The sequence below is a fragment of the Clytia hemisphaerica genome, unplaced genomic scaffold (genome assembly GCF_902728285.1).
Source record: "Clytia hemisphaerica strain Z4C2 unplaced genomic scaffold, Clytia hemisphaerica genome assembly, whole genome shotgun sequence".
Lineage (NCBI taxonomy): Eukaryota > Metazoa > Cnidaria > Hydrozoa > Leptothecata > Clytiidae > Clytia > Clytia hemisphaerica.
The window spans coordinates 148,332-220,420 of record NW_027103335.1 but is presented as its reverse complement, the minus strand read 5'-3'; the positions used below and the strand labels follow the sequence as shown (position 1 = coordinate 220,420).

The window sequence follows — 72,089 nt, the reverse complement described above, 5'->3', positions numbered from 1 at the left end:
CCAAGCTAGACCGAGGTTTTCTTTAAACTCTTGTATTGTAGATGATTTAACTACTTTTTCAGGTAGGCTATTCCACTGTTGAATGCCCCGATAGTAAAGGGAGTTGCTCTGGGGTCCACGGACACCATCGTTCCCGAAAATTCTTACCAGTTCAGAATTATGTGTTCTCATTGGTCTTATTCGTTGGTTAAATTTCTTAGGAACACACGATTTTCATAGTGATTTAAATGTTTAAAGATCTCAACCATATCACTTACCGCACGCCTATATTTTAGACTTGGGATTCCAATTCTTTGTAGTCTGCTTTCATAACATAGTCGTCCACATGTTTCAACCGTTTTTGTAGCGCGCCGCTGAACACCTTCTATAAGTTTTTTGTGTTTTTTTAGTTTTGGTGACCAAATGACTTGTGCATATTCTAGGTGGGGCCTGACAAATGTTATGTAAAGTTTACGGAATAATTCAGGAGTGAGATACGTGAAGGTTCTTCTAATTAGACCAGCCATTGAGTTTGCCTTTTTTACTTGGTTTGATATATGTTGGTCGAATGATAGATTTTGGTCAAAGATAACTCCGAGATCCTTTTCGAATTGTACATGTTTCAGTAAATTTCCTCCGAGTGTGTATTGATGTACATGTTTAATTATATTCGGCTTACCTAACGTTAGTACATGACATTTGTCGGGATGAAATTTTAAAAGCCACGTATCTGACCACTGCTGTAGTCGATCGATGTCCTCCTGGATTATAAGTGCATCTTCAATTGATTCTACTTTATTGACAAGTTTAGTGTCGTCAGCAAATAGAAAGAGTTGTGATTTAATTGAATCTGGTAAATCGTTGATGTATAGAACAAAAAGGGTAGGCCCTAGGACACTACCTTGGGGTACTCCACTAAGAACTAATTGTTTTTCGGATTCAGCTCCATTTACTTTAACTATCTGAAATCGATCCTTCAGGAAGTATCTGATCCATTCAAGCAACTTATTTCTTATTCCGTAGGCTTCTAATTTGATTAAGAGCCTTTGGTGGGGAACTGAGTCGAATGCCTTTGCAAAGTCAAAGTATACTGCGTCAACAGCTTTGCCGTTAGCAATGTCTTCGGTACACACATCTAGATAGTTTAGCAGTTGTGTTACTGTTGATCGGCGATTGATAAAACCATGTTGCTTGTTAGAAAGCAGTTTCTCTTGCTCTAGATGTGACATAATATGTGTTTTAAGAATCTTTTCCATCATTCGACACACAATGGATGTCAGGCTAATCGGACGGTAGTTTTCAGCTATATTTTTGTTTCCTTTTTTGTAAACAGGTGATACATTAGCATGCTTCCAGTCGTTTGGGAGACAACTTTCGTTGAGAGATTTTGTCATTATAAGGAAGAGCGGTTCTGCAATATATTCAGCGAGCTCCTTGAGCATCCTTGGTGAAGTTCATCTGGCCCCATGGATTTGTTTGGATTTAACGCCTTGAGCTCCTTTTTAATAGTTTCAGTTAGTATATTTATCTCTACTTCTTTATCCGTCCTGGAATGGAATTCAGGGAGTTGTTCAAGTGGCTCACGTGTAAAGACACTACAGAATTGGCTCTGGAGTATGTTGGCTTTACTTTTATCATCATATTTGATCGAATTTTCATTATTAGGGTTTTCGAGGAGAGGATGTATTCCCGTTCTTGCTTTCAGATTGCTGCGTACATATTTCCAGAATCTTTTTGGATTTGTTTTTGATTGTTCGCTGATCTTTTTTTCGAACTCTCTCTTGGAGCGAGTCAGGGCACTATTAGCGGCGTTGCGCCATCTTACGTACTCCCTTCTACGTCTCTCAGTGTCGTCATTTTGAAGTGAGATGATCCATTTTCTATGCGCCTTACGTTTCTCTTTAATTATCTGACAAATTTTTGGATCTAAGGGATGCTTCCCTTTCCTTCTTTGATTTGACAGGTTGTTCTTATTGTGGGTAAGTGGCACATAGAGGTTTCGGAGCTCGATCATTTGTTTTAGGAATAGGTCCCAACTCTCATTCACATCTAATTCAATCGAATTTTGGATGAATTCGATAGACCAATTGATATGGCTTAGATGAGATCTCATAAACTGGTAGTTGGCTTTGCTGTATTGATATCTATCAAGCTCATTTTTAATTGTGAAATAACCATAGAATTTAAAGGAGAGGACACTGTGATCACTGAGATGGAGTGGGGCAAGGTATTTTATCTCGGAAATTTGATTTTCTTCCCCTGTAAGGATGAGATCGAGTATTGAAGGTTTGTCGGTGCCTCGTCGCCGTGTCGGCTCAAGGACATGTTGGTATAAAAAACAGTCTCTTAAAGCATCAAGGAATTTCTCCTCGTCGCTATCTTCTTCGCAAGGTGAGGACCAATGGACCCAATCGATTTTCTTATAGTTAAAGTCACCTATAAGACATTATGAGTGTATTTCGGATTTAGGCAGATATTTTTATGAGCTTATTCATGTTCTTGTTATTTTCATCGAAGATATTTGTTTCAGTTTTTGTCGGGCTTCTATAAAGGCATCCGAGTAACATGGTGTCTTTGTTGTCCATTGCAATTTCTAATAGACAAGTCTCTTCAAATTCAACTTTCGTTTGTATTTGTAGGATGAGGTGATCAATAGACTTGTGAACTAGAATGATGATTCCTCTCTTTTTTTGTATTCCTATGTTAGTTTTATATGGTGTAGAATAATTCTCAATTGAGTAGTCTTGATCTTTTCTCTCAGAGATCCGTTTGGTGTTGACTTCGGTGATCGCAATTATATGAGGTTGTTCAGCAGCAACGTGCTTTAAAAGTTCGTTTTTCTTCTTAGATGTCATTTGGTCTGCAATTTGTGTAGATGATAGTAAGTTCACTAATTGTTTGGTTGTGTTTTTTGAATCGTTTTTGTTAGGTGGGTTTTCATTCAAGCTGTCGTTATCGTTATCGATCGGTTTTATTAAAAGTCTGAAAAGTCAAGTTGGTATTGATGGGGGTGGGTCCCCCTTTTTTTAGAAAAAAGAGTTATCCTCAGTTGGTATTGATACCAAAATAGGGGGTGGGTACTCCTTTTTTTAAATAATATGATTCAGAAAGTTGGTATCCATATCAAAATGACAGCAAAACTTTCCTAATTTTGCCCTTATAGCTAGAAATACCCCGGGGTACACATCAGTCTAAACAGGTTTCAATTGGATTTTGTTTTAGCTTTTGAGTATAATGACTGTAAATGAGTAATAAGTTTAAATGACTTTGAAGTTTGTTTATTTTGGACTTTTTTGATATTTTCAAGTTTTTTTTGATCAAGCCTGAAGCAAAAGCATTTTTTCTGTGATAGCATTTGGTAATGAGTGAGTCTATTCTGTTCTAGAATTATGTACTTATAATAGCTTTTCCTAGATTTTGCACATCAATTATATTCAGATAATATCGATTCAGATTGATTTTGCTAGCTTCATTGGGTTTGTTTTTTATATATTGTCAGTTTTCAGTCATTTTCTATTTTAGCATATGACATTTTTTGTGTTTGTGTTGAAGAAAGAGTATTTCAAAAATGAGTCTTTTTGAAGTTTCTCTTAGTACCCTGTTTGTGTGGGAGGGGCTGGGTTCCCTTTAAACAGTTTTAAACTCAAATTTGTCAGATTGGTATTGGTACTAAATTAGGGGGTGGGTCCCATGATATTTTGTCAAATTCAAAAAGTCATGTTGGTATCGATACCAAATTAAGGGGGTGGGTACCCCTTTTTTCTGAAAATTATGATTTTCAAGTTGGTATCGATACCAAAAAAAGGGGGTGGGTCCCCCCTTTTTCTGAAAATTATGATTTTCAAGTTGGTATCGATACCAATTTTGGGGTGGGTGGTGTTAACTTAGCTCAAAAGGTCAAAAGTCAGGTTTTTGGGCTATGGGTTGGTATTATAAATGTTGACCCCCCCCCTGCGGTTTCTAGGTCATCATTTAGGTCTTTCGCCTGTTGTGATAGCTCTTTATACTTTTCACGTTGGGACCTACATAGATCTTCTGTGATACTTATGCCTTATAAGTATCGTTACCTTTAAGTGATGGGAGATTTCCCATGATCTTAAGTTTTTATCATCTTCACTATCGAGGCAATTTAACAGTGGACGATTTGGTTTCTTACCTATTCTAAATATTTTTTTGATCTTAGAAGAAAACATGTAAATCCTTAACTAATTGATCAGCCCATTCACAGTCCCTAGTATGATTATTTTTGTCACTATTATCGCATACCTGTTCTTCTTCTTTTATTCCGTGAACGATGATGTTCGGGCTCTTCTCCTCTTCTCTCCATCTCAAGAAGAGCGATCTCTTCGTCTCTGGCTTGTTTAATAGCAAGTTTGATTCCGCTCGTGTCACTCGTCGGTTGTTGAGGGAGAGCAGATTTTGTGGCTTCTGAATACGATTTCATAGCTTGTTGGCATTCGTTCTTTATTGTTGACAGGATACTGTCCTTGAATTCGTCAAGCTTTCGTTCGAATTTCTTTTCAGCAAACTCGAGTGTATGCAGGCCGGGGTCAGCTTTCAAATCATTTTTCAAGAGTTGGAGATCTGCGTCCTTATCTTCAAGCTGTTTCTTAAGGTGATCCTCAAAGTCACGACTACTTTTTATAATTCCTTCGCATGCGTCGATTTCTCTGCGAAGGCGTTTAATTTGAGCTATAGCGGCTATATAGCTAAACCGGCAAGTACAAAACGCCTACTACCTACTACTTACTACTTACTACCTACTCAGTTAGTATACTTTACAGACCAGAACTCTCCTTCGCTTGTTCGAAATCTCTATATTCTAAAAAAAATGGTTTTGTAATATCTGAATGCTAACACACTAAGTCTTTGCTTTATATTTACTTGAAAAAAGTGTTATCTAAAAGAATATTTAGCATATTTACGTGGTGAGTAAATATTCTCTTCGCCTCATATAAGTATACTGAAGTATAAAACAAAAGGCCATTATCTTGCTTTTTCTTTTTACTAAACCTACTTGACTCTTATTATAAGAACTTTCCTTTTTCCTAGCATACTCCCTCTTATGACTCTTATTATAAGACGATAAGAATACACGTAAATGTCTAAAAAAGGCTCTGTAATATAAATGGGGGGTCAATCTATCTCTATCCTATTGTATGATCTACATCATATCAAATGTTGCCAAAATATTATTTCTTGGAATTGGTTTGCGAAGCTTTTAATATTCATTAACTGGGTCAATATTTTTATCAAAAATTTCATTTCGTCAATACTTTGACATGGTCAAATTGACACCTCTAAAACAGCTCTTTGTAGTATTTTCCTACTGAAAATTTCTACCTTGCGATATTGAAAACATCTTATTGAGCACAATAAGAATTTTTGCTACATAAAATGAAGTCTACAAAGGTCATATTTAACGACCCTGTCAATAGTTTGGTTCAAAAGGGTCATTTTGTCAATAACAATAAATGTCAAAGACATGTCAAAGGATTTTCAGCTAGTACCCAGTAAAACATAGGGCTCTACTTACTTAAAGTATTTTAACTTTTTAGATTGATCGATTCTTATAAATAAAACTGACATGAATAAATAAGTGTGCAAAGGAAATATTTATCTCTTCTACGAAGACGTGCGTCTGTAAACTTTATAGAAAAAGCGCGGGAAAAAGTCATAAACAAAATAAAAGAGAGAAAATATTTTGAAGTCTTCAAAGTACGATAAAAGAAGAAGTTTTAACTTTTTTACCACCAAAGTTTCAGATTTTGCTAATTTTAACATGCTGAATATTTTAAAGGTAATTTCGAGCCGTTTTGAGCTATTTTATAGTAGGTAGTAAGTAGTAGGTAGTAAGTATTAAGTAGTAGGTAGTAGGCGTTTTGTACTTGCCGATAGCTAAACATCCAGTCTCTGTCTGGTCTGGAAAGGAGGGAAATGTTACGCCGGAGCTGCGCCAACTTAACTGGGAAAAGTTGAAGGCAGCAGATCTCAAACCTCAAATCTAAGGTGAAGATATATTCTAGGGAATTTCCCTTCAGTCCACTTCTCTACTCTCAGTTTGATCCACAATCAACCAGGCCCAGGGTGCAGTACACAGTGCTGCTGATGAGTCCAGGGCAGGACCCTGCAGACACACCGGACTTAACGAACACCGGACAGGCGAAAGTCCGGTGTAAAATGAGATTTTTTTTACCACCGGTCAATTTACTATACCGGACTTACAGTGTAGACCTAACTCTTCACACAAAAATTACGGGAATCGCATGTTTGGTGGACTTTGATGTACCCTATGCTGCACTCAAGCACTTAAGCCAAAGTCGCTAAAATGTAAAAGACGGGACAAAAATCAGCTTTTTGACGTTTGCAAAAAATGCTACATAGAAGATCTTTCAAATTCAGTATGTGAATAGAGCAGTAAAAAATACAACTTTTCTATTTTTCCTTTTTTTTGCAAAAGTTCTAGGAATGAAAATAAAGGGATAATGATAATTGAATACTATCCATTGATGACCTGCGGCACTATCGTAAAGCTAGAATCGCTTCGCGTACTCTTCGCTTGAGAAAATAATTGACAGATTGAAGTTTTTCACCCGCGCAGGAGTTCGCGGAGCGTTCTCGGCTCAATCCTCGGACCGCGCTAAAAATGGTAGACTGAGCTGTGATAGATCATTTCGATGGAAGTTGTTGGAATGTTTGCAAGGCTCTTGAAAGAAAATCGTTTGGTTTATTGTCAATGATGACAGTGCAGTTATTAATTTTGTTAGATCTGACAAATTAATGTTTGTAAGTGCACTTTATAGTTTTGATTCCCATTGAAGAATCATATATTCTGGTTTTCATGTTATTAGATGCTGGTTTAGAGCTTTAGGTCTACACTGACTTAAGGAAGTCGGAATGTCCGGTGTCGGAGAAGGATATTTTTTCCCACCGGACAATCAAAACACCGGACATGACCAGTCCGGTGCACGTGCATTTGGTTTGGGAACGCGAAACACGAACGCGAACTACCCACTTCTAAACTTTTCAATATATCTCCAGAACTAACAGATTTTTTGAAATTCTGTAAAAAGGTCTAAGTTCCTGAATAGTTTTTCTATGTTCTGAGAAAAAATCATAACCATCAGTCAAATACTCGTTCATCTATTTAAGATTGAAGACAAAAATTTGCGAAGAAAAATAAACCTTGAGCACAAAAAATGCTTTTTTAAACACTTTTTTCCACCGAAAAACAAATAACTTTTACAGGACTTACCTTCCCCAAACATTGAAGAAGCCTCTACTAATTAAAGTAAATGACATAAGATAAGATAAAACCCTAAAATCAACCAGAATTTACAACCTTTCGTCCAAAGCAAAAGACGTGCTTTTCTCACTCCATCTTGTTTTAGAATGAGAATTCTAGATAATTTCAACTTTCAAAACAGGCAAACTGAAAGCAGTAATTATGACGTCACACATGATCACATCTTTCAAAAGCCGCTGTAAATCAGGGGGTTCAGTGATTTGATCATTTGGCTGGATTCCCAGGAGAATAATTTACCGTCAGCTGAATAAGGATTATTTTTTTATCTTCGCTGGTGATTTTTCAGCTTGAGTTTATGTTTATGTAGTACATTTGGCGACGAATGGCCCGGCCAGTACCCTGTGTCTGCACCCCCCCTGTTGCAAAACGAGAGAAGTTTGACAACGTACTAGACGAGTTGGAGGACTTTGGAGTAATTGAAACAGTAGAAGGACCAACAGACTGGATGTCAAACGTCGTCCTCACACCGAAAGCAGACCCGACACAGATAGTGTCGTTAGTGCCCTACTGTTTGATGACATTAGATCTTCGATCAACAAAGGAGAACTAGTAGGAACTGTCTACATCGATCTGACAAAAGCATTTGACACCGTTGGTCATGCTATTCTACTGCAAAAGCTTCAAGAATACGGGATCTCCGACATAGAACTGAAATGGTTTAAAAGTTACCTATTTAATAGAAATCAACAAGTCTGTATCAGCAACTCGCTATCAAACAAACAACCGTTGTTCACTGGCGTACCCCAAGGATCTATACTAGGTCCTCTGCTATTTTTAATCTTATCCAACGATTTCCCAGAATGTTTAGAGAAATCAAAAGTCATCATGTACGCAGACGACACCGTAATATACTGCAACGGAAAGTTGAAAACGCAAATCGAAAGTGATCTGAATCACGACTTGAATAAAGTTTCTGAATACTTCGACAACAACGAATTGATCGCTAACTTTAAAAAGGGACAGACGGAAACTATGCTCTTTGGGACAGCTAAACGTCTCTCAATGATTGACAAAATCCTTAATGTTTTCTACAGAGGCCAACAAATTAATTACGTACAGGAATACAAATATTTCGGAAACAAAGTTGATCCAAATCTGAAACTTAAAAAAAACCTTCGATAACGATACCTCTACAAAACAGCATCCAGTCGACTGAGACTTCTCCAAAAACTCCGTTCTTACCTCACTAAAGATGCAGCCTATTCTATTTTCACCATGATGACTGTTCCAATTCTGACGTACAGAGGCCCGATCAAGCTGACATACACCGAAACTCAGAAGAAGCAGTTTAAATCTCTTGAATCTAGAGCTCATCGACTGACGGGGAAACGTATTCCATCCATACTCAACTTGATCCATGCAGAAGCACTAAACTTGATTAAAAGCTCGATTGATAATGAATCTTGTTCAAACCTAAACGGTTATTTTAAGCTGAGAAAACATACTAAAACAAGGAACAATGGGTATCTGATTGAGACCTCAAAAATGAAACTCGAACTTGGAAAACAAAGCTTCAAATATAGTGGAGCTAAACTTTTTAATGATTTACCAATTTAAGTTAGGAAAACAATTTCTTCTAAGGATTTTTCTTACGCCATGATCAGACGCACCTGAAAGTTTAAGCAATATCTTTGTATTGCTTTTTCTTTTAAGAGCTCTTCAAATTATCTATCCTACTCTAGTTTTTAGCTTCTCTACTACCTTAAGGAAAGAAATTTTCGAGGAATGAGAATGAGCCGATTTCGTGAATGAGCCGATTTCAAAAGTTTCACGGAATTTATGTTCGGGATTGAGAAATTTCAAAAGAATTTTTTTTACAGAGAAAATGTTTTTCATCGATTGCAAGACATATTTCATTCACATTAACAAACTTTAACAACAAAATAATAACACCAAATATGAATGTTTCTATGATAATCTTATTCTAAGATAAAACTTCAAATGGATCTCAGCCTGTCAAACTAAAGAAGAAGAAGGTTGCTCACTTAAAGAGTCAGAAGTTATCAACTTAGATTAACTTTTAAGTTTTAAGCATCACGGAGTTGTTTATGATTGTTCATATTTGATAAAAAATACACGTTACATGCTTAAAGATCAATTTTTTTTTAAAGATCATCTTTTTTGGTAATACCAATAAACAGGGCTGCAAATAAGCCTCGGTCATCGGTCAATGTCCGACTGAAAAAGCTATTTGACCGACTGAAAAATCTTTTGTATCGGTCATGATGTCCGAATGAAAAAAGGAACAAACCATTAACTTGAGAGTTGAAAATAAATCTCTTACACCCCTGTCTCTTACTTAGCCTATTCTTTTAATACTCGGTTCCTTTGTAGCTTTCAGGGTGTTTCTAAGTTAACTTTTATCGACTTGCTTTCTTCGTTACTTTCTTTGTTTCTAAGATCACTTTTATCAACCTGCTTTCTTTGTAACTCTTTTAAGGATGTTTCTAAATTACTTTTGTCAACTAGCTTTCTTCGTAACCTTCTTTGTTTCTAAGATCACTTTTATCAATTTGCTTTCTTTGTAACTTTCAAGAGTTTTCTTAAGACCATTTTCATCAACTTGCTTACTTCTTAACTTTCAAGAGTAGTGTTTCTAAGTTAACTTTTATCAACTTGCTTTCTTCGTAACTTCCAAGGGTGTTTCTAAGATCACTTTTATCGAATCAATTTCTCTGTTATATACAGTAACAAACTGTTCAAAGGTAACTTTTATTTTTCCTACTCGCTTTCTCCGTAACTTTAAAAAAATATACACTGAATGACCGACAGGATTTTGAGTTTGACCATCAGGATTTCATTTCTGTCGGACATGATGTCCGATTGACTAAAAATATTTATTTGCAGCCCTGTAATACCAATAAAATCAATAACAACAAAATAAAAGAAGAAAAAAAATCGAATTTCGCGGAATTTAATTTCGCGATTTAGCCATTTTTGTGTGTTTCGCGGAATTTAGCAGGTATGCATCTTCTTACTACACATCTCAGTCTTAGTCTCACACCTCTAGTCTCTCAGCCTTTCTTGCCACTTTGACTACGATGCTCATCCTTTGATGCATATTCTTAGACTAAACTCAATCTTTCGAAAACATTAGATTTTAGATTTTATCAATTTATAATAGTATTTATTTTTAGTATTTATGTCATTTTATCTAATTTTTATCTTGAGTGTGAGTCTTGAGGTGTGATGTGAAGCGAGTGTACAATTTGAGTGACATTGATAGCAGTTGTAAATTTTTATTTATTTAACTGATGTATGCTCCTCTTTAAATATTAATAAATGAAATGAAATGAAATGAAATGATTCGCATGAACATCGACATGACCACAGCAAACACAGCAATCAAACGCACAAGACACGTCATTCCAACCGTAGAAGAGCTTCGATACGAACTCAATGGAGCAAAACACTTCACCAAATTAGACATGAAACATGGATACATGCAGATGGAGCTCAACCCAAATTCAAGACCAATAACCACCTTCTACACCCACAGAGGACTACGTTGATCAAGCAGACTGATGTTTGGAATCAATTCAGCAGCTGAAGTATTCCATGAGGAAATCCACCAAACTTTAACTGACATTCCAGGTGTTAGAAATATTTATGATGACATTTTGGTACATGGAAAAACAGTTGAAGAACACAACTTGGCACTTATCGCGGTTTTGCAACGCCTGCAAGACTGTAAGTGCATATTCTTCCAACCGAAAATATAATTCTTTGGTGTCGTCTTTTCAGCTGACGATGTAGAGCCAACAGAGGATAGAGTAGCAGCGCTTCTCAGCACACCACGACCCACAACCATTGCAGAAGTCAATTATATTGTTCCCCGGAATGGCAAATTTTAGTTCATATTTCATCCCAGACTTTTCAAACAAAACGGCACCACTACAAGCAATGACAAAAAAAGGTGCAAAATTCTACAGGACGACTGAATGTCAGGGTGCTTTCGATGACATCAAACAAGCGCTTTGTCAAACACCTGTCATGGCTTACGTAGACCCAGACCAAAAAACTAAACTTATCGTTGATGGCTCCAAGAAAACCGGACTAGCCAGCATCCTAACAAAGATGGATCCAAAAACCAAACAGTATCAAGTCGTTCGATATGACAGTCGCTCGGCAACACCACAAGAACAACGGTACTCTCAGATCGAAATAGAGAGTGCAGCAATCCAGTTCGGAGTAACAAAAAACTACATCTATCTTTATGGACTACCCGAATTCACCATTTTAACCAATCACAAACCTCTGGTTCCACTCTACTCCACCTATCAAACAGAACCGGCACACAGAATTCTCACGCATTGATTAAAGATACAAGGTTACAACTACAAAATACAATAAACCAGGTGGAGCAGCCAATACAGCCAACTACCTCTCAAGACATGTCAAAACTAACCAAATTGAGATCAATAGCCTAGCCTAGCTGTCACCAACACCCGACAACAAGAACTATACAAAATGACGGAGATACCAAATGGACCATGGGAGAATCTTTGAGCTGATCTTTTTGGCCAGTTACTAAGCAAGGAATATGTACTGGTCATTCAATGTCTCTACTCTCAATTTCCAGTGGTAGAGATAGTATCGTCCACATCTGCAACAGCTGTCATCCCAGCAATTGACAAGATCCTAACCAACTTTGGCATCCCTTACAAACTCTGAAGCGACAACGGACCACCCTTTAACAGCAGAGCCTTTACTTTGTCGACAACAACGAAAAAACAAAATCACGCCACCCTACGATCCGAAACCATACGTCATCATCACCATCAACGGGAGTCAAGTCACCACAGAGAATGACACAGGCATCATCAAACGACATATTACACATTTCAAGAAGCTGAGAGGATCAACAGAGAGACATAGACAATCAACATCGCCGACTCCCACATCATCAAGCGACGAGAGAGAGTCAGACTCGGACGAAACCATTCAATACAACGAACCTGAAGAGGACGAAATCCAACAGCCGATCAACAATGGACGTCCACGAAGAGAAAGAAGAGTGCGGCAACGATCCAGAGGCAAGTAAATCTGTAATAAAGCACGGACTGAAAGACCCGAAACCGGACGGATTACTATTCTAAAAAGGGGGAGAGATGAAATGTATATAGTGTATATAGTTCATACTAGGCGAGGCAAATATCCTCATTATACTACAACTACATACTGTCGGGACGTCTCCAGTCACTGTCTCATTCCCTTTGTACTCCTGCTGCTCAGTATATATTTGTTTTAATCTTTGATCCTAAGGCTTAGGTTTTTTTCCTCTTCAATTTATTGAAGAGAGCGGGAATTTGGTGCAAGCATAGGGTAGATCGTCAACTACCATTTTTAGCATGATGTCAAAAAAATTCAAAGTGTAGTATTTTTTTTGTGAAAATTTAATCTATTGTAAGACATTTTGCGCAATTTTTAACCTCCTAGGTCAAAAATCCAGCATTCCCCAGGGGGGTCTTTGATTCGCACTAAAGCGAAAATGAGTAAAAGGACCATCTCAAGTCAAAACCCCCAAAAATCGCCTAACTTTTCAAAAGAACTTTTTGTCTTTAACAAAGGATAAATAAATGAGGTTAACTTATTTTTATTTGCTACTTTACATGCTAACGCAAAATTTATTCAGGATCACAATGATATATACATTATAGAGGTTAAGTGTTGAATTTTAAAGAGATATTATTGGTCAAAGTAGGGTTAAGAATATGAGGTTAAATGGCTCAGAGGTTAACCTACTGGTCCTTAAAGATGGCCCGAAAATTGGTATGAAATGTGAGGTTAAAGCATAAATAATGATTGGGTTTTACTATTTAATGATTGGCAACAAGATAAGGCTGGAAAAATGAGGTCAATATTTCAAGTAGGGTGTAAAATTTGAGGTTATTTCACATTGTCAATTTTATAAAAACCCTATCGATCTAAGCTTCTAGTATCATTTTATTTTTGTCCTATAACCTAACACACATGCTAGCAGAAGATATGGTTAAGAATGTGAGGTTACTTATTACCATTTTTTTAACCTCATGAATTCCACCTTTCTTGTGGGAAATCTCTAACCTTTTTTAGCCAAGCTTGATATTTGAAGCCTTTTTGATAACTGCCTAACAATTTTTTCCCCGATAATACAATGAGGGTCTCTATATTTTGAGGTTAACAAGAGTCTATAAATTGTCAAATTAACCTCCAATAAGAAACCTTTTTCAAGTTTTTTTTTCATTTTGGGTATAAGCCATCAATTATGACCATCCCTCAAAATTTCAACCTTTTTAGATAAAAAATGAAGATTTTATGGCCAATAATGTAAATTTTCCACTTTTTCCTCAAAAAAAATTTTACTATTTCTTAGGCGACATTGACTTGAGATGTCCAAAAAATGGCTTTTTTGCCCATTTTAAGACTATGAAAGCCCAGTAAAGGGTCAAATGGTTTCTAATGGTGTCTTGTACTAACATTCAACATAAAAAGACAACATAACCCAGCGAAATCGCTCAATGTTTCAATTTCAAGGTAAAAGGCTGATTTTCTCCGATTTCTGGGTAGCAAAATGCATGAAAAGCAGCATCTTTGAGAACCCACAACTTTTAAATTTTTAAGATACACACTTGAAATTTCAGTAACGAAACTCTTCAGAGAAAGCTCCAGGAAAAATCAAACTTGAGTTTTCAAAAATTTCCTATAATCCATAATGGCGCCCTAGAAATTGAGTTTTCATGCTAAATGCCCATATTTCAAGCTAAAACTTGGTTTTCTCAGGCCAAAATCTCAAAAATGGTTTCAAATGGTGTCCTGAAATATTTTGGTGTTGAAAGTATTCTGGAAATACTCTCGGAGAACCAAAATGGTTTGGGTAAGAAATTTGCCAAAGTCTGCCATTATGGTATTGCATTTCCCACTAAAACGCAATATTTAGAGTTAAAGTCTGATTTTATCAGGCTAAAATCTCAAAAATGGTTTCAAATGGTGTCCTGACATCTTTGGGTGTTGAAAGTATTCTGGAAAAACTCTGGGAGAATCAAAATGGTTTGGGTCAGAAATTTGCCCAAGTCTGCCATTATGGTTATTGCATTTCCGGTTAGTGTAAAACGCAGGTCACAGGTCACAGGTCACAGGTCAGTGTTGACAGGTCAGCTTCAAGTACTGTAAAAAACACAAAAAAATCTGTGTTGAAAAACAGTTGTTTAATGTCAAAAATATAATTCCAAATATATTTATTGAACTAGAACTATTTTAAAGCCAAAAATCTATCCACGTGCTTTCGCGTTTTATGCCGTGTATAACACGGACCTGTAATACTTGTATTATATATTACACCCTACATCACACATGTAATAAAAATTATCTTTTCAATGTTATATTGCATATTACGTAATGTTAAATACAAAGAATACGTATTAAAAAAACATTGATCTCACCTTTTGCTTAAAACGGCCCCCTAACAGGAAAACTATCTATTACACAATCACTATGTCATATCTCATTTTATCTCATGCATCACCTTGGGTATGATAACAAGAATTGATGAAATAGCATCAATGGGATTATATTTTATAAAATGTTTCAATATTTTATCCCCTGCTTTGTATTTTTGATAAAATGACGTCACTATTTTCATATCTCTCAAAACAGCTCTCTTGGAGTATTTAATGTTTTCAAAACCTGTTAATATATATCCACTTGCAGCGTCAGCATCCTATTATGCATGAAAAATATTTGATGTTAATTGGTGGACAAAACCTCATACTTTGAGATAACGCCATTATTACATAATTTAAGTGTCATTTGTTGTCAATATTTGGGGTTGATGATTTGTCGTTTAAGTCTTGTAAATGACATATTTTGATATTATATTTCCATTACATATAATATTTTCAGGACCTTATGTCATGAGTTGTATTTTACGAGTGTGTTACAGTTTTCTGGTCTGTAATTTGTATGACCTGTGACCGACCTGTGACCTGTGACCCGTGACCTGTGACCTGTGTTTTACACTAACCGTTGCATTTCCCATTAAAACGCGATATTTAGAGTTAAAGTCTGATTTTCTCAGGCTAAAATCTCAAAAGTGGTTTCAAATAGGGTCCTGAAATTTTTTGGTGTTGAAAGTATTCTGGATATACTTTGGGAGAACCAAAATTGTTTGGGTTAGAAATTTGCCTAAGTCCGCCAATATGGTACTGCATTTCCTACTAAAACGTGATATTTAGAGATAAAGTCTATAATTTTCTCAGGCTAAAATCTCATAAATGGTTTCAAATAGGGTCCTGAAATCTTTTGGTCCTGAAGTCTTTTGAAAGTATTCTGGGAACACTCAAGGAAAATCACAGTGGTTCACAATGGACATATATATGCCAAAGTCTGCCATTATGAATTTTATTTCTTTAGGAAGAACACTCAAGCTTACTCAAAATATTGTGTTTTAGAATAAAATACAATTCCATAATGGCAGACTTTGGCAAATTTCTGACCCAAACCATTTTGGTTTTCCCAGAGTATTTCCAGAATACTTTCTGTTAATCTCTACCTTATAGATGAATAATACAAAGTGATAAACAATAATATATGATAGCCAGTGGGGCTTTATGTGTATTCTGTAAATGGTATTTGGATCAATTGATATTGATCATCGTTCATATTGATTCTTGTGTTGGTTCAAGTTGGATTGTGTTCATCAAGTCTTCTGTTGGTGAAGACTTATTATATTGGTTTATATTGCATCCGGTCAAGCAAGGATCAGCAATCACTAGGTTGGTAAATACCTATTTAACACTTTCAACACCAAAAGATTTCAGGACCCTATTTGAAACCACTTTTGAGATTTTAGCCTGAAAAGAGTTTAGCTCTAAATATTGCGTTTTAGTGGGAAATGCAATTCCATAATGGCGGACTTTGGCAATTTTTAACCCAAACCATTTTGGTTCTCCCAAAGTATATCCTCCAGAATACTTTCAACACCAAAAATTTTCAGGACCCTATTTGAAACCATTTTTGAGATTTTAGCCTGAGAAAATCAGACTTTAACTCTGAATATCATGTTTTAGTTGGAAATGCAATGCCATAATGGCAGACTAGGGCAAATTTCTGACCCAAACCATTTAGATTCTCCCAGAGTATTTTCAGAATACTTTCAACACCAAAAAATTTCAGGACACCATTTGAAATCAGTTTTGAGATTTTAGCCTGAGAAAATTAGACTTTAAACTCTAAATATTGCGTTTTAGTTGGAAATGCAATACTATAATGGCAGACTTGGGCAAATTTCTGACCCAAACCATTTTGGTTCTCCAAGAGTATTTCCAGAATACTTTCAACACCAAAAAATTTCAGGACATCATTTGAAATATTTTTGAGATTTTAGCCCAAGAAAACCAAGTTTTAGCTTGAAATATTGGCATTTAGCATGAAAACTCAATTTCTAGGGCGCCATTATGGATTTATAGGAAATTTTTGAAAACTCAAGATTAATTTTTCCTGGAGCTTTCTCTGAAGTGTTTCATTGCTGAAAATTTCAAGTGTGTACCTTAACTAGTGTAAAAGTTGTGGGTCCTCTAAAATACTGCTTTCATGCATTTTGCTACCCAGAATCGGAGAAAATCAGCATTTTTAGCCTGAAATTGAAACATTGAGCGATTTCGCTGGGGTTATTTTGTCTTTTTATGTTGAATATTAGTACAAGACACCATTTAGAAACCATTTTGACCCTTTCCTGGCCTTTTATAGTCTTAAAATGGGCAAAAAATGCCATTTTTACTCATTTTTCGCTATAGTGCGAATCAAAGACCCCCCTGGGGAATGCTGGATTTTTGACCTAGGAGGTTAAAAATTGCGCAAAATGTCTTACAATAGATTAAATTTTCACAAAAAATATTACACTTTGAATTTTTGGACTTTGCCATTTGACGATCTACCCTAGCAAGAGTTAGATTGTCTTGAAACAAAGTGCCGTAAAAATCATTGAATAAAAGAAGAAAATAAAAGAAATATAAAAGAAATATTTTCATTTTGAAGAATTGGTGCAAAAAAGTGAAACATGGAAAAGTTTCATTTTTTATTGGTTCAATCAAAATAAAGGGATTCGGAAAACTTTCCATAGCGTCAGCCTGGGTTTAGGTCCCAGGCAAAAGTTAGCCCCCCCCCATCTGAGTTTTAAGTCCCCCCAAAGATTTATGAATTTTTTGTTAGCCCCCAGGACTTTTCACCCGAGACACTTTCTAAAAATTGATCCAGTAAAACTGAGTAAAAAAGGGTTTTCCAATGTAAATTGCGTTCAGTTTTAAGTTTTTAAGATCAAATATTTTGCACACTTTCTATAAAAATATTGCGCCACAGGTTGCTATCGAAAGTGAAACCACTGAAAATGAGAGTAAAATCGGCCCGCACTGCAAATCCCCTGTAATCTTCTTGATATAGGAGTATAAACATTGACTGTTTTGGGTGGCAAAGCGACGTTATGCATTTTGTCCTTCATATATATTTTTTTTTTATAGCAATATATTTCGCAGGTCTATATTGCATTGGGACTCATAGGACTTTGCCGACGCACCGGACTGTCCGGTGGCAAAAAGTATTCTTTCACTACACCGGACGCAATAAGTCCGGTGTCAGTCCGACGTTGCATACAGGGAATTTTGGACGCCAGACATTTATGAAACAAAATATTAAGAAACACCGGACGCACCCACGTGCGTTTGCGTAGGGTAAAATGGCGAAATGCAAAAGTCGAATTTGGCAAAAAATTTTTGAAAAATGACCCTACAAGATTTGACTATATCTTTTTATTCCATGAAGAGATTACTTTCAAATAAAAAATGTACTAACAATGAATGGGTAAGCTTTCTAGAAATCCAAACATAAATTGCATAGCTTTTACCAAAAAATAGCACTTTAGGATCAGAAACAGTCAAAAACCAGCTTTTTCCAATTTTCTTTGAGTTACAGGAATTAATTCCTTGTTTGTTTTGATCTGAAATTCTCAGTAGGGGTGGCCAACATGGTTCCTTTGCTCATATCAAGGGGGGCCGAGACGGGGGTAAGAGAATTAAAGTTTCTAAGTAAAATCTTAATTATCACTCAAAAAAGTGCCCTTTTTTGTCCATATCTTTTAAATAGATTGTCCCAGCCTTATCCCTCTTTCAGTAAAGCTTCCTATACCCTTTGTCCTTCAGAAAAACCAAAAATATTGGCCTTAATTGCTTGCTTACAGTTCCTGTAGCCAGTAGTGTGACCTCCTGTATTTCTATTTTAATTTGCGCGGGTTTTTTAATAGAGATGTACATGACTCAAATCCCGCAGTCTTATTGGACTAGAGAAAGCGAAAGTGAAATCGCGCGATCTGATTGGATGACATGTCAACTTTGCTTTATACCGTTCCCCCACGATTTATCTCAAACACATAAACTCGCTACTGAGAGGTCATGGGTGCCAAAAAAGAAGGTCCGTGTTGAGGCTCTTCCCCCTCTTGAGATGGTAAAGCTTGGTTCCAAAAGAGTCAAAGAATTCTGTAGGGAATTTCCCTTCTGTCCATTATTTTCTCAATTTGAACCACAAGTGATTTGTGGTTTAGAGATGCTGGCTAAATCGATCTGGCCAGCCAGGGTGCAGTACGCAGTGCCGACGAGTCCCAATAAGAGCGAAATGCATATGCTGCTCTGCCACCCAAATGATTTCTTCACATATATACCGTTTTTATGCCATAAGATTCCCATTTTTCTGCACAAAGTGTAGAAAAAGGACAGGACTTTGGGTAGATGAAAAATAAGTTTCTGAAAGTTAGTTTGTGATTGTTTGAAATTAAATGAAATGTTTTATTTCATGCAAAGATGTATATAAAATCAAAAATTTTACTTATTTTCAAACTAATTTTCTAGAAATCTAAACATTTAAAAAACATTCCTATTTCATTGGAAAGAAGAAAGATAAACTTAGATTTTGATGGGTCATTTATTAAATTCGATTCATTAGATCAAAAGTTATTCTCAATTGAATAAAAAAGTTACTTTCAGAAAGTACTCGAAAACGTTGAAAATCGACCTATCAGATTTTTATATTAAAATTGGCAATTGCAATAGCCTTTACATGTTTAAAAGCGTTTTTCAGTAATTAAACACATAAATTTGAAACTTAAAGGGTTTAAAATCTTCATCAAAATCACTTTAATTTACTTTTACCGAAAGTTTGTTATATTTTTTGTTTTAGATTGGATAAAGTCTATGTAAGGCTGGATGTATCTCGAAACCCATATTTGATCTATTTATATGAATTTATGATTTTTTTGCCTTTTTCAACGAATTTTCTGCCTTTTATTGAAATTCAACCTTATCATTTTCAATGACTGAAACGAAGATAATGATGTATCATGCAATTATGCTTCTTTTTAATTTGATAGGTCGATTTTTAGCGCTTTTGAGCACTTTCAGAAAGTAACTTTTTTATTTAATTGAACATTGATCTAGTAAATCGAATTTAAAAAATGACCCATCAAAATTTAAGTTTATCTTTCTACTTTCCAATGAAATAGGAATGTTCTTTTTAGATTTTTAGATTTCGAGAAAATTAGTTTTAAAGAGAGAAACTTTTTTATGAAAAAGAAGGCTCAGCATGATTCACTTTACACCAAGGACAAACTCGTAGCTCAGAAATCATTCATTAGACCACCACCTGGTACCTTCAAAAGGACCACAAATTAGTACCACGTGCTACAAGGTCATTTTCACACGTCATTTTTGATAACCCACCCAGCACCGGTCCCTACAACTATGTACCAACCCCCTGGGTTTATAAACAAAAGAGTCAAAGCCAGATCCTCTGGCTATATATGATAATGATTCTATGACAAACAAGAGGTACACTTTGACTGTTGATTTTATAGTGTAAATAGAAATAAAAATGAAAATAACAATCTGCATCACTACTCTACTTTTGGGATCAATTTTGTTATGTCATGCTGAAAGTGAAAATAAATACAATTGTCCAACCCGAGTTCATTCAATATCAGGAGATTTCGATGTTCAAGGAAGATTTCATGAAATGGTAAAAGCCGATAACTTGTAAGTCGCGAATTCCTCAATTACTTAGTCACCTTACGGAAGTACCTATAAATATCAAGAAAAAGGAACTAATCTATTTTTAAATTGCTACATAGTGTTTCATACTTGCTTGAATAAATAAATCTTTAGACATTGCCACCCTAAATTTTTGACTACTTTAATGGGATAAACTTTCGCGGGGGTTAAATTTCGCGGTTGGGCTTATCCGGGAAATTAAAAAATTTCGTGGGGACTTAATTTCGCGGGTGGCATTATTGGGTGGCAATATTTTCACGATTTTTTTGTGACTTTTACTGTCAAATCATGCATTTTGGTTGTTGAAATACGCATTATTAGCGATCCTTTGATGCCACTAAACATTCAAAAAAGTATTTATTTGACATATTTTGAGTTTTTGTTTAAATTTTTCGCGAATGGTGCCCTTCCAAATTTTCATTGGGACTTAATTTCGCCAATTTTCGCGGATGAGACCCAAATCTGCGAAATCCGCGAAAGTTTATCCCATTAAAGTACTTATTTCATGTCATCAGGATAATTCATTTCATTTGAGTGTCATTAAATTATCATTATTAATTATGTCAGTAAATTATCATTTTTAATTTTCTTTAGTGTGACCCTTCGTCACAAACATGTTCGTGTCAATAATAAAGAAGAGGAATATGATTACACCATTGCTTTCTGTGGAGCAAAATATCCTGTCATACAAAGGGATATCGATGAAGGCAATGGCAAGCAAATAGAAGAACACTTTTTGGGAACATACAAAAACTCGTCTCTTGTTGGTGGAGGTATGTATTATATTTGCATATATTATTTAAACATTGCATTAAACTATTTTGACTTTTGAAAATAAGCTATTTTCTCTACCCCTTATTTTCCCTTGCAGTTTTGCCTATTGTGTCACTATATCTATGTCATTATTCCCGGGCCTAATCCGCGTCCTCCCTCTCAAAAATATCTTGTAATATACTGTTCTTTGGAATGGACTATAAAATGGCTAGGTCGTATAAAAGATGTCACGGAACCCCAGGCTTGGCCCTACTAACATATATGTGATTCTGTATTCAGAAGAAATGCAACTCTTCAATCCATAAGAAAGATTATTTATTACTAATAATTGTTTGAAGAAATTTTCATATGTTATTTCTATAAGCTCAAACCGTCAAATATTTCCTTAGAAAATTTGAGCTTAAAGAAATAGCATTGGGAAGAGTTTTAATAATACGATTCATCATAATTTCGTAAATATCTATGGAGCCTATGGAGTCATTTATAATATATTCTTGTTACCAGAATCCTATTCAGCCTTTTTTTGTACATTCTTCTCAGAGGATTGGATGTTTATAATGTATCGTGAAGGAGAATCATATCACAGTCATTGTGACAATGCTCCTAAGGAATCCTGGATCAATGTTCGCTGCGAAGACAAAGGGGAGGTAAAGAAGTTTGAACACTATATAATTGTTGGTATCCGTCGTAATATATCCGGGGGGGACTCATAATATAGTCCGACCCACGGCATGTGCTGCCCTTAAGGGTGGGTTCTTCGAGACCCTCGAAATGCACTGTAAGGGTGTACTTTTGATAAATTGAACTATAAGGGTCTTCTTTTATCTGAATACACTACTGAATTGCAAATCTGACAGTAAAAATCTGATGTATCTTTATCGTTTTGACTCGCACTCATTTAAGTTATGCGAGTTTTTGTAGTCAAAAATTGATTGAAAACAGGGAATTTTCTCACAACCTGCATAATTTATGCAAAATTATAGCACTTTTTCTACCACAAAAATCAACTTTTGATCTAGAAAAGTTCAGACTTTTACATAATACATTTTTTTGCTCAGTATGAAGAGCTCTATCACGTGGTATAGATATTTTTTGATTTTGAAGACCCCCGAAAATTTTATCATCAATTTCCAGGGCTTACAATTTTGCCTAAAAACGCAAAAAATCAAAAATTCCGCAAAAACTGCGGGCTTTTAAGCTTGGTAACATTCAAATTCCAAATCAGCACCCTCAAATTGACTAAAATCAATGGTCAAAGCTTGTTCACCGGCAGTTTGAAAAAAAATTGAAACGTTTTGAGTGGGCTGGCCACGGCCAGGGCTGCACTGTAAGGGTCCGATTTTGAAAGCTATTTTTTCGGTGGCATATTCTGTCGTTTAGAAATCAAGTGATAACAGATATGGTTGGCAATTGCTGTGACCACTCGGTCGATGTCAACAACAGTTAATGCAGGTTAATGGCTAAAGAAGAAGTTTTCATTTAAAGTGTTTGTTATTTATTTTCAAAGGAGCCAACGATGCGTTTAATCGAGGAGGAGAGGTATGAAACTGAAGCAGCAAAGAATGGTAAAGAAACAGCAAAGAATGGTAAAGAAACAGCACGAAGATGTTATTTTTTGTTTGAATACAACCATCCTGCTGCTTGTGTACCAAGAAAAAAACTCAGTGGTGGAGCAATCTTCGTTATCATGTAAGTTGCACACGAACCTCCCCTGTTTGTTATTATGGAGTTTTTGCACTCTCTGTCCAAAATTTATGTTATATTTTTTATTATGTTTATATCTTTTATAGCTATTTTTTCAACGTCCCATTTTAATGGTTACACTACTTGGCCCCCCCCCCCCCCCCCCCTACTTAGCCACCACTTAGTCAAAACGGTTATTCTATTGTTACATGGCTTTATTCCCTTTTGAGATTTGTCTCAAAAACCCTTGATTTGTTCTGCTTTGTGCAATCTTGTCCTGGATAATCTTAAAATTGCGTATTCAAACGTCCCGAAAAATGTCAAAATATTTCCTTCAGAGCCTTTTAGTGAATTTACCAAAAGCTGGCACACTGCAAATAAGAGTCACCTTCAACAAAATTGCGAAAAAAATTGAGACAACCATATTAAGAAATGTTCATCTTTCATTTTTTTTAGAGTGATATCAGTGTTCACTGCGTATTTGGTTTTCGGATTTTTATATCAACGTTTTATTGCAAAAGCTAAAGGCTTCGACCAGATTCCAAATTTCCCTTTCTGGAGAAAAGTTGGAAATATGTCAGCAGTAAGTTGTATTGATCATTTTCATGTCATTTAATCTTCTTTTATAATTCATTTAATCGTCTGCTTTCATTCTACTTCGAGTAACCCTTTTATTGTTCAACTCATTCTTTTGCGGATAATAGACGATATCGGATTTAGATAAATGCAATGCATTCTGGTTTCTAGGGACTCTCACAGGAATTATAATAGATCAATAATAATAGATTATAATTCCTTTGAGAGTCCCTAGAAACCAGAATGCATTGCATTTATCTAAATCCGATATCGTCTATTAGATTTACCCTGTTACTCAAAGTCAAAATAGAAATTATTTCATTTTCGATGCCGTGCATGCTCTTCGAAAGTTTTAGGTAAAGAAGTTTCTTTGATCAACATCAACAGGCTCCTAATAGGTAACCAATGGCCTCATAAGGATCAGATGAAAAAATTAGGTTCGGTTTTGGTACGCATTGATCTTAAACCGGTTATTGAAACTTGATCAAAATTTCAAGTAATTCTTTACTGTTCATTTATAGGATGGTTGCGACTTTGTGTGTCGTAGAGAGGAACAAGCTAATACTTACAAGGTAAGTAAAATAAAAAACACTCCATCATCAACTTCAGTTGAGCTAGAATCTGACAATGTGTCTGTCTGTCTGTCTGTCAAAAAGACTTTAGGGCTACCTGAAGACTTCAAAATGGTGTGATTTGGCTGAAATTTAAAAGAGTACGAAAGAGATTCCGAATAGTGAATTCATTATCATAATCTTGATCAGAAAATTGACAACGAATTGATGTTTGATAAAATATCTATATTTCGAGCATAACTTCACTCATCTTTCAGGATTGTAAAATGTAAAATTACAAAGTTGCTACTTATGTGAAAAATTGGAAAAAAAAAAAAATGCGCTAATTGAAGGCTATTAAAATTGTAAAATGGTTAAAAGACAAGGTCGTCTAATAAAAAAGTAGTTAAAAAAGGTATAATTCTCTAGAGGCTTTTAGGCCGTTGTTGTTTAAAATAGGTTTCAGTCTTTTGATATGTAAAGCTTCTTTGTATAGAAGTGATGACCAATTATCACTGGAATCAATACTGACGTATTATCATTTACGAGATTTATGTAGATGGAGCGAAAATTAGGCTTTTCAATACCAAGCGTCAGGAGGGTAGTTATGTAAATGATAATACGTCAGTAATTGATTCCAGTGATAATTGGTCATCACTTCTATACAAAGAAGCTTTACATATCAAAAGACTGAAACCTATTTTAAACAACGGCCTAAAAGCCTCTAGAGAATTATACCTTTTTTAACTACTTTTTATTACGACCTTGTCTTTTAACCATTTTACAATTTTAATAGCCTTCAATTAGCGCATTTTTTTTTTTTTTCCAATTTTTCACATAAGTAGCAACTTTGTAATTTTACATTTTACAATCCTGAAAGATGAGTGAAGTTATGCTCGAAATATAGATATTTTATCAAACATCAATTCGTTGTCAATTTTCTGATCAAGATTATGATAATGAATTCACTATTCGGAATCTCTTTCGTACTCTTTTATTTGAAGTTATCAGCTGGTAATGGTTTTTGGATTAATCTCCGAGCTGCTGATGAAAATCTTTACAAAATTGCTACCACTGTGGAAAGACTGGAGAAAAAACTTAAACGATACGAGGCAAGCTTAAATTTTCTTATTAACTGTCGTGACCAAAACGTTTTCCCAAAATTTGTACGCTGGAAGAACACGAAGTACCTTGACCAATTATCGAAACGAAAATATCAAAGACGTATTCTCCTTGACGAAATTAAACGAAACGCAAACAAATTCGTGAAATCAAGACAGTGTTTTTTTACTAAACGTGAAACTCTGAACAGTAATGCTACTTTATGAGGAAGTTTGTTATTGAACATTCAATTAAAATTGGCGTCAATAAATTTATCAAACCTATTCGTGACCAAACTTAACCACAAACTTGATTTAATGATAAAAGAACGTGACCGTCTGAATGGTATCTCAAAAAATCCTAACACTATAATCACTAACTTATCTTCGCACACCTTATCTGAAGACGAGTATGAAACGCTACGATTCGGTTTAAACCATGGTCTTGCTAAACAACCCAAAGATACCGAAACTTTTGTTGTTGCAGAAGAACTTTGGAATCAGCTGTACCGTTCGAAAGTTTTGAAAAATGGCCATTATTCCGTTGAAAGAGCTAAAAACTTACTCCGAGGTTTTGCTTTTAATTATATTAATATCGATGATCGTCAAATTTTCAAAGACTCTAAACACATTAAATTGATAAAGAATCTTCGCAAATCAATCGCTATTTTGAAACCCGACAAAGGGAATGGCATCGTCTTGATTGACATAGCCGATTACCAAAATTCCATCGATTCGTTGTTTGCTGACAAAGCCAAATTTCGTAAAGTGAATGTCGATCCAACTGCTTCTAGACTTACCAGCATTCAACGTTACCTCAAAACCCTACTTAATCGTAATGAAATCGATGAAAATGAATACAAAGATATGAGACCGAAAAATGCAAAGCCAGCCAGAGCTCATGGTTTACCAAAAATCCATAAAAAGTATGAACACTTACCTAAATTTCGACCAATCGTTGATACCACTGGAACAACACATTATTCTGTTGGTAAATATCTCACTAACCTCCTTAATCCTTTAACTGTCAATGACTACACACTTAAGATTCATTCGATGCTGCCGAAAAAATCAAACAGATTCCAAAAGAACTTTTTGACTATGGTTATGTCTTTGTATCGTTTGATGTAACCTCTTTATTCACTAACGTACCCTTATCTAAAAACAATAAACATCATTATCGATCGAATTTATAACAAGAACTTGTTACAAACTAAAATCTCAAAAAACACACTCAGAAAAATTAATTCAAGACACCTGTAAAAAAACCGTATTTTCAGCAAACAACATTCTCTATGAACAGTTAGATGGTGTTAGTATGGGAAGTTCACTTGGCCCTGTACTAGGCAAATATCATAATGACAGAACTCGAACAATCTGTCATTAAACCTTATATTGATTCTGGTATCGTAAAGTTTTACTCAAGATACGTTGATGATACACTCCTTGTCATTCGTCCATAGATATCGATATAAAGTTCATTGCTCCCTTAACAAATTTGATAAAAATCTTCAATTTAACAGTTGACAAATTTGATGATGAAACACCGCACTTCTTAGATCTTGAGATTGCACCAGATGGTCTATCTATATTTAGAAAAGATACAAAACACTGGCTTATATACAAATTTGATAGCTACGCTCCTTGGTCTTACCGAAAAGCATGGATTTCTAGCCTTGCCAACCGTGCCACCAAACTTTGTCATCCTGCTAAATTGAAAAATGAAATTAACCTGATCAAAAAGTTCGCTTCTTGGAATGGTTTTCCTCGCTTTGCCGTCAACAAAATCATAAAACCGCAACCAGTCCCCGACACTCTGAAAATGGACAACGCTGATAATACCATACCGACAACACTCTGGTTACGTATCCCTTACGCTGGCCCGACAGGAGAACAACTTGTTTCTGCATTAAAAAGAAATTAAAGTTTTGTCTCAAGAAAGACACTAATGTCATGTTTTTCGAGTAATCTATTCCAACACACAAAAATTGGCTTCTACACCAACATGAAAGACCCAACACCCTTGAAGTTCAAGTCGAACATTGTTTATCGATTATCTGCCCTGGTTGTCGTGCCTCTTATGTCGGCAAAACGGAGAGGAATTTATTCACCGCGATGCTCAGAGCATGCTACAAAGAAGGAGAGTGCAGTTCTCGAACATTTGAAGGAGTGCTCTGAAGTCAAGTTTATAACTACCCTCCTGACGCTTGGTATTGAAAAGCCTAATTTTCGCTCCATCTACATAAATCTCGTAAATGATAATACGTCAGTAATTGATTCCAGTGATAATTGGTCATCACTTCTATACAAAGAAGCTTTACATATCAAAAGACTGAAACCTATTTTAAAACAACGGCCTAAAAGCCTCTAGAGAATTATACCTTTTTAACTACTTTTTATTACGACCTTGTCTTTTAACCATTTTACAATTTTAATAGCCTTCAATTAGCGCATTTTTTTTTTTTTTTTCCAATTTTTCACATAAGTAGCAACTTTGTAATTTTACATTTTACAATCCTGAAAGAGTGAGTGAAGTTATGCTCGAAAATATAGATATTTTATCAAACATCAATTCGTTGTCAATTTTCTGATCAAGATTATGATAATGAATTCACTATTCGGAATCTCTTTCGTACTCTTTTATTTGAAGTTATCAGCTGGTAATGGTTTTTGGCTGAAATTTGGAACACTTGTTCCTTGGGTGAATATCTGGGTATATTTTTTTCTTTTTTTTTTAATTAGATTTTTGGGGCTTAGGGACTAGTTTTAAGCCGTAAAGAGGCTTAAATTTTGAAGCGGCCTGGAGACTTTCATTTCGTAATAGCGATTTTATGGAATGAAATCCTAATTTTACTGGGTGCGCCAAAAGTAAATATACAGATTTGTCAAGATTTGACATTTTGGGTAGGTAAAAATTTTCAGTTTTTTAACATAACTTCTGTTTGACCGAATCGAATTTAAAGGTTTGTACACCAAAATTTAAGTTAGGCTTTCTCTTGTACAATAAGAAAGAATCAATAGAAAGTAAACTTATCCGTAAACTCACATCTTGGCAAATCTGTTCACTTTTTGGGATCACCGATGGACCATTCATTTTGTTAACTTTTGAATTGCTTCTTCAAAACAGGGAATGGCAGACGCTTTGGATATCGAGGATTCAGATGATGACGAAAGAGATGACGGTTTGCTGCCAATGTAAAATTGCCAATGTAAAGACACTCTACTCTTGCTCCCCTGTCTTAAACCTTTTCTCGTTAGAAGATTGATCTTAGCAGAAAGTAAAGAAATTTATGGAATGGAAACGAAATCTTCTCGTAGAAATATAGCATGGTTCATTCAGTTGTTCATCTAATAGTTTCCCCTCAAAATGATAAACATTATCCTCTGGACAAACTATATTCAATTTCTGGAATATTGTCCTGAAAAAGACGTTCCTCTTCAAACAATGTTTTGTTAAGATGTTTTGTAGGCTGCATTTTAATTATAAATCATCCAGCTAGTTCTTATTAAAGTTTTTTTAAATGATTCTAGACATTTTATTCAGATTTTTAATTCTATTTTGTTCCGATTCACTGCCATATCATCTTGAAGAAGGCTCGATGTTTATCGAATTGTTTACACAAATTGTAACGCACATCTTATGATTGAAAATTCGTTTTCTTGAGACAAACGAACGCTCGTTCCCTTGTACAATTTTCAAATGCCCGGGTCGGGTCTGAAATCATTGTAATTTATCAGAAATCACAAAGCCCTATTTTTCTCTTATTCGCACAATTCACGGTCTTTGAATTTACTAGTAGTGCTTTGCTTTAACACGTTTTAAAGGTTTTGTTTTTAAATAAGTGTTTCCGCTTCATATCAGGCACATGTTTCATATCAGGACAGTATCTCCCTATTTTTATATTGTGCTAAATAAACAAAAAAATTGTTTTTCATTTTCTTCTTTCTTACATATCTTGCTCCATATCCGTGTCAATTCGATATCAAAAAGCTTGTAAATTAGAATTGATGAGTAAGCAAACGTTATCACTCTTATTTAAAAACAAAACCTTTAATGAACAGACTTTCTCTTTTCGTATTTTATGAGCACTGTTTTTTGCACTCCCTCTTTGCGGTTAAAGTAATGGTGTTATAGTATACTGTAATGAATTTATTATATCTAGAAAATTATTATTTGTTTTGGGAATTTTGTAATTTTTCGTCGTGTACATTTTTTGAAGTGAACTAAATAACAACGCAATTTCGTATAACAAACCATCGACTTCTTTTGTTGTTTTTACTAACAGATTACGTTAAAGTGGGTTTAACTTTGACATTGTAAATTTATTGAACGACCGACGGACTGATTTTTAGCGGAGATTTAATTTGATACTTTTGATACGTTAAGGTTTCTCTTGGGATTCTTTATTTTACTTTTCACCAGATGATTCTTTTCTGGCTAAAATGGTGTAATTATTCGCAATTTATTCCCTTGAATATTGATTCTTGGATAAATTAAAGCACGTGAATTCGAAATTTGTGACATTGGATGATATACAGTGTGTCCCAAAAGGCGGACAGATTTTTATATAAAATTTGTCATCTTAACTGGGGTTAAAATGATTTGAGATAAAATTCTCTGTTCAATCAATAGATATTCACTTCCCAAAATGGCTGAATAGGTTTTTGAGATATATACAAGTCATAAAATTTCACCTTTTTTTAGGACACACTTTAGGCATAGTCATTATTATAAAACACTGGTCTGGAATGCTTTTGTCTCTTTTTATTGTTAAAAGATAGAGCTTACGTAGCAAAATCGATTTATTTTGCAAAACTTTTGATCATATGTGATTAGAAAATAGACCAATCCCAATAGAAGATTTTGGTAACGTGATCAAAAAGTATGGAAATCGCAACTTCTCTTTTGTTTGTAACAAAAGAAAATTGAATAAAAAGTTAAAACAATGCATTGCCATACCCGGTTTTTTTATAATGACTATGCTGTAGGTAGTTAACAAGCTTTAACTTTTTAAGCTCTTACAACCTTTGACAACCATTCTTTGACCTAACACCCAGCATGGAAATTTTTTGTTTTTTTTGCTCATTGTGAATACCAGAAAATGAAAATTTAATTTCTTGCAATGAGATCCCGGGGGTACGCTTAGTTAAAAGAAGGGTACGGATATGTGCCGCCCTTAAGTGTGTCTTTTTTCGATCTTCCAAAATCCGTAGAAATGAAAGGGTTTCCAGTTCCAGTTTGTAAAAGCAGCTGAAATCCATTTCTTGACTATGAAAAGCCTAAATTCCAACCAAAATACTCCCAATAAGGGTCATATATAATCTTTGACAATTCTGGTTTTTCCTCTATTTCAGTCCCTTTAAGGGTTAGTTTTAGTCCCTCAAAAAGCCCCACCGCCAAAAGTCAGGCGGTATATGTACCCGTCATCTCGAAAACCTATTACCCCCACCCCGGGAATGAAATAGAACATAACGACCAAATAAACTTTAGTAATGAATACTCTAGATACTTTAACTTTATAAAAATACATATCATTTATTAGGCACCCGAGAAAAGGTTATTAGTCTTCTAATATTTCAATATTACAGTTACTGTGCCAAGCTACCGTAGGATAGCTAGACTTTCAAATTTCTCTGGAAACATTCCTGGCGCATTTCCAAGATCTTTCCACTGTTTTATTCGGGGCATACCAGGAAAAATATTTTCATTACTGCGTAAAAATGCGTAAACAACACGCAATGTCCTTGAGGCTAACCGTCTTACAAGTTGATATGACTTTATCTTATCGTTATAAAGGGTGGCAATAAGAATGTTTCACTGGCAATGAAAAAGTTTAACCATCATACGACTTCTAAAGGATTCTAAATATGTTTAAAGTAAAATCTGTAAAAAATATTCTACAGGTATAGTCATCGATGATGAAAAGTCCTTTTTTTTCTTCCTCGATCCCATCTTTATTTCAATCTAGAAAAATATAAGTGAGTCGAAACTAACTCGCTTTCTTTCATTAATTACTAAAGTTTAAGAATTGTCCATTGTCATCACTCACACCAAATCGATTCGATCATCACTTTCTTTGCCAATACTTTCTGAGTCACTCGAGTAACTCGAAGCACTACTTACAAAGCTACTCCCGCTTGTCACGCTACTCGAACGACTGCTACGCCCACTCGAAGAGCCACTATTGTCACCACTATAACTCGATAAGGAGCTGGGAGACTTCTTCTCAGGTAAGGGATCAGCTTCTGTTGTATTGAAGAAACTTTTGTCGTCGAGTGTCCAATCGTCACGTGCAACGGCCCCTTCCGCCGACGTCGGGTCGTTAATTTGGATTCGGCCGATCGGTGGTCCGGAGATTCCCGGTGGTGAGATTTTTTTAGGCCTGTTTTCCCTGCCTACACGGAAAGTGATAGTAGCTTGAAGTATGCTGAGTAAGCAAGCAACACAAGTGACGTAATAGGACCATCCCAGTTGCCAGATGTCGTCAAAGTTGTTGGGTTTGTGCGTTGGAAAGATGATAATACTCAATAAGAGGTATAACACTGTAATGAAAATATTTGTTTTTGTAAAACTTGTTTCAAATACCCTTCTATCCATACCGTGAGTATCACATTGATTAGAGTATGTATATACACTGTAATGACAGATCGTGATTCTACATTAAAGGAATTTTGGCGGGAATTTAATTTGGTGGATGCATTCGAAAAAGTTTTTTCAGAGGGAATTCCATTTGGCGGTTAACTTGAAAAATTAAATTTGGCGGGAATTTAATTTGGTGGACGCAAAGGGGTTTTTTGTCCAAAAAATGCCATCAAGAAAGGAAAAACCTGTTTTAAAGCCTGAAATAGTACACATTTGGGGGAATAAATAGAGCAACTTAAATTTAGCGCGAATTTAATTTTGTGGATGACGAAAAAAATTATATGAGAGATTTTGACCAAATCTGCCAAATCCGCCAAACTTTCTTCCTTTAATGTATTTAGAGCGCAACCAGAGACAAAAGGTAACCATAGTATATTCATCAAGAATTTTGGATCCCTCTTGGATGAAGGCCTAAACGTCATACAGATTTTTACGCCTCTTGGGGGTTAATTAAAGGATTTTTTTCTTAATAAACTCATTTCTCTAATATTCGCACAAGTCCAGGAAAACTGCGATACTCTCACGGTATTTAATACAAATATCGAATAGAGTTATATCATATAAAATTTTGCTTAAAATGTGTTTTTTTAAAAGATCAATAAAGGCATACAATCAAGAAAAAATATTCTTTTATGGAAACATGAATAACTTACCATTGAAAATAGCGCAAACACGAACAGGGAACATCGAGATGGTCTGATCACAATAAATATTTGCGATTTGAAAAGCCATCGCGAATATGGTGAAAATTGACGTTAGAAGAAGGAAAGCGCGAACCGTTGAAAACCAATCCAAGAAGGGAACTATAAATGAGAAAGACAAGAAGAATACTTAAACCAAGCTGTTCTATTGGCTAATACACCCTCTTATCACAGACCCACTTGGAACCCTTCCCACTGGAAAAATTGGCCAAAAATCGTCCCCGGTGGAAAATTATCCTCAAATTTTTGTCCCCACTGAAAACAATCAAATAAACCAATCCTCACTGCAAAATATTTACCCTTTTTCCCATCCAAACTGAATTTTCTGACTTGAAAAAAAGGAATTGAAATCTCCATTCATAAAAAATATGAGAATAGCAATCTCCATCGAGTTTCAGTCCGTTATTTTTATTCCCGCTGGCTGAAAAATCCTACTGGGTCTGCGAGAAGGGGGTGTGTGGCTTTAATGAAATTATATTATTAGAGTTTTATTGACAGAAAAATAAAACTTGGCTATATTCCTTTGGTTTTTGAAAAAAATAAAAAAATTTAATCTCAAGCCCTTTTCATGAAAAAATAATCAACATGTATGTATTCTACTGAAAAAAATGACGCTATCGATCGATAGCAATGTATAGTAGATAGAATATTTTTTTAGAGTGAAAACTTAATTTTACTAAGTACATACCATCGTAGGAAGGGCTTTGTTCCATCCACAAACATCCAACACTTTCTGAACAAAGTTGCCACAAACCCAAATATTCATCTCCATTGATCAACCAGCCATTCGAAAAACACGAGATTTGATAAATGGTAAACAAGAGAGCGAAAAGCACAAAACATCTTGTTTTTGCTCGGTGATCTGTCCGTTTGAATTTGTCCAAATTATCCACTGAATAGCTGTTTGATTCGACATCTGTTACTGGGAAAGAAAATTGGATCAGTATTTTTATTGTGTGAAAATATAATGAAAACACCAAATTCATTAAAACTTAAATATTTCGATGGGTCTTAGGCAAGAATGGAAAGGCAATGACTGAAGAGTTTTATACCAAATTCATATACACGTTTTTTTTTATTAGAACCCAGTTTATAAGAACATATAGGCTGAAATTCGTCGAAAAATTAAGAACATCTTAAGAACATGCGCAGCCTCAGTTCGGTTAGTGTAAAACACAGGTCACAGGTCACAGGTCACGGGTCACAGGTCACAGGTCAGTGTTGACAGGTCAGCTTCAATTACTGTAAAACCCAAAGAAAATGTTTGAAAAACAGTTGTTAATGTCAAAAATATAATTCCAAAGGTATTCTATTGATCTAGAACTATTTTAAAGCTAAAAATTTACCCAAGTGCTTACCACGTGATTTCGCGTTTTATGCCGTGTATAACACGGACCTGTAATACTTGTATTATATATTACATCTATAATATCACACATGTAAACAAAATATTTCAATGTTATACGCATGTTACGTATGTTATATACAAAGAATAAAGAAATATTCGAATATCGATCTCACCTTTGCTTTAAACAGCCCCCTAACAGGAAAATAGCTATTTCACAATCACTATGTCATATCTCATTTTATCTCCTGCATCACCTTGGGTATGATAACAAGAATTGATGAAAATAGCGTTAATGAGATTATGTTTTATAAATGTTTCAATATTTTTATCCCTTGCTTTGTATTTTTGATAAAATGACGTCACAATTTTCATCTCTCTAAAACAGCTCTCTCGGAGTATTTATTGTTTTCAAAACCTGTCAATCTATATCCATTTGCAGCGTCAGCATCCTATTATGCATGAAAAATATTTTGATGTTAATTGGTGTACAAAACCTCATACTTTGAGATAACATCATTATTTACATAATTTAAGTGTCATTTGTTGTCAATATTTAGGGTTGATGATTTGTCATTTTTAAGTCTTTTAAATAACATATTTTGATATCACATTTACATTACATATAATATTTTCAGGAGCTTATGCTATGAGTTTTATGTTACGAGTGCGTTACAGTTTTCCGGTCTGTAATTTGTATGACCTGTGACCTGTGACCCGTGACCTGTGACCCGTGACCTGTGTTTTACACTAACCGGCCTCAGTTTGGAAAAAAAGACAAGAAACTACAATTTTTTCCTCTTTTTAAGCAGTTTTAACCGAATTTAGGGGTGGATCTTCAAAAATCGAGAGTCAAATATTGTCCAAATTTTGCCAAATTTAGTGCTCATTTTAAGTGCTCTTTATTTTTTATCATATTGTCGATTTAGAGTAGTCTGAAAAATTAAGAACGCATTTAAAAACATTTTAGGCTGAAAATTGCTAAAAAAAATAAGCACATCCAGGCTCAGCCAAATTTTAGGTGTTCTAATAAAAAAAAACGTGTATCTTAGGATTTCTTCATCGCATTTGGACACCCCCCTGAGGTACTACTGGATCGTATAAAAAAATACAACCCAAAGTTGATCACTGATTCATTCAGCAAAAATGATAAGTGAGTATATTTCATGAACATTTTTTCACAGTAAAAATGTTTTAAGATTGAAGATTCACTTGGATAAATAATAACCTGAGTCTATAAAAATGAGTCTTTTTGCCCCGAAGGGGCTTTTGTTGCTTCACGTAGCGGACTTGCTCGCCAAAAAAATATTCATAATGTTCAGCCTTCTTATGAAGGAAATTCTCAGGAAAATATTGATCAGCCTTCTTATGAAGGAATTTCTCAGAAAAATATAGTCGAAGGTTTAGTAGAAGGACACATAGATCAGAATGATTACATGTACAATAATAATAGAGGTAATAGAGACCTACATTTTATGAATTCATGTAAACGGCAAGAATCAGTGTATACGTGTGCAGTAGATTCGTTTTTGGAAGTAGCATATTCTACGTTTGGCTCTTATGTTGCCAAAATTGAGACACAGAGCTTATTTTTTGATTTGTTAACAGATTCTTTGAGGTCTTACAGTATCATTTTAAATTCAGACATTACAGACGATAGAGAAAATGAGGAAAATTTATCTGTCATTCGCCAACCTGTTTGGGATTTCTTAATTACAAACTGTACATCTTTTGAAAATCGTGATGCCAATGCAGAGTTTTCTCAAATTTTTTCAGGACAGATTGTTTGTAATCTTTCAGTCCAGGAGAAAGATTTATTTGAGACACGTTACAGATTAGAGGGATCATGCTCTAACTGTGGTGAAGAATTGGTACGTCAATGTAGTACATTTTTAAATTACGTTTCAGAATTAAACTTGCGTCTTTTAGATGACTTTAATAAATGGCAAAACCTTTTAAGCCCAATTACGATTGATAAATCAATAATGTGCAGGTGTGAAAATATTTCTAGAGATACAGCATTACACGTTTTTTTTTTTATTAGAACACCTAAAATTTGGCTGAGCCTGGATGTGCTTATTTTTTTAGCGATTTTCAGCCTAAAATGTTCTTAAATGCGTTCTTAATTTTCAGACTACTCTAAATCGCCAATATCATGCAAAATAAAGAGCACTTAAAATTGGTAAAATTTGGACAATATTTGACTCTCGAATTTAGAAGATCCATCCCTAAGTTCGGTTAAAACTGCTTGAAAAATAGAAAAAATTGTAGTTTCTTGTCATTTTTCCCAAACTGAGGCTGGGCATGTTCTTACGATGTTCTTAATTTTTCGACGAATTTCAGCCTAAATGTTCTTATAAACTAGGTTCTAATAAAAAAAAAAACGTGTAGTGTCATTTGTTACTCCTAAAATCTACCTTGTAGAATTTGGAGGTGATAATGAGATAAAATATGATAAGAATTTGGTCTTAAATGATCAAAACTATGCCTTGAGAGGTCTTGTTAGACATAAAGGAAACCACTTTTCATGTGCTGTATTAGATAATAACGAATGGATCTATATTGATGATTTAAATGAAACAACTTTTCGCTATGAAAGCTTGCATCAACTTTATGAGATTCAAACGGGTGGATGGTTTTTTTGCATTTATGTAAAAGAAATCATATCAGATCAAACAAATCTTGTACATTTTGAGATAGCTAGAACTTTGAGAAAAAGAAAGATGGATAAAGGTGATTTAAAGGACTATTCATTAAGAAGCAAATTTATAAAGAGGGAAAAAAATGAAGATAAGAAGAATTATTACGAAAAAACAAAAGACAAGCGTAAGGAATATTTAGCTAAGACAAAAGATGTCGAAAAGAAAAGAAAAAAGAATATTACAAGAAAAATAAAAATGAGCGAAAAGATTATTTAGTTAAAACAAAGAACTTGCAAAAAGAAAAGCGAAAAGAATATTTGGTTAAAACAAAGGACTTGCGAAAAGAAAAACATCAGGAATATTTAGCTAAGACAAAAGAAGTGCAAAAACAAAAGCGAAAAGAATATTTGGTTAAAACAAAGGACTTGCGAAAAGAAAAACATCAGGAATATTTAGCTAAGACAAAAGAAGTGCAAAAACAAAAGCAAAAATAATATTATGAGAAAAATAAAGAGAAAATAAAAGCTCAGCAGCGTGAACGTAATCATGCTAAGAAAAAAAGGCAAAACGCAGAAAAACATGACGGCGACTATTTGGGTGATAAATTTCACAAAAAATTGGAAATGAAAATTTCTCAGTGCAAAACATGTAAGGAAGGTTGGCCACTTTGTAAGACTCCAAATGATGAAAGTAATTATGAATGGTGTACGATGTAAAAGAGATAAAAGTCAGCCAAAGAATTTTAGAATGCGGTAGAAACAGATTCAAAAAACAGTCAGGAAAAAAATCAGGGAATCGGGAAATTAGGAATAAAAATGCGATATTCGATTCTTTCTAATTCACGAAATCAGGATATTATTATTGGGAAATCGGGATCGAAAAATCGGGCGAATTTAGACAATGACTTTTCAAATAATTCCGTAATATTCCGATTTAGATAAAGGGTTTAAACGCGCGTCGAGAAATGCGGGAGTCTCCCGCGCAATGCGGGAGAGTTGACAGCTATGTTGAAATTTTACCTTGTTGCAAATACATGTTGAAATCCGTAGAAACATGCCAGAGAAATCAATCAAATTTTCATACTAAAGGCAATACGACGTTTTACATCACTGAAAGCTCCTCAACACGAACAAAGCACACTTGCTTATCTCGTTTCACAATCACAAGTTCTATTCACTTTGGTATAGAATGTTGTGGTTGAATACGTGAAAAGGAGAAATTCATTCTATTACTGGTATCATTTAAAAAAATCTTTGAGTAAGCATTAAAGCATTAATTTATTAATTGGCCATTTGAATCAATGAAGCAACAAAATTGTCCAAAATTATGAATTTTTCGTTGAAATGCTTGCGATGAAAGCTTATATCGTTTATTTAAGATTGTCGATTGCAACTGAAAAAAGAGAAGGTTGTAGGTCTTAGGCAGTAATATTTGAATATTCTGTGTCATTATCGTCGCGCGATTGCTCATGCAATTCTAATACTGATAGCTTAGTCTAGAAATCTAAGCCATTCTGTCATTCTTCGATTCTGTCACCAGGATAAATCTGATAGTAAGTTTTGACTGAGCTAGCTTGTATTCCAAGGTAAACTTAAAATCCGTAAATATAAAAAATCTTTAAAGCGCCGAAAACGCTATATTGCCTAAGTCTATGTGTATGTGTCTTGTGAATACGGGCTTAGTTAAACTAGGCTAAGTAGCACTCACAATACAGCAAGATTATAACCTTAGAACTTAAGGTTTGGGGACACGAGAAGTTTTTCTCGCGTTGGTGCAATGCAACATGCTTCATCCCACCATGGAGGTATAAAGAAACAGGAGAAGTATGCTATTGTAACCATGCTCGCCCTACGATTAAAAAAATTACGAGGTATGCATGCTCATAATCTCATATATCGTGCATTTTTAATGAGCTCTTTTGTTGATAGGTGAAATCTTATTGGCTAACTTAAGTGTTGGAAATAAGATGAGACGAGATTCATTGTTTCTGACATTGGTGTAAGAAAATATTTGGATTAAAAAAAGGCCTGTAAACTTTGCAATCCTTCATCAAAGGACAAAATTTTTCGATCAACATTTTCTTCAAGGTGAACTCTATTGCTTAATACTTTCCTCCAACAACCTCCAGCGACTTTTTGTCTACAAATTGGGTCTAAAATTGTGTGTGCTTATACATAACTTTTTATTTTCTGGCTGGAGAAAATATCTTTTCAAAACAATATTTAATGGATGACAAAATTGAACGCAAGCTTATTTCGTGGAGCTAAATTTTATTTTATTCTCGTATATTAGAAGGCTAGAAATCTTCGATGCTGATAGTAAGAATGTTCAGAGCAAACTTGAGTTCTACTAAAAAGTCGTATTTCTTCGGGCGAGCCTAGAATTTCTTTTGATTTATTACATAAAAGAAATCAAAAGACTTTAACGACCAATTACCGACAAATTCATCTCCTGTCTTTCTTTATACCTCTATGATCCCACCAACACAAGAAAAAAGTGCGTGTCTCATGGTTTCTTTTTTTTGCTTCATGGGACAAAAAGTGAGGGAAATACCCAAAAGACACGCTGATTTTGTCCCAGGGACAAAAGTGAGAAATACCGGGTGCGCCACAAAAAAGTTTCTCTCTTTAAAGTGAACTTTCCCGAGATCTAAAATTTTTGAAAGAACGAATCTTTTTCCATCGTACAGAAGAAAGATTAATTTAAATTTTGATGAGCCATTTATTAAATTTGGTTTATTAGATCAAAAGTTATGCTCGATTGAATAAAAAAATTACTTTCAAAAAGTGCTCGAAAACGTTAAAAATCAGCCTATCAATTTAAATGGAAGCACGATCACATGATACATCAGTATTGTTGTTTTAGTCATTAAAAGTTATGATTAGCTGTCAAAGTGACCTTTTGTTTTACAAAGGAAAGTTGAATTTCAACTTACGGAATAAAATTCTTCAGACAATGCCAAAAATTCTGGCAAAATTCATCAAAATGCATGAAATATGAGTTTCGAGATAAATACAGCCTTACATTGACTTGTTCCAGCCTAGAACCAAAAATCTAACGATAAACTCGGTAAAAACAAATCCAAATGATTTTTATAAAGATTATAAACCCTTTTTAGGCTTAAGTTTCAAAATTTATGCGTATAATTGCTAAGAAATGCTCTTATTCGTACAAAGACTATCGCGACTGCCAATTTTAAAATAAAAATTTGATAGTTCGATTTTTAACGTTTTCGAGCACTTTTTGAAAGTAACTTTTTTATTCAATTGAGCATAGCTTTTGATCTAAGAAACCAAATTTAATAAATGACTCATCAAAATTTAAGTTAATCTTTCTTCTGTACGATGGAAAAAGATTCGTTCTTTTAAAATTTTCAGACTTCGAGAAAATTAACTTTAAAGAGAGAAACTTTTTTGTGGCGCACCCGGTATATTAAAAGACAAATGGGATGGAGACACGAGAAAGCGTTTCAGGTTCGTGGGATGGAGCATGTTGCATTGCACCAACGCGAAAAAAACTTCACGCGTCCCCAAGCCTTTACTATGGGTACGATTATAATACTTTCGAACGGTGATGGAAACTCTTAAAAACAGGGAAAGGTCAATCAAATAAATGAGCATGTCCATTATCTAAAAGTCATATTTTAGCAAAGTAGAACGCTAACAAATATTACAAGTCAAGAAAGATATATAATTCGAAATACAGCTCCTCTGAAATGAGTTTACGATTTCATATCAAATTGGGTGGAGAATTTCCTTTTTAGTAGTCAATCAAGTATCCGTCAAATTCTTCGATAAGTCCACGTTTGCGTCCATCGAGTTTCGTTTCTTTAATGATGAATTTGTTGACTTTGATTCGGAAAGGACCGTATTCACCGGTTAGTTGTTTGACCTCGATCTTTGAACGAGCAGGGATGGGAACTTCGTATGTGAATGAGGTTCGTTTCTCGAATGTCTTCGATTCAGTTTGCTGTTAAATGAAGAAAAGGTTGTGGAATTAACCCTTAAACTCCTAAAAAAGTAGATATCTGAATTTCCAATCCTTAAAAGATTAAAGGTTAAAACATCCAGGCCACTTTATTTAAAGGCCAATCGAATAATCTTTTATTTTTCAAGGAACCAGTTTGTATAAACTTTGAGATTTGAGATCCAGGTAGAGGAAATAACATTAGGGCTAAAATAGAGTTTATGAATAGACCTTGATAGGGAAAATCCACCAACCTTTATACAAATTATATTCTGCCATCTTTGGTCGGAATTTTTATGAAAGAGGTACCCGTAAAGAAGCCCATTGGAGTGTTAAAACATCAAATGGCGCAACATCGCAATTTCGCATAGAAAAGTAGATCTACCGCTTTCGAAGCGTTGCACCGCTATTATGCAGTAGTTACATTTTTAAAAAAAAAATCCGATTGAAAGATTTTCCTAGGCCGGAATTAGACTTTTATAAAAAAGGTCAGTGAAAAACGTTTAGCACACCTTCCATTCATGAGTAACGGAGGCTGATGCAGTGACGAAAGCTTTTTGAACTTCAACAGAGACAGAGGTGGTGATGGTATTTTCGGTGGTTGTTGAGTCAATCACCCCTTCTTCAACTGTTAATGTTTTCTTGGATGAAGCACTGCTGTGATTCTCTGTAGAAAGGATTGTCCTGCGAAGGAAAAAAAAATTGTTTTATATATTGTAGTATTGTAGCTGAACGCGGTTATCTTGGAGATTCTCAAACGTGGGATAAAACTATTGTTATGATTTTGAGCAGTACAAAAAACCAGCCGGATATTCATCATCTGAAACAAACGCAGTCTGTTTGTTTGTCCTTATGGTAATAGGGGGCAAACCCTTAGGACCCGTGCCAACTTTTATGCTACGCAACCAAACCTGGTCCATTTCAATGTATGGAAATCTAAAGGGATTTCCGCGAAGGGGGTTGTTTGCTTACGTCTGGGAATTTTTTTAGGACCCAAAAACTGACGTCACAGGCATTTGAAGAAATTTCAAGGTCAATAAAACCCGAAACCACTTATACCAATCGAAAGCTCTCAAAAACGGTATAGATAGGACTTTTAAGTGAACATAGTTGGTTTTTATGATATAGAAAAGGAGGCGTGCCTCTGATACTGCTTAAAATTTTTGCTCACTTTACATGGGAGTGGGAGAAAGGTTAGAGGTGCTATGTAAGTAAATATTTCCAAGCTGAGGAGAATAAAACAGAAGAACTAGAACTCACACATAGTAATCTTCAGCGTTTGGTGCTAAAATTCGGAACCTTGACCAACCATTGCCATATCTTGCAACTCCAAGACCTCCGGTGTGACTGGAGTCGAAGTAATGTCCTCGATATCTCATCGATTCAAAACGACAAACATCCATTGATTGACTGGTGCAATAAATTTTCCATTGAGCCCAAGCCTTTCATTATATACAAAATAATTTTTAAGATGTTAAATACAATGATTTACACGGTAGTATAAACAAAGCTGAAGATTCCCCTTACTAAAACATGCTTTTCTATCGCCGTCTGTATTTAACTTCCAACTGGCATCAAATTTTTGTAAGATGGCTGAGACAGGGGTATCAACAACACGGGAATGTACTAGTCAGAGTAATGACATTGCTCTAAGGTCCCGAACAAACGTCCCCACCTAGTTATTAACTTTCAATAAAATTTTTAGGTCCCCGTTTATATATTTTTGAAAATACTTTCGGTTAATACAGGCTAAATTGCTCTAAGCCTGTTTTTAGCTTATAATTACCTTATTTTGGAGTTTTTGGGGTGTAATTTCGAACTCCCTCTGTTTATAAGATTTAAAAAAATATTTGGACCCTCCTTTTATTCTGACCCCCTACTATTCGGGACGTGCATGTTATTTAGTCAAAACACTAACAAACCTGATTATCAGGGTATGTGGAGTAAGTAGTCCCAACCCATCCAGAGTAATGAGAGTCAAAGTAGTGGTGTGGATAGGTCATTGATTCGATCGTCACCTTACCACCTCCCACGTGTTTGACCTGTATGAAAATAATGTCGTGTTATTTATGACATAATGCTTCAGAGGGAAGCACCCCAAAAGACCAGGTTTTTACCACTATTTTTGAATTTTTTAACAACAAAACTAGTGAAAAATACGGCATGAATATCGTAAATTTCGAAAGGTGACTTTGATAAAATGGGTCGTTTCAAAAATGTTAAGAGTCAATTATAATTTTAAGGAACACACATTAGCCTGCCGAACAAACCAAATGACTGAACACGAAGGATAAATGTATTTTTATAAGCATACAAAAATTTGAAAGGTTTGGAGATGCTTAAGGCTTGAGAAGGCTGTAAAAAAAGCTTTCAAGGATGCTTAAATCATAGGCAATGTTTTAGAGAAATACCGAAAAACATAAAATTCAGCCAAAAACAAGCAAAATCTGAAAATGAAGGCTTAGCATACGCTTAAATTTTTGCCTCATCTGAGCCTGCGTATGCTTATAAGTGCGATGCGTATAAAGTAAAAAGAGTGTATGTTTTTCCACTCTGGAAACTATAACGTCATGTCTGTTTCAAAGAATTAGTACTTTTTTAAAGATTACTCTCAACTGAAAAAAAGATGGAATTCAAAGAAATTCCTCGTTGGAAAAATAATTCTAAGTGCATTATGTTAATGCTCAAAAGCACAAACTTCCAATTTTTGTGACAGACTTTAATTGCTTTCACCCGTATTTTTGCGAAAAGACCACAAAAATAGGTTATAACATTATTGATGACACAATGTAACTAGATTAAATTTCGAAAAGTTTGATGACATTGTCGGGGGGGGGGCATCTTTCTGAGAAAACACATGTGAAAATTAATAGTGGCTCACCTTAAATTGCGACCATTGTGTATAATAGGTATCTCTTTGAGCCAATCCATAAACAGCAATCCATTTACCACCGTTGTGAAACGATGATTTCAACCAATGACCTCTATATCTCAACGACTCCACGTGGATAATACGCCCATCTAATTTAGCGCCCATATCATGATTGAAATTATAAGCCTCTGCAAAAACAACCCTGCACAGAGAAAATCAAGAGCAGTGCCTTCAAATAATGTTGGCTTAAAGGAACAGAAAGCCAAACGTTTTTGGATGGATTAAAAAATAGTGAAATATTCCTCCCTGACTTAGACGGCGAAAATACAACATAAAGTCTCTATAGTGTCTGAAAGTTTTTGGGGATTACAGTAGAGTCTAAAATCCGGTGAATAAACAGGAAAACATTTTTACTGAATATCTACTTACAACGTAAAGGCAATGGCCAACATGCTCTGTAACTTCATGCTGTATCTTGACAGAATCTTCCCTGAAAGATATTTATAGTTCGTTATCCAATTTATGAATATATGGTCAGTCGTCAAAAAGGACTGAAATCTGTTAAATACCATTCCAGAGATTAAAAATTATCGAATTAAACCAACAAGAAGTCGGAAAACAAAAAATGTAAAATGCTACTTTAAATAAAACACATCCACCTCTTTCTCACACACGAGACAATCTCGTCTGTCAACGTTGAACTAAGCTTATAGTTAATAAACATATCCTAATTTCTCTAGAGAAATGACGGATGATATATTGAAAAGCAATTTGAGAATACTAAAGAAAATCAAAACAAAGAGACACTGATGCGAGGGACACGTGAAAACTAAAAGTCTACTGAGAATACTAATTAAAAAACACATAAACATAAATAGCACGGGCGATTAAATGTTTGACGATGACAGTGAAATTTTCACCCTCCATAAACATCAAGGAGGAGCACAGTCTAAACCAGAGTTATCGTAGTAAAAAATAAAAATTGCAACTACCTAGGAAATCCAGGTACCTTTTATTTTTAAAATCAGATCCCGTTACAATTAGTTTCCCTAAGGTAGCTTTCATAATTTTAAGATGCGACCACTTGCGTGGATTTTATAAATTTGAAAACATTTTACAAGTGAATTTAAAAAAAAGAATTCGTAAGTGCCTGTAGTATTTCGTTAAATTTAGGTTTTTTAAACTGAATTTCAATTTGTCAGACGACGCTTAAAACGTACCTGAAACCTTTCTTCCTTGGTAATTCTTTTGTTTTTTCTTCCAAATTTGATGCCGAGTTTGAACTGATGAGGAGACACTTGAACTCCACCCTTTTTATTGACCACCCGAAACGCGATCAGCTGAAAAGCTGGACAAATAAAATCTAACGTTTGTCTTGAAATTTGATCATAATTTGATACTCAAATTCAAAGTTTTTGACTTGTTCAAAATGGCTCAAAATTGTTTGATTTTGTAAATGATTCTAAAAATTTTAAATTTTTTGTTATCAAGATGTCATTTTTTAGCATATGAAAATTACATAATTACAAATTTGGTTTTTTTGAGAAAGATGTAATAGTTTTTAATGCTTGGAATTTTTGTACTTTTTTACTTTTCTGGTTATTTATGTACCAGAATAAAGCGAAAATTAGTATCGCATGCTAGGCGACTAACTTATACATAACAGACATAAGTAAAACCAATGGAATAGTAGGGGGCCAAGCCTGGGGTTCCGTGTAATTTTTTAGCATATGAAAATTACATAATTACAAATTTGGTTTTTTGAGAAAGATGTAAAGTTTTTAATCCGGTGGGGGGGGGGGGGGTAGGTACTTAGGCAAAAATGGATGATGGGTAGTGCAGACGGTAAGGGTCGTTTTTTCACCTTCAAAGTCTCTCTAGGGTCGGAAAATTCAAGATTTTAGGAAATTTTTGATTTCCAGAGAAAAAAAATTGTAATAAAGTCTCTCTAAGGGTATGACTTTTTTCAAAAAATCGAAAAAAAAAAAATTCAAAAAGTCTCTCTAGGGGTCACCTTTTCAGCAAAAATCAGTCTCTCTAAGGGTCGGTTTTTGGAGGTTCCGTCCGCACATACCCCTCATTCGCCAACCCTAGTACCCCCCCGGGTTTTTAATGCTTGGAATTTTTTTACTTTTTTACTTTTCTGGTTATTTATGTACCAGAATAAAGCGAAAATTAGTATCGCATGCTAGGCGACTAACTTATACATAACAGCAGGAGGCCAAGCCTGGGGTTCCGTGACATCTTTTTTACGACCTAACCATTTTTACTCTATTCCAAAGAACAGTACTATATTACAAGATATTTTGAGAGGGAGGACGCGGATTAGGCCTGGGAAAACTTTTTGTGACCAAAATAGTGACGCCATAGGTAAAACTGCAAGGGAAAATAAGGGGTAGAGAAATAACTTTAACGAAAATGATTGGTACAATCTAAAAGAGCATGAAATTCTGAGCAATAAATGTATTACAACAACTCTCTGACTAAAACACACAAAGAAATACACCGCTTTAAGACAAACTAACTGTCAGCTCTACTGTGATTTAACGTCAAATCTTGTCTTGATCGTACTGACGTCGCTATGTTTTTGAACTTCAAGCAGCTGTATTAAAGTCCATCTCAAAAGTATATGGACACTTTTTTTTACCTTTTCTCAGCACCCGTTCATGCTATGTTGGGGAGCTAAACACCGTCGGAAAGTTATTTCCAAGGATAATAATCGTATTATTATTAGGATATAATAGAGTATTTGAACCTTGCCGATTTCAAATCTGTGTTCAGATTTTTCAAAATTAGCCAAAGACAGCAAAAATGACCAACTTTGTAGTGCGGTAGCTTTTTTTCTGAGAAAGGTATGAAAAATCTAAACGCAGGTTTCAAATCAAAAAGGTTTAATTTTTTTAATAGCCTGATGTCAGGATTTTTGGACCGGTGGAAAAATCTTCATTTCTTTCATCTTCATTTTTCAATTTTTCAAATATCTTTTATACTTTAGATTATTCTCCTTAGAAATATCTTTCCAACGGTGTATAACTTTCTATTGTTAACCGGTTACTTTTTCGAAGCGGGCTACATGACTTTTTGCGCAATGCAATTGGTTCTTTTCGCATGACGACGGGCCTACATTGTCCAGAGTTGCCCGTCGTTAGGAAAATTCATTGTGACGTTTCATTCATTTCTCTCATTTTTTATTTCTGACGTCAGAAATTATAGCAATTTTTTATCTCTTTTCGCTTGTTCTTTCTGCTTTATTTCGCTATTTTTCCTGGATAAAGCGCTCAAAATCAATCGAAGCTGAAGGAAACGGTTAACAAATACAATAATGACCGGTTTTTTTCGGGCTGTACTGAAAATATTGCCCTCGGTCAACGCAACAACCTCGCAAGCTCGGTCGTTACTTGACCTCGGGCAATATTTCTCAGTACAGCCCTCACTAACCGGTCATTATTGTATTAATATAGCATGCCAGTGGATATACCCCTTAAAACCACACACCCCTTAAAAACCTACAAAGTTGGGTTTTGGGCTCTGTTAACCAAACTTAATTTAATATTGTATAATTCACTTTTTTACAATCTCTAATAATAGGTACTTTCATAAAATACCTAATTTCAAGAATTTCAATTATCGCAAAGTGTCGTAAAATTCGAAGTTATTGAAAGTTTTATCAAAAATCCCTTCAAAAAATAAAGTTTTTTGGACCTAGAGATTACATAAAAGAATTTAAGGTCATAAAACCTTTACTTTTTGGGAACTATATTTATGGTAGGTACGAAAAAATCATAAGACCCTCAAAGTTCTATTTCAAAGCTCATTTATGGTAGTGGCCAATAAAATCTGAAAATCGACTTTCTCAAAACATGGTCATATTGCATACCAAAGTGTCACAAATTTGATGGAGATTTAGAAAAATATCAGTAACATACGTCAAAAATAAGTGAATAAAGGTTTTGACCCTTCATCTGATATCACAGGATATGAACGACGCTAGTCTAAGTGGGAATGATCAATCATAATAAATCCTAGCGTGGACTACGTGATTTGGAAATTTATTTTCGTGATTGCGTGATCAGAGGTCAAAACGTGATCGTGATTTGAAAGACTTCTTGAGCTGCGATGCGTGATTTGGACTTTTTCAAAGGGATGCGTGACTATCCAAACTTTTTGCTGATTTTTGCGATCCCCAAAGAAATCGTAAGGCCCTCAAAGTTCTATTTTAAAGCTCATTTATGGTAGTGGCTAATTAAGTCTGAAAATCGACTTTCTCAAAACATGGTCATATTGCATACCAAAGTGTCACAAATTTGATGGAGATTTAGAAAAATATCAGTAACATACGTCAAAAATAAAGTGAATAAAGGTTTTGACCCTTCATCTGATATCACATGGATTATGAACGACGCTAGTCTAAGTGGGAATGATCAATCATAATAAATCCTAGCGTGACTACGTGATTTGGAAATTTATTTTTCGTGATTGCGTGATCAGAGGTCAAAACGTGATCGTGATTTGAAAGACTTCTTGAGCTGCGACGCGTGATTTGGACTTTTTCAAAGGGATGCGTGACTATCCAAACTTTTTGCTGATTTTCGCGATCCCAAAGAAATCGTAAGGCCCTCAAAGTTCTATTTTAAGCTCATTTATGGTAGTGGCTAATTAAGTCGAAATCGACTTCTCAAAACATGGTCATATTGCATACCAAAGTGTCACAAATTGATGGAGATTAGAAAATATCAGTAAAACATACGTCAAAAATAAAGTGAATAAAGGTTTTGACCCTTCATCTGATATCACATGGATTATGAACGACGCTAGTCTAAGTGGGAATGATCAATCATAATAAATCCTAGCGTGACTACGTGATTTGGAAATTTATTTTTCGTGATTGCGTGATCAGAGGTCAAAACGTGATCGTGATTTGAAAGACTTCTTGAGCTGCGACGCGTGATTTGGACTTTTTCAAAGGGATGCGTGACTATCCAAACTTTTTGCTGATTTTCGCGATCCCCAAAGAAATCGTAAGGCCCTCAAAGTTCTATTTTAAAGCTCATTTATGGTAGTGGCTAATTAAGTCTGAAAATCGACTTTCTCAAAACATGGTAATATTGCATACGGCCAAAATGTCACAAATTTGATGGAGATTTAGAAAAACATTAGTAACATACGTCAAAAAAAAAGTGAATAAAAGCCGTTTTTTGACAAAAAACAGGCGCAGTTGCATTATGCTCATGAAATCCTGAAAAAGACAAATATTGTTTTGGGAATGGATTTCTAGTAAGTATTTGATCAATTGAATCACGGTTCAGCAACTGAATTGCAATTTCACAGTATCAGTAAGTTGTGAGCAAGGGGTCAATGTTTGTAGATTAAGGGGTAAATAGCTATAATTGCATTTTTTCACGAAGCAACAAAAATTTTCTTAGCAGCTTTTACAAAAGATAATATCCAAGAAATTCATAGGTAGCCTAGACTCACTAGAAAATGTTTCAGCCCTTACTGTTTTCTCTATCAGGATATAGGGGGTACCTTTTTTGTTGTAGGTTTTAAGGGGTATCCACTGGTAAACGGATGCTGAAAAAATGCTCGAAAACTAAAGTGTCCACATACTTTAGAGAAAGACTTTAATATATCACATGGATTATAAACGACACTAGTCTAAGTGGAAATGATCAATCATAATAAATCCTAGCGTGACTACGTGATTTGGAAATTTATTTTTCGTGATTGCGTGATCAGATGTCAAAACGTGATCCTGATTTGAAAGACTTCTCGAGCTGCGATGCGTGATTTGGACTTTTTCAAAGGGATGCGTGATATCCAAAGTTTTTGCTGATTTTCGTGATCGTGATTGAAGACAAAAAATACGTGATATCGTGATCAGACTTACCACTGGGGGGTCAGTTACACCCTTATAATGCAGACGATGTCAATCGAACGAATCGAACGCCGAATCAATTGAACGCAATCGAACGCAATCGAATGATTGAAATTCGATTGCCGAACGCAATCGAATGCCAATCGAATATTACCACGATTTTCTCGATTGATTCGATTGCGTTCGATTAGTGCCTGGATTCGATTGATTCGATTGATTCGATTGCGTTCGATTGACTAATGTATTCGATTGATTCGATTGATTCAACTACGTTCGGTTGGCTTATGCCATTCGACTGGTTCGACTAATTGATTCTGTTGATTAACATTGATTCTCGTTCAACATTTGAATAGTTAAACGAGATGATATGAATCATTTTAGCCTGGATTCTAGAAAATGCAGATCATGCAGGCCCACATGTTTACTGCAAGTTGTGTGTCAAAGCCCGTTCGTTGCGTTGATTTATCTATCGTATCGCGATACTTAACCTCCCTAATAAGAGGCGCTCGAAATTGAAAGGAATTGAGGTAAATTGGAATCTAATTTAATCGACCACCCGTCGAATGCAGTCGAACGTAATCGAACATCAATCGAACGTAATCGAATATCAATCGAACGTAATCGAATATCAATCGAATCAATCGAATTTTACCCAGAATTTTACGTTCGATTGATATTCGATTGCGTTCGGCAATCGAATCGCAATCATTCGATTGCGTTCGATTGCGTTCGATTGATTCAATTGGAATTTTCGTTCGATTCCGTTCGATTGACATCGTCTATCGACCCTTAACGACGCAGTCTGCACGGTGGAGCACAAACTGAATTTAACATTCGAATAACTTAAAGGTTTTGTTTTTAAATAAGATTGATATCGTTTGCTTACTCGTCAATTTTAATTTGCTTTTTTACATTAGATTGACACCATAGTATAAGAAAGCCGCGGCTCTCTTATACAATGTTGACACGGATGTGAAGCAAGATTAGTCAGAAAGAGGAGAAGAAAAACATTTTTTTGCTTATATCAGCATAACATAACAATAGGAAGACCTTGTCCCGATATGAAACGGAAAGACTTATGTAAAAACAAAACCTTTAAACTAAACTGACGTTCCTTGCTACAAAAGTGCTTCTAATACTTCGTGTTTTCGATAGCGTCGTCGAAAGAAATTTTCAATTTATATTTTTACGCTGACCACTCCAGTCTGGGTTGATAGGTGCATTAACCCTTACAGTGCAGTTTGAGAATCTTTGGAAATTTCTCCGTCGGTAATTTGAAAAAGGCATGCAAAATCGAAATTGGATTCACGCTTAAACGTGTTACTTTGTTATACAACCTAAAAGACATTTTCTAGCTGTTTATTTGCTCACAAATTATGGCATACTAAAGTCAAATGGTTTTACATTACATGTAAAGCAAAGGAAACAAGACGACTTGGAAGTCGAAAATTTCGCAAAATATTAGAACATCAACGACGAAGACGGGTGAAACGTGACTCCAGCAGCATTATGGATTTTGAATGAAGCGTTACACAAAATATACACATTGTATTGTACACACAGGTCGTAGATACCGTAGATACCCTGTTTTCTTATGAAAAATCTCAATCCATTAAAAAGAAAAAGATTCTTTAAAAAATGCGACTAAAAAATTCCTTTTTATAAGCTTATAAAAGATCTTTATATTCAGAATAAATCAGAGAACTGCAATATACTTGAGAAAAATTTTTTTTTTTTTTGAAAATGAAGAAGAAAGAAAAAATGAACTTTTGATTCTTTGATGCCAGAAAAACTTCATTTTGTGCTTTGATAACCAAGTCACTTGTGGTTTCACTTTATAAACACTAGAATTTTTCTAAAATTGAGAAACAGCTACATTAGTCAGAAAAATCTGTTGTATACTATCTTTCTGATATGAAAGATGGTTCACCACCATCAAAATTATTGAGCTTTTCCAGAACAAATTTGAATATTGCAGAATATTGTGGAGGGGGAGGGGGGTTTGAGGATATAACATTTTGTAGAAATTTACCCTGTGACTTTTGACCCACAGACAGCAGGTTTAACCCCCCCTCCCCCTCCCAGACAGCAGTTCTAACCTTAAGACAAGCATCAGTTGACCCCATGGACAATCAAGAGGCCACTAAAGGCAAAAAGTAGTTGAGCAGTTGAGCTCCAGCTTCTGAAATAGAAAATGGCAGGGTAAAAACTAGCAAACTTTAAAGAAATAATACTCTTTGAGATTTTCCAAATCTCAACGCAATAATCCATATAAAAATATATTAAGAAAAGCTCGTAACCTAAGGATATAGACTTCGGTCAATAGAATATGGGGATTTATTTACCACCACCTGTCACTCAAATTTTCCCACCAGATACAAATTGACTAAACCTCACTGAAAGTGATGCAATTATTTTCAATCTTCAATATTTTCTGATGCTATAATAGAGACCTTTAATATTAATTATTTCTAGGTTGACCGTAAATCTTTCAAAATCATAAATAAATGTTTACACACCAGTGAAGGTAGTTAAACGGTGCTAAATAAAAACAGTAAATAATCAATACTATACGTAATCGATTAATGGCCCTTCTAGCAAATCAACACAAATGACTCCTTTATAACTTCTCTAACTGCATCCCATTAAAACAAACCCACCCCAATCTCTTGCCAGTTACCCCGTAAAATAGATATAGGTGAAAGATTCCAGAGTGCGGAAATGGGAATCTCATACAAAACAACGGTACCACTGGAGTTTTTAATGATTCAAAATGAAAATCCTGATTAGCAAAAGGGGGTGGGTATCAAGAAGTGAAGTTTGATTGAAGCTCAATTAGTTTGATTTATTACCGTCAACTATTCTAACTTGGGACTATCTGACAAAACATGTGCAGCAATTCGGCTACCATTTCACCGAACCTCCAAAGTCATTTGATTTGAGTTAAGGAACGGCGTATTTAAAAATACACGATTTCTCTTTCGATTTTACAGTACCGGTAAGTGAAAATACAGACCAGATATGCAACAGTCCCATGTTTGACCAATCATCCCCAGTTAGAGTAGTTGACGATACCTTGTTGCCCATTCTTTTTACACTCTACCGGCTTATTAGCAGACACCCACGCTAAACCTTAAAGAGAAGGCCAATATCTATCATCCCATCGGCCAGGCGATGTCAATCTAACTGTTTGATTACCGAGCCATGTGTTTGATTGAGCTGTTGCGCTAGCAATAACTGCAACCATTTGAGCTACAAAAACACTGATTGAACTTAATCGGACTGTGATATAATCAAACATCAAACTGAAGATTTTCCGGTAAAGTTCAATTACTGTTCGATCAGGTTCGATAATCGAACACCTATTGTTCGATTTCGTTTGATGAAATTTGATGGTTTGATTACCAAAATTGGTTTGATAGGGTTCGGTTGACATCATCGCCTGGCATCGGGGAGGAAAAGCTGGAACTTTTCCTTAAATCCAAACTCATCGACACACAATCAGACTTCATCAGATAAAAAAACTGTCATCAAACTTACCATAATCAAACTAATCAAATAATTGTCTCACCAAATTAGGCTCGGAATTGGTTAACAGTTAACACATAACTATCTGGTGAAAAAAGGAAAAAAATATCATACCTGTGCTGTTTGAAGAAGAGGGTTATGTGTTGTTATGTTGTTTGTTGTGTAAAATTAACTCTTTGTACCTACTACTACTTTCTGAGATTATCAATTATTGGTGTGCATTCACTAAACTACACAAACATAAAATACTTAGTAGTAAACGAATAATAAACCTCTTTAAATACTCTACAAAAGACCAGAAAACATGAAAAAAATTTGTACAGCTTCAGCAAGTTTTAAAAGCATCTGCAATCAAGCAGCCATTAAAAAGTTCTCCTGATGAAGATGAATGTTTACAAAGGCTTGGTTACACGTCTTGCACTAGAGTATTTTAATTATCAAGAAAAGCGCTGTTTTTTATCTTTGTGAGTGAGTCCAGCTTTAGAATAATGGCCGTAGTACGCCCGCAGCCAAACGCCCACGCCATAATTTGCGCCCAAAAAATTTTCTCGCCACACACACACACACACAGAAAGACTATCGTAATACTTTCGCTATGCGAAATTAAAAAAACGAAAAACGATCCGTGCGTTAGGTTTCTCGCAGGGAAAATAAAAAAATCGACCTCTTGGGGGTACATTCAAGATGAAAAACTGTATTTCGTCAATTGATTTTTTATTTTCCGTTAAAAATGAAAGAAAACAGGAAAGCGGAAAGACCTACATATGCGAGTATCTTAATGCACGGATCGCTTTTCGTTTTTTGCTTATAAAACTAGATATGATGATTGTCGTCCATACGGGCGGCATGAAACTTAAAGTTCTAAAGTCTTTTTCTTTTAATTTGAACAAGCTCTGATATAATCGTGTACTCTCGGCAGATAGAAGAAAATAGACTTGTAAAACTAGAAATATATGACCTGCCTTATATATAGACTAATATAGACTATAAAACGGTTATTTATTAAAAGTGCCTTGTAGAGTTTGGATTGAGGCTGCTTGGAAGTTGAGAACGTACATCGAGATAATTGGTTTTTGGAAAGTGGTGTATAATGTATAATTTATTTAATCCAAAAGAAATTGACTTCAACTCAACCATATCAAAAGTTTGTCATAAAAAAACTGACAAATACTACCTAGAAACATCTAAAACGCATAAATTACTCATCGTCCCTAAAACACCCTTTTTATCCACAGGTACAACGGTAAAAAAATAACAATTGCCATCAAAAGTCTTTGTAAGTGAACAAGCTATTGGAAGTGGAAGAGCATCAACTTCACCGATTCGCATCCAACGCCCTATATCAGAGGGCGGCTGGGCGTAAATGTTATCTGAATGGTAAGCAAACAATAAATATACGCGTACGTTATCTTGACAATTTTGTGAAAGTTCAGTGCAATTCCATTTCAAAACTACCGCGCCTGATTCTACATCTGTTGTTAATTCGGTCAAAATATTCGGTAAGCGCGCTCGCTGTGTCTCTTCGTATGTCGGTGGTGGACGCCCATCGATATCAAGTAAACAAGGAATCGGAATTTTCGAAACAGAAACGGGTTGCAATCGGGAAACGTCCTGGCTCGCTGGGAAATCATAATCTGATCTCGACAGAGCTTTATTGTTTCTTAAATCATCGTTAGTTGGTAATCGATTATCCTGACTCTTTTGTTGATAGCGAATGATTTGTGCCGGATTTTTCTTGCTTGAAGATACAGGTACTAATTTAAAGTTCTGTTGCTGTGCTTTCATATTAGGATCAGCAGACATTCTACGATCATGTACAGGCGTCAAAAGATGTCCTTCTGTGACTTCATGTAGTGTCAAAGGTGGAGGGACTGGTATGGGGAGTTTCCTTGATTTCGTTTTTGGTGATAACGGGCGTTCGGAGTGTAGTGATTTTTCCTGAGGGCGTGTTTGAGGCGTAGTGTATGTCTCTTGTTTTGGTGTTGGTGAATGTATAACAATAGGTGTATCTGGTGTGGTCTGTAAAAGTTTGTTATTGTTTGTGTCTTGTCTCCTTTGCTCAGACTGCCTCGGTGACAATTGCTGACGGAGTGAGAAGGAGATTTGGAGAAGATTGTATCAAGCGAGTCCTCTCCCCTGGGGAAACTAAAATTCTCTCGGGTGGAATTCTTGGATTCCCATTTTGTTGTTTTTGTCCTTGAGGAGCTAATAATTCCTCCTCGGGAATCCTAAGACTTTGGCGAATAGTGTTTGTGTTTGCTGGTGAAACTGAAGCTTTCCTCAGGTGGGAATCGAGCATGGGGATTTTTCCTTCGTGGGGAAATCAAAACTTCCTCCGATGGGTATCGTGGATTTCCATTGCGGTATGGGTGCAAACATTCCACTGGTGCGCCTTGTTGCATGTAACCAGGATCGAAGTTGAATCTGGCATTAGCTGCACCATTTGGTGAACGATGCATTTCAAGTCGTTGTAAATGTTCTTGTTGCTTTAAAAATTCTTGTTCCCACTTCATACTAGCCAGTGCCATTTCTTCGTAAGCTTTCGCTTTTTGTTTAGCAGACAGCCTTTTAAATTGAGGTGATTGTTGAAGTTCAAAAGCGTGCCTTATTCGCATTTCTTCGAAGAAACGTTGATGCTGAGCTGCAGTTGCTGGCACTCGATTATACCACGGCGGTTGGTACTCGTGCGGCCGAACGACGTGCCGGGGCCGTGGACCACGATTCAAAGGTGGGCGACCAACACGTGGTTTACGTTTTTGTTGAAATTCAGGGAATACTTCTGAATTGGCGGCTCGCTTTGAGGGACCTCTCATTCTGTATCTCGGTGTATTGTCCATGGAAACATTCGGGTTTATGGAAGTAATGGAGAAAGGTGGTTGCTGATTGACAGCTCTGGTCAAAGGTTGGTATTGACTGACTGGTTCAATAAAAGCATGATTTTGATTGGATGCTTCTGCATAAGAACGATTGTGATTGGATGGCTCTAAAAACTGGTGGATTCCTATCGGCTGTTAAGTTTCTCTCTTTGTATTTTTCGACAATTTGGTCGACTTTCCTTTCAGGTTCTGTTGTTAGTTGGTATGGTTTAACCTCCATTGTTGGCAATGATCGAAACATTGCCGGCACAAAATTATTATTCGCAGTCTCCACAGATGCAGTGATGGATGATGTTGATGTAGAAATTCGAGGTGATAACATATCCTCAATCTCATTGGTCGATTCATTTGAAGCAATACCTTGATTGGTTGGTTTAGCTAATGCGATATCATGGTCTCTAGGTGTTAATCTATCATCTTTCTGATCAGCTGATCGAAAAAATGCACCGTTTTGATTGACCAGTTCTTCATCTCTATGCTTCAAATCACCAACCTCTATGAAAGTTCCTTTATTTTCTTTAGTAGTTGTTCCTTTATCAAAACGTTCGATTGTCATTGGTTTATCGCTTATAGACAAAGTCTTTTCTACGCAACTTTCTTCAGTTGAACTGTCCTTAACCGGTATATCTATTTTCTCATCTATAACCAATTCATCACTGTTCTCAAGTTCTATTTTTGTTTCTTCACGGCTCAGTGACGTCTCTACCACTTCAATAACGGTCGAATTATCGTCAGAGGGCGCCAGAGGTGTGATATCGTTTTCGTCACGCACAGAGCTAGAAGAATTTGGTGAACAAGTTAGAGGTAGAATTTTATCTTCAGCAAGGTCGATACGAGTTCGAGGAGAAATTGAAATCTCATCGCCCTCGTTTTCACTCTCTTTTTGCTCATTTGTAGGAGCTTTTTCATCTCCAATTTTCATTTTCTGAATTAACGAGCATTCTTCGGTGTTGGTGGATTTGTCAGTTGACACCTGAAGAAGGGAATAGAGAAATTTGTTATAATTTCATTTCCTTTGTCTGTTAATTGGGCCATTCCATTTTTTAGACTGATTTTAGTTTGTCCACCGTCACGTTTAAGCTACGAAAAGAAATTTCCAACGTTTTCTTTACAAATTTCGCCATTTTCCAGGGAGTATAAAAATATTTTCAAGAATTTTTTTCGGATTTGAAAAGGTTCGTCCACTCCCCTGTATGGATTTTTAATAAACTCAGTTTTTAAATGAAAGACAAAAAGACAAAAAGATTGTCATACTTTTAGGTTACTTTCAAGAAGTTGGATTCGCCCTTTTAATGTCCGTTCCCTCCTCTTCAGATTCACATTTTCTTCATTGATTCTCTTCAGCTCTTTCTTGAAACCTTCAAATAAATTATTTTCCAGTTTCTCCATTCTCTCTTGCACTATTTGCTTGACTGTCTGAAATTAAAAATGAATGACTTTTTGAGGGAGGTTGTTTTCGAGCATTCACTAGTACTTGGAGGATGAATATTTCTCTTTTTGCGAAAGATACAGATTATAAAACATAAGGTTATTTATAGCTTAGAAGCCATGATTGGAGTCGAAATTGACTTGATGTTTGAACATAGTCATTATAAAAACCCCGGTATGGAAGGCTTCTCCTTCAGTTTCTTTCTACAGGGTGTCCCTAATAAAAGTATCGAGTTTGAACATGCGATTGAGTAGAAAGTTTTAAGTGTGTATTCACAAAATTGTATTTTAAGCTCTCCCTCTTTTTTCTTTGTCAGTTATACGTTGTAACTACCTTTTGTAATGAGCCTATGTGATGGAGAACGTTATTATATTTTAGCGATAACACACACAAACTTTTTTACTCAATCGCATGTTCAAACTCGATACTTTTATTAGGGACACCCTGTATTATCAACCGTTAGAGCTTGCGTACCTTAAATTGATTTGTTTTGCATAGTTTTTGATCATGTGATTTATAAAACTAACCAATCCCAAGAGGGGATTATGGTAACGTGATAAAAAAGTATGCAAATCGCAACTTGCCTTTTATTTACAACAAAAGAAAGTTGAACAATAAAGCCAAAACAATACATTACCAGACCAGGGTTTTTTATAATGACTATGGTTTGAAAGACAATGAAGGTAAGTTTTTCTATGAACAACCTGTAGATCCTTATCTCAATTTGAAGTTGGAATTATTCTTCTGCCAAGTCACTATAAAATAGACCACCAGAGATGTCCTGGGCACCTACGAGTGGAATGTACCTTTACTTACACGTTCACCAAGTTTCAAAGAGACCTTGGGGAATATAACCATAGATATAAAGCCTGAAGAGGACTAGATGTCATGCTTTAAGCAATCACAGACAGAAAGAAGTGAATATCGGAAAATATATTGTAGCTATTGTTTTCGAAAACCCGCGAAGCTTCTGATTGGTCAAGCGCTGAAATTCTATTGTAATGTCACGTGATTTAGACAGGATTTCCTACCTAACCACGGCACACTTTTCAGCAAAAGTACGCCATCTAGCCCTTCGGGCTTTATAAATCTATGAATAATGTAATGTAAGCGACACTTTTAAGTTTGGACAAATCATGAAATTGTCGCGTGTTCATGACCTGCACAAGAGACCGTATTAAGAACAATGCTGTTCAAACAAATACCTGTTGAATGAGATCTGATCTTGTTTCCACTTCGATTCTGCTGAAAATATTTTCGTCACTCGTTGACGACGAGATAGTTGTCTTCTCAGGTGATGTATTCTTCAAAATATTGTGACCGTTCCCTTGTCCACCATCTTTAATCACATTTGTTACCATGACATCAATGTCATGACCATTGTTTGAAGCTTCAATATGATTGGTTGGTTGTTGAGAACTTGCAATCTGATTGGCTGTTTGATTAGGGACTTCTTTAGGTGTCATTTCTTCTTCATTATCATGTTTTTGGTGATCAGTTTTGTTCATTATATATTACAAGATTCATTCTTATTATTTTCTTCTGATTTAAAAAAACAAAATAATTTCACGCTGACGAATAAATAAAATCTGATAAAAAAGTCAGCTCTGTTAGAATCTGTGGTTAAAAAGCAACAAATTCGGATAAAAAAAATTATTTAGAATACGTATATCACATGACTTCAAGCAAGAGTTGCCTATCTATTAAGGCCGAAACGAAATGATAAAAAACTCTATTGACACGAGTGCTTGAGTTATGAAAACAAATACTGAAGTGTTTAGACAAAAGTAGTTTTCCCTCTGATTGAGGTATTTGTTTTTATTGTTTATTATTTTTATTGTGCAATGTCGTAAATCTGATTTTGGTGCAAAAAATCAATTTAAGACTTAGATTCTCAAGACTTCTTAGAAGTTGATTTCGAAAACATGCTCAACTGAATTTAGAAAATCAATTTTCCAAGAAAAAAATTAATTAAAAAATTCCTTTTTTATTGCAATTGGCAATTGCACACAAATCAATTGCCGACATTTATAAGAGAATGGTATGTTATTTTATTTAACATTTACAAGTTTTTCAAATCAACAGTTTAATTTTTTTTAAGATTCATGTATTTAGGTTAACGTTGATTGGAAATAATTCCAGACATTTCCATGAAACAACGTTATAAAAGAAATCCGGAAAAACCTATCAATCAATCACCAATTTGAAAAACTCCCCAACACCACAAATACAATTCAAACGGAAAATATTTGTTTTTTTTTTCTGTAAAATTCTCTCGAAACTAATTAGTTCCTCTAATTGCTGAGGTTTTTTGTTAAAAATGTTCCTCCGTTTTTAAAAATGCTTTACGTAAAAATAGGCACGAATACAATTAGCTTTGCGTACCACAATATATAAAGTACCATTTATCGTATTTTTTCAAAGATCTGGCAAGCGAATTGGAATGAAAAAAAAACTTATTTAATTAGATTTCCTTGGATGTGTCACATCATCTATCTTTGAAAATAAATCTTATTTTGTTCAAGCTATTGTCATATGACTAATTACTTAAGCCGCTGCCATTATAAAAGTTAATTCCTTTTTGAATTAAAAGATTCTTATGAACTAATTATCAAGGCAAAGCAAAAATTGATCGAGTTTTGTCGTTCTCGTTGTTCTGTATTGTACAGCTCCGGGGGGGGGGTACTTAGGCAAAAATAGGTGCTGGGTATGTGCGGACGGTAAGGGTCGGGTTTTTCACCTTTCAAAGTCTTTCTAAGGGTTACAAAAATCAGGAAATTTCAAAGTAGTCTCTCTAAGGGTGGGAAAAATCACGATTTTTAGAAAAAAATTTTGATTTTGAGAGAAAAAATTACAAAAAAGTCTCACTAAGGGTAGGAAATTTTTGAAAATTAGAGAAAATTTTTCGAAAAAGTCTCTCTAAGGGTCACTTTTTCACTAAAATTTGGTCTCTCTAAGGGTCGGTTTTCGGAGGTCCCGTCCGCACATACCCCTCATTCACCAACCCTAGTACCCCCCCCCCCCGGGGTACAGCTATGTCACGTATGAGAGTTTCAAACTATTTGTAAACATAAAAATTGATGGATCTAGATTTAGGACTATGTATGTAAATTGCAATTGAAAAGACAATAATTCCTGAAAAATACCCCAAAAGATACCAAATAACCGTACAAGAATTTTTCTATTTATATTTAATTTCATCAGCAAATTCTTTTTGTACTTTTAACTCTGGGAAAATCAAATTATTTTTTTTTTAATTTTATTGATTTTTTCAACCCTTTGAATTGACACAAACAAACCTTGCATGATTCATGATAATCTTTAATTAGACCTGCTTAACAATAGGATAAAGATTGTTGAGTATAGTGATTAAGCTAGGTCAAATTCATCAATCTAAAAAAGACCTTTAATGATATTAGCGTTTAAATCTATTAATGATTGTATGTATCAAAGGCATAGATTAGGAAAATTCGAATAAGAATGTTTTAGAACAACTTGAATACATTACGTAAGTATACAGTGAACTCGTCAAGGAAACAAACTTGTACCTTAATTTTGAGCCAAAATATGAACGTAGAGTTCTGGTGCTGACTCTATAAAATCCTTATGTTCAATACACGTTTTTTTTATAAGAACAAACTATATAAGAACATAAGGCTTCGAGGCCCAAAAATTTAAGAACATTCTAAGAACATACTAAGGCTTTGGAGACTTAAAAACATGCAATTTCTCAAGAAATTACATCAAAATGCTCAAAAAATGCTGAAAATAAGAATATTTTAAGAATATTTTTAGGCTTCAAATCCAAAAAACTAAGAACATCCGAAGGCTTCGAAAATTTTTGACGTTCTTATAAAAAAAACAACGTGTATTTGAGTAAGTGATAAATGATTCCATCAAAGAGTGCTCCATGATCAGGACCAGAGCTTCATAAAGTGTACAAATTATTATGATAAATCAGAAGATCTACTTTTTAACTGACAGAAAGGTGCATTTATATCCCCTAAGGTCCATGACCAGTACAAAATATTCAAACTTTAATATTCCTATAAATCATAGAAATCTGAAAAGAAATGCAAACAAAAAAATGTAACAGAGACAAAAAATATTATCCTACTGGAGTATAAAATGAAAAATAATTAAAGATAAAATTTTGAAGAAGCTACCGAAATTGAAGAAAATAGTAGTCAGTAACTATCTGGACTATCACAACAAAAACATGAATGTTAAAAGTCATTTCAACTTTATTTTTAGGGTCGTTTGGACCATTAAAACAACTGTTTGCTCTCTAAGCTAAAAGCATAACAAACACCACTTGATCTATTATAAAAAAAAGTAAGGCGTAAAGCATATAACTGCTGACATCAGCTATATTTGATAAAGCGATACAGACGACACCCCTGTCCAACAGAGCTCGAAAACAATGTAAAAATATTTAACCCTTGCTATCAGGTCATAATGATAAATAACATGATACTAGCAAACACCCCTGTGTCACAGACCCGCTGGGACCCAAGCCCCACTGGAAAATTTGGCAAAAAAGTTCGTCTCCGGTGGGAAAAATACCCTAGAATTTCGGCACCACTAGGGAATTGACTTTGATTACAACTCATTTGAAATTCAATGTTTAAAAATTGCACTCCAAAACCATACCCGCTGTGGGGAAAAGTTCCACCGGGGCTGTGAGACAGGGGTGTAACCAAGATAGAATAGTCATCTCAAGCAATATATTTCATAGATGAACTTGGCAACCAGTAAAATAAAAACACCCCTTTCTCACAGACCCGGTAGGATTTTTTCAGCCAGTGGGGGTAAAAAAAAACGGACTGAAACTCGATGTTTTCAAGTCAGAAAATTCAGCGGGAATGGGAAAAATAGCATTATATTTTGCAGTGAGGATTGGTGTGAGTATTTGATTATTTTCATATTTTGGCCAATTTTTCCAGTGGGAAGGGTTTCCAGTGGGCCTGTGAGAAAGGGGTGTATAAAAACAGCCAGTACAGCAAAGTCTCTTTAACACAAACCTCTATAACTCGAATGTCTCCTTATCTTGAACAAGTTTTCTCTTTCTTTCAGTTAACAATGCCTTATAAACCTTACTCCATAACTCGGAATTTCCTTAACTCGAACAAAATTGTGTTTCCCCTGAGGTTTCGAGTTACGGAGAATCTACTGTACTAGAACCAAAAGAAAAAATCTCGTCATATGTACACCCTGCCCACCAAGGGTTCAACTTTCCCTCTCTATATATAATCAAAATTAACCTAGTCTGATTTAGTATTAAAAACTGCTGATATCTTTTTCAAACGAATTTCTACGAAGAAACCTTATTCTCGGAAAAGCCAACTTTCTGAGTAAAGAGACATCAATCTAAATCTCTCTCACTCAGTTAGATGTTATGAATAATAAACGAGGGTTCATCAATGCTTTTGCACTGTTAGATAACTTATCAAATGATGTAGAAAAAAACTTTTATAAGAAATTTAATCTTAAGTGATGGAGCTTTACTACAAAAATTATTTAAAAAAAAGAAGTTTTAATCTGTTTCTCTGGCTAAACTAATTGGCTACTATCGGCAATTTTAATTCTGTAGCCGTGAAACTAAAGTATGTATAAACTGGAGTTTCTTAGTCATCAAAAGGATGTCAAAGAACAATTGGACCGATAGGGGAGTTAGTACTAGTTTCTTTCTAAGTTTATTTATCATTCAAGAAAGACTCGTTTGCAAACGTGCTTCTATCAATTTGGAGCAGAAAAGGACACAAACTGACTTGTTATGTCACAAAATCTACCTTCACGAACAGAAATTTAAACATAAATTAACAATTCAAACTTGCTTTTAAATGAAAAATAGTTTGATTTCAGATTCAAATAAATATTCATCAATAATTTATAAATCAATCAATATTTTATTTCGGCATTATTGTTGATGTTGATTACTGTTTGTACGATTTTCATGTCAGCCTCGTCGTGAAATTTTGATGCTATTCATATCTATAAATTCGGTCTAAATTTTTAAAATTACAAAACTCATTCTTTAATCAGGAAATTAATTTGAAATTCTATCTTCAACCGGCAAAAACAAAGCTTCTAAGATCCAGACATATAAACTTAACCATAAAAAGCATTACATTAATGCTGCGAATATACAAATTATATAAAAATCATATTGAAAAATTTCATGAAATTTCAAGAAAAACCCGTTCCAATTTCAACAAAGATATTATATTTCAAGAAAAGAAATTATGAAACGTTTTTTGCCTAGTCCAAAAACAACAATAAAGTCAGCTTGTAAATAGTTAAACTCATACAAGTTATAACATGAACAGAATATCAAAAATGGGGGGCTTTTTCAGTATTGACAGAACTTTCAAAGGTGTATTTTGATCAAAAGCAAATACGATATTATTTGTTATGGATTTGTGCCCTTGTTTATACAAGAGTCAAATTTCATCCAAAATTTCGACAAACACTAAATTATGGTATCATCTTATTTTCACAAAAAGAAAAAAAAAAGCTTTTTTAAAGAAAACTTTTGTTTTCATTCTCTTTAAAAAAAAAGAATTTTGGTTAAAAATTTAAAAAACTTTCTACGAAATTTGACCATTCTGAGAAAAACTGGTGTACTAAGAAAATTATGATTCTTAGAAAACTTTCTCTTTTCCGTCCCAACTGATCGTCCAAATTGTTTTTTTTTGATAATCATGAATTTGCTTTTGCAGATAACAATTATGTTGATTATTTACATGTGTGTCGCCTAGACTCCCATTCTGTGGTTAGGTGTGCTGTGAAAAAATTAAGCACGCTATCAAAATTCCTATCTTTTAAAGGGGTGAAATGGCAATCGTGCTTTACACATCCTTGTCCCCTCCTTGTCTCATTGCTCCACCCAAAGAATTCATCAAGATTTTTTAGCAATAAGCGTTATACCCCTGTCTCTCTGACCTCCTTAGATGGGTCCAGACTGTGACCTCCTCAGATTTCTTTTACACTGTATTTGGGAATAAAATATTTTATGAAACATAATTCGGGATTTCTTTTTCTTATCTAATATACTTTATATTCCATGTACACATTTTTTATTAGAACCCATTTTATAAGAATATTGAAAAATAAGAACACCTTAAGAACTTCACCAGGCTGAGAGAATTAAAGAGATTACCCAATTCCGTTTAAAAATGAACTTATAAGAACTTTTCGTAATTGCAGAACTTTTTTACTTCCAGACTTTAGACATTAGAGCAGATTTGTTCGACTTGAGTTCCAATTTATTTTATAACCCAAGGTGATTCTGTATGTTTAAGTGACTTTTAGACTAAAATTTGTCAAAAAATAAGCACATCCAGGCTCAGCCTGGATAATAAAAAATCTTGTTTTGTTCCCCAAATAATAAAGGTTCTTCATAATATTTTTCATTTTTCATTGTAATAAAGGTGAATTTTCCCTGACTATTTTCACCAGGTCTCTAAAAACCATTCTTATTGAACCGGAAGAAAGATTTCCAAAACATTTGAATTTACTTAAGAGTCTAAAAATTGAAATACACACTTTATTATAAGAATGTACTTTATAAGAATATTTACGATATTAATGGTCAAAATCTAAGAATAAGCTAAGAATATCACCATAATGGAATTTAGCAACTATTTAAGATTTCCTGGAAAATTTAGCCTGTAAATTTATTATCATCCAAAAACGCAATTTTTCTGCCTGAGGATGGTGTTACTTGTTCTAGGTTCGGTTCTAAATCTTTATCTAGGAATACCGTTAAGAATATTTTGAGATGATTCTTTGCGCCAAAAAGTGAAGCATAAAATCATGATGAAACCGAAAAACACCATACTTTAAAACAAGCTTGTAATTTATCCGCAAAAGTCTTTATTCTCTTTTTCGTTATGTTTAGCCCCATTGTGATGATGCACGTTTTTTATAAGAACATCTGAAATTTTTGAAGCCTCAGGATGTTCTAAACTTTTTGAGGATTTTGATGCAAATTTTCAAGAAATTAGGTGTTTTAGAGCCCATAAGACTTACAATGTTCTTAACTTGTTCTTAATATTTTGGCCATCGACCTTATGTTCTTTAATAGTTTGTTCTTATAAAAAAACGTATACGATAACAACAAACTAGGACTGTTGGAAATTTCGAACTATATCAAACATCAATTTGGACGAAGGAAAGGAAAGATCTTTTCCGTAAATTCAAAAGATTCGTACCTTATATAAAACTGGAAAGAATTTCAAAACATTTAAATTTCAAATCATCAATTAAAAAATACCTCCAACAAACCAAAAAATGAACGACCGAATTAATAACGGGAAAATTTTCAACTTTGATAACAACCCACTAAAACCCATACCAATTCATCGTAACACATAATTTCTTGAAAAAGTCAATTCAACAAATTTAATACCTAGTATTTCTTATTATTTCAAACTGATGTTGGATTAAAGAGCTTTTTCTAAAGAATTATTCATCAACAAAAGAATTAGCATTAAAAAAGAGTATTAAACATAAATTATGTAAGCCTGAGGCATTTTGAAATTAATATGTAAAAATGGTAAAAAAAGGGAAGTGTATGATCAAAGAATAAGATTATTGTTTAAGAATTTTCATCTATTATTACTGACTTACCATAGGAGCAAGGAAAACATCTCCAAGCTTAGTATGCCCACTCCCTTTTCTCTCAGTCAATCGAGACATAAAACTTAGCTCTAAGACCATTTGCGTCAGATGCATTGAGTAGAGAATTGCATGTATATTATCACTCTGGGTGGCATTAAGCTTAACTTTACATTTAAAACCAGAACAAAGAAAGGAAAACAAATTCAAAGCTCCCCCAACGTCCATAAAAACTTTTTAATCTAGGTGTGTCATACCCACTGACCTTTATATATCCCTGGACCAAGTTACTCAATGCCGGCCAAGCAAAATTTTATGATCGGAGTTTTTTTAAATTGGTACCCGCGATGAGAGTGCTATGTCAAGTCTCGCTTGTACACTAATGATCTAGTGCCGTTTATCGTTAGGCAAAGTTTCAAACACTACAATGGCTTCATCTCGGGTACCAATTCCAAAGAGACTCTAATCAAAGATGGTGGATATAGCTTGGTCCAGGGATATATAAAGGTCAGTGGTCATACCTGTAGGATAGCCTTGGTAACCACTTGTCAACTATTGTAATTTTATCACATGGGCCCTGTCAAAGGGTGGGGCATCTAGGGCCATGGTCCCCTCACCTTTTTGCAGACCATACTTATGTACATAAGAGCAACTTTAAACAGACTAAATCAAATTATATAAATTGTTTTTCTTCCCAATCTAATAACGCTTTAGGGTATTTTGAAGGTGTAAAAAGTGAAAAATTCAGCAATTATCGTTGCTGCTATGTAGAAACCACTCTAAAGGAAGTTAGTCTAACTACGCTGACATGTTTTTCCACATAGAAGCACAAAAAAGAGCGTATATCTAAAAAGAATGGACTTAATTTCCTGGTTTCACGTTCAAAGATCTGGGAATTTTTTCGTAATTATTGATATTAATATATCGACACATAGATTGGTCTTTTAGTATGATGACAAGGAAATTGAATCATTATTTATATTGGGTGTCCGAAGATCTTTTCTATTACAATAATATGCCAGCATTACCAAAAAAATCATGCTTTGAAATCGTACCCTCGGGCAAATATAGCTTCCCAGTTACAGAAAAAACGGCTTATTGATTGATTGATTGATTGCCAAAAAACAGTGTTTAATAACAAAGTGGTTAATCATTTTTGTGACTACAATCGTGGTCAGAACTGGTGTCCGATGACCCCCTTTTCCACCGGCAAGTCCCCCCTCTCCCACTAAAATTAATGTTGGAGTTGAACGTTCACAAGTCTCACCATCAACATCGATATTGGAGGAGGGTGGGGGTGGACAAACAGTTCTGTCCATGATTGTACTTTGTTCACTGTTCTTCTTATATCAAACCAATTTGAAAGAAATTAAAATTTGTCCTCAACCTACAATGTGCATTATTTGTGAGTATTTATGATCGTATGAACTCTATTTCACCTTTCCACAGCCATGCTGTGTTGACAATCTTAAAGCTATCAAACATTCTCAGAATAAACCAATCAATCTTACTATCCATCTGATACGTTCATAAATTGATTAAATCATTTAATAAAATCGTCGAACGGGAAAAAAATACCTTTGCCGCTTGAGGACGAACAGGGAAATTTAAGGATTTCCGTTTGGACATTACGGATTATCAGTTTAATTATTGTCAATTTATTAATTGCATTCAAAACACTGTTTGTTTTAAAGCAATTTGAAGAAATAATGCATATTGTTTACCCTTTTCCCCATAAAGTACAATGAGGCTCAAAATAAGAGTAATCGAGAATTATTTCATCCTATTAATAAGGATAAGAATAATTTGAGGCCAAAGTGCCAATAAAACAAGAACAACCGAGCCTCATAAGAATCTATTGATTCTTATAAAAAGAAATGTACGTGTCTTTGAAAATGATATACAATATTGATACTTTTTGGAGCTATTGGGAGAACATCAAACGCCAAGAAAATTGCCTTTGTATATGCAGCCAACCTTTTACCACGGCCTTTGTGCTATATTCAACACTTTAAATATTAAAGTATAGTTTGGAAAAAAGGATAATTTGATAACTTTCTTAAAATCTGAAGTCGAAAGATTTTCGAAGTATTGACAAATGCGATAAAAGTCGAATGGAGTTTCTCATGCCAAATGGTATGATTTTTTAAGACATTTATTTGATCGGAACTATATATCGTTAAGGGCAGTGGCGTTGTGGCAGGGGGGGCCGGGGGGCCATGGCTCCCCCAGCGGAGCTTTTTTGAAGGGGCGCCGAAGAGCAAGGGGCACCAAAAAAGATTTTTGTAAACGCCCCAATCTTAAAAATCATACTTTATGCGCCTCAAATTGCGCCCAGGACCAATTTTACTGAGATAATTTTAAAATACTTGCAATTTTTTTTGCTCGCTTCGCTCCCAATACAGTTAATTGGTAACTGCTTTGCAATCTAGCTAATTTACAAGTTTTTTTGTGTACAATATAGTATTAGGGAGTTTAAGTATCAAAGATAAATCTACGCGACGAACGGACCTTTTCTCTGCAAGATGGTAAGGGTAGCAAAGTAGATGTTATATCTTTTTTGTTCAATAACGAAGATTTTCACGGTTTTTCGTTCTTGAGCTGTTTTAGCCTGGATTCTAGAAAATGCAGTTCCACATGTTTACTGCAGGTTGCGGGTCAAAACCCGTCCGTTCGTCTTGTTGATTTATCTTTGATACTTAACCTCCCTATTATTAAATGAAAATATAACTGCGCCCCAAGACCAATATGCTGACAACAATATTGAAGTCGGAAAACACAATTTATACACGACAATTATGAAAAATTCACTATGGAGCCCTTAAATTCATAACATGATCGGCTTAAATATTATTTGCCTATTTCATACGATTCGTGCATCTGTTAAATGCAGATTTTCTATTCAATTTAAAAGGGGGTAATTGGACAATTATGTGCAAATTCCCATCGAGAAAAACGTTGAAAAACATTATTTTTTGGTTGTCCATTCGACTGACTTGGAAATTCAAGATGAACTCTTGAACTCTTTTCCATTCATGTTGTCTTGGTAAAACTTAAAGCTCAATTCGTGCTAAAACTTCAAAACACTTCCTTCTCATAGACCCACTGGGACCTCTTCCCACTGGAAAAATTGACCAAAATATCGTCCCCAGTTGAAAATTGTACACCTTTTTGTACCCGCTGAAATTAATCAAATCCTCACTGCATAATATTATGCTATGCCATCCCCACTGAATTTTCTGACTTGAAAACAATGGAATTTATGTCCCCAGCCATAAAAACATTGGAATATCAATCCCCATCGAGTTTCAGTCTGTTATTTGTACACGTTTTTTATAAGAACTAAATAAACAAGAACATAATGCTGCGACGGCCAAAATCTTAAGAACAAGTTTAGAACATTTTGGGCTTCGCGGACTCGAAAACAGCCAATTTCTTAGGAAAATGGACCAAAATACATAATAAAAAATGGGGAAAATAAAAACATGTTAAGAACATTTCTAGGCTTAACACTCAAAAAGTTAAGAACATCCGAAGGCTTCAAAAATTTTGGATGTTGTTATAAAAAAAACGTACCCCACTGGCTGAAAAAAGCTATCGGGTCTGTAAGAAGGAGGAGTATCAAAAGTTGATTACTGCAGTGATGTAGAAAAGAATCATACCACTAAAAACACGAATCCTATGAAATATGGTAATATCGTTCATAGGACACTTAGTGGGAAAGAAAGTACACATTTTTTATAAGAACATCCAAATTTGTAGCCTTCGGATGTTCTTAACTTTTTGAGTTTTAATCCTAAAAATGTTCTTAAACATGTTTTTATTTCCCCTATTTTTATGTATTTTTGTCCATTTCCCTAAGAAATTGGGTGTTTTGGAGTCCGCAAAGCCTTAGAATGTTCTTAACTTGTTCTAAACATTTTGACCATCGAATCCTTTACGTTCTTATATAGTTTGTTCTTATAAAAAAACGTGTAATGGCCTTCTTAGGACACTTAGTGGGAAAGAAAGAATAAACAAGTAAACAAGGACACATAAGAATGCCAGAAATATCTAACTTTTATCAAAAAAAACATAATAAGGGCCTTAATGAATTTATTGAATACTCAGATAAGGTAAGGCTTAAAAGACATTGCAATGCAATACATGAATAATCAGATCAAATATTTTCAACAAAAAAAAGAGAAAGAGGGAAATATGAGTGATTTTTGAGCTGATACGTGGCTGAAACTACATACCTCATATACATATTTGGTTTCTTAGATAAACAGAGATTGTATGAGAAAAATGAGATCATGTGATCAAAATGCAAACTCTCCGAATCAAGTACTGTAAACAAATCAATAGTGACGATACAAATTTTACCAACGCCCGTAAAACAATAACGGCAAAATCACTTAATAAGCAAAATCCGTTATATTTCATAATTTCCAACAGCCGGGTTTCGAAATAACGGCGAATAAGCATTGGAAAGAAACCTTTCGCAACGGTCTCTTGTGATGAAATTCAAAATACACAAACCCCCGAAAAGAAGAAAAATGGGGCGACAAGTACATATTTACCATGTTTTAATAACAGCTAAACTTTCATGTATGCTTCACTAAAACAAATAGTTTTCATTCTTTACTGAGAAAAACATCAAATTATTTCTCGCTCGCTCGCTTCCCTATCTTCCTAGTATTTCGCTTCTCCCAAGAACTATGTTAATACTAAGAAATGACACATCTCTTTATTCACCGTGGGCGAGAGAGGTAGAGAGAAGGAAAGCTATTAATAAAACTTTCGCTTTCCACGACACTCCACCATAGTGGCTGGACAACAAATGGTCGACAAAAGATAAAACGCGGTTCAAAGCAAATTGACGTCTTTCAGTATTTACTGTCAACTATTAACTGTAAGAATATCAAAGATTCAAATTCGTTTTTCACAAAAGAATGCCTTTTCGAGAGAGGTTCTATCACAGTTCAACATAAGCATTGCCAATGAGCTGTAATCAAAACAGATGTAGCCGAAAACATCTGAGATCTGGATTTTTACAACAGAAGCTCAATACAGAAATATTCTTGTTCTTACATGCAGCACTGTTCTTATAAAAAGTTCATTCTTGACAACTTATTGTAATCAAATCTCGGATGACATTTCATTGTTTTATGTAAGATAAGCAGTCAAAAGTCGTCAATGTGTTCTTTACCTTTTTTATAAGAACATAGTTTTAGATCTCCTCAAAATTACTTCTTATATTATTCGTATTGTGCAAAAGCTCAATTTTGCTGGACAACGCCCTTTGGGCGAGTTTTCGCCATTAGAAACCTAGAAACCACGTGTCTTGCCGTACATTAACTTCTTCACGTCCAGAACAAACTTGAGTTCTTATAATATACCGTTTTGTCTTGCAATCTTATTCTTGCTAACCAATTATATGGCGCATGGCCATTGCAGATATCAATAACTCAGTAGGAATGCTAACAAAGACCTCAAAAGCCAATTAAAGTGCAGAGCTTTTGTTTTTAAAATCAAATGCTTGAACGTGAAATACAAAACATTGTCAAGAACGAAAAATAAATGTTGGCGATCGCTGCATTAGATCAACACAGTCTCTCATGTCCGTCAAATATCGTTGCGCATGGCACATTTTAAAATCCCCCCTCCCCTCCCAAAAAAAAAATTGACACAATTATTCTATTATTGTCTCTCTTTAGATTTAAATGTAATATATCAAAATATGCTGATTTCCAATTTTTCGGAATTTTCCGTCAACCACCAAAACACTTACAGAGAGGAAATGAAATTCTTGTTATTGCGGTTTTTAATAAGACTTTTAACTTTCTGTTTTTCAGAAAAATTTCTTTCAAAGACTATTCATTTTACGGTGAAAATTGAAGTTTCTTGCCGGAAATAAATTTCTGCAATACTCTGCACCTTCTTCCATTGGAGTTGTTATGACAACTTAGAGAGTAGCCACGAATACTCCATTATGCATCTTCAAATAAAAAAAGATGCAAAAATCACTGGTTAAAAACTTAATACGCAGACGACATTGCTACTTGTTATTTTAGGGGGTACTTAGGCAAAAATGGGTGCTGAGTAGGTGCGGACGATAAGGGTAGTCTCTCTACGGGTTACAAAAATCAGAACATTTTAAATCATTCTCTCTAAGGGACCGAAATGTTATGATTTTTAGGAAAAAATTATTAAAAACTAGAATTTGATCTATTTTTGGTCTCGTTAAGGGTCGGTTTAAAGGAGGTTTCAGTCTGCACATAGCCGACATTCTCCAACCCTAGCAGTGCCGTAGCAGCTGGGGGGCAAGGGGGGGGGGGCTATGCCCCCCTCCAATAATTTTTTCAAAAGTGGTTATTTTGCAAAATGCAAAGTTTTCTTGTTTTTTCTTGAAAACATTTTGTTTTGAGTGCATTTTCAAGCAATCTAGAGCTTAAATTTTCAAAATCCCCCCCTCGGGCAAAACCATGGTTGGCCCTCGCGGTGTCACTAAACTTCAGCCCCCCAATAGGAAAATGCTTCCTACGACCCTGCCTAGTATTCTCCCGGATAAA

General features: G+C 34.9%; 4 protein-coding genes across 5 annotated transcripts; 1 reads left to right on the top strand and 3 right to left on the bottom strand.

Moving 5' to 3' along the window:
- Window positions 1–20,155: 20,155 nt before the first annotated feature.
- Window positions 20,156–29,290, top strand: LOC136817653 (cation-dependent mannose-6-phosphate receptor-like). The gene is made up of 7 exons (XM_067073981.1): window positions 20,156–20,337; window positions 20,947–21,125; window positions 21,667–21,773; window positions 22,634–22,815; window positions 23,266–23,392; window positions 23,907–23,957; window positions 28,164–29,290. The coding sequence occupies exons 1-7, from the start codon at window positions 20,177–20,179 to the stop codon at window positions 28,233–28,235; spliced, it is 879 nt and encodes a 292-aa protein (XP_066930082.1). The 5' UTR covers window positions 20,156–20,176; the 3' UTR covers window positions 28,236–29,290.
- A 1,579-nt stretch (window positions 29,291–30,869) lies between these two features.
- Window positions 30,870–37,535, bottom strand: LOC136817638 (uncharacterized). Of its 2 annotated transcripts, none has more exons than XM_067073969.1 (4): window positions 37,387–37,535; window positions 33,069–33,296; window positions 32,333–32,482; window positions 30,870–31,579 (listed from the first exon to the last, which is right to left on the bottom strand). In XM_067073969.1, the coding sequence occupies exons 1-4, from the start codon at window positions 37,400–37,402 to the stop codon at window positions 31,083–31,085; spliced, it is 891 nt and encodes a 296-aa protein (XP_066930070.1). In that variant the 5' UTR covers window positions 37,403–37,535; the 3' UTR covers window positions 30,870–31,082. The 2 variants fall into 2 exon arrangements, with proteins under 2 accessions (XP_066930070.1, XP_066930061.1); XM_067073960.1 differs by having other exon boundaries at window positions 33,069–33,302; window positions 37,387–37,534.
- A 2,453-nt stretch (window positions 37,536–39,988) lies between these two features.
- LOC136817627 (uncharacterized) lies at window positions 39,989–44,514 on the bottom strand. Its single transcript, XM_067073952.1, has 7 exons — window positions 44,426–44,514; window positions 43,635–43,695; window positions 43,215–43,407; window positions 42,256–42,375; window positions 41,594–41,775; window positions 40,846–41,017; window positions 39,989–40,336 (listed from the first exon to the last, which is right to left on the bottom strand). The coding sequence occupies exons 2-7, from the start codon at window positions 43,670–43,672 to the stop codon at window positions 40,127–40,129; spliced, it is 915 nt and encodes a 304-aa protein (XP_066930053.1). The 5' UTR covers window positions 43,673–43,695; window positions 44,426–44,514; the 3' UTR covers window positions 39,989–40,126.
- Window positions 44,515–53,689: 9,175 nt separating this feature from the next.
- Window positions 53,690–58,474, bottom strand: LOC136817616 (uncharacterized). The gene is made up of 3 exons (XM_067073944.1): window positions 58,119–58,474; window positions 56,739–56,900; window positions 53,690–56,457 (listed from the first exon to the last, which is right to left on the bottom strand). Exons 1-3 carry the CDS (start codon window positions 58,419–58,421, stop codon window positions 55,531–55,533), a joined length of 1,392 nt encoding a protein of 463 aa, XP_066930045.1. The 5' UTR covers window positions 58,422–58,474; the 3' UTR covers window positions 53,690–55,530.
- Between the last annotated feature and the right edge of the window lie 13,615 nt (window positions 58,475–72,089).

Coding starts and splice junctions, on each gene's coding strand:
- LOC136817653 (XM_067073981.1), top strand. CDS start 20,177: ATGAAAATAACAATCTGCATCACTACTCTACTTTTGGGATCAATTTTG. Junction 21,774..22,633: donor GCTGCGAAGACAAAGGGGAG/GTAAAGAAGTTT, acceptor TTATTTTCAAAG/GAGCCAACGATGCGTTTAAT. Junction 23,958..28,163: donor AACAAGCTAATACTTACAAG/GTAAGTAAAATA, acceptor TCTTCAAAACAG/GGAATGGCAGACGCTTTGGA.
- LOC136817638 (XM_067073960.1), bottom strand. Junction 32,483..33,068: donor ACAAAGCCCTTCCTACGATG/GTATGTACTTAG, acceptor TCTCATTTATAG/TTCCCTTCTTGGATTGGTTT. Junction 31,580..32,332: donor TGTTTGCGCTATTTTCAATG/GTAAGTTATTCA, acceptor TTTTCATTACAG/TGTTATACCTCTTATTGAGT.
- LOC136817627 (XM_067073952.1), bottom strand. CDS start 43,672: ATGAAGTTACAGAGCATGTTGGCCATTGCCTTTACGTT. Junction 41,776..42,255: donor CCACATACCCTGATAATCAG/GTTTGTTAGTGT, acceptor ATATAATGAAAG/GCTTGGGCTCAATGGAAAAT. Junction 40,337..40,845: donor CCGTTACTCATGAATGGAAG/GTGTGCTAAACG, acceptor TTCATTTAACAG/CAAACTGAATCGAAGACATT.
- LOC136817616 (XM_067073944.1), bottom strand. CDS start 58,421: ATGAACAAAACTGATCACCAAAAACATGATAATGAAGAAGAAATGACA. Junction 56,901..58,118: donor GATCAGATCTCATTCAACAG/GTATTTGTTTGA, acceptor TTTTAATTTCAG/ACAGTCAAGCAAATAGTGCA. Junction 56,458..56,738: donor TTCTTGAAAGTAACCTAAAA/GTATGACAATCT, acceptor TCCCTTCTTCAG/GTGTCAACTGACAAATCCAC.